General features: G+C 44.7%; 1 protein-coding gene, 1 long non-coding RNA gene and 1 other non-coding gene across 3 annotated transcripts; all 3 read left to right on the plus strand.

Annotated features, from left to right (window-relative positions):
* Positions 1 to 24,358: 24,358 nt before the first annotated feature.
* Positions 24,359 to 32,456, plus strand: RPL39 (ribosomal protein L39). The gene is made up of 3 exons (XM_069212230.1): positions 24,359 to 24,489; positions 24,897 to 25,000; positions 32,195 to 32,456. The coding sequence occupies exons 1-3, from the start codon at positions 24,487 to 24,489 to the stop codon at positions 32,241 to 32,243; spliced, it is 156 nt and encodes a 51-aa protein (XP_069068331.1). The 5' UTR covers positions 24,359 to 24,486; the 3' UTR covers positions 32,244 to 32,456.
* On the plus strand, positions 25,319 to 25,452 carry LOC138270438 (small nucleolar RNA SNORA69). The gene has a single exon (XR_011200253.1). It is a non-coding gene; the product is annotated as a small nucleolar RNA SNORA69 (small nucleolar RNA).
* Positions 32,457 to 44,167: 11,711 nt separating the features above from the next.
* LOC138262339 (uncharacterized) lies at positions 44,168 to 49,799 on the plus strand. Its single transcript, XR_011199222.1, has 2 exons — positions 44,168 to 44,549; positions 47,580 to 49,799. It is a non-coding gene; the product is annotated as an uncharacterized lncRNA (long non-coding RNA).
* The last annotated feature ends 22,290 nt before the right edge of the window (positions 49,800 to 72,089 follow it).

Genomic DNA, 72,089 nt, shown 5'->3' on the forward strand with positions numbered 1-72,089 from the left:
GCCCCGCCCCTGCTCGCAGCCTGGAAACAGGGGATGGACCCATGCCTGGGGCTGGAGGTGTTTGTGTATAAATCCCTGGGCTGCCCGCAAAAACATCATAAGATCTAGCAGCGATTGGATGATTACAGGGGAATTCTTCTGGAACCAATACACCCCCATCGTTCTGGGACCGACGATAACATTTAACCCTAAGTTTGAGAGATGGAGGTGGGATTCCCGAGCTTTGATGATCAAGCATTGGTTGATGAGGGGATGGTTTAAGGGATGGGGAATGGGGAGGGGTGAGCGGCGCAATTTGTATTTCTAACTGTTCTTCCTTTATGTTCTTTGATATCTACACATGCTTGAAATTATCATTGACTCGTGTCAGGACCTTCTGGATCTCTTTATGGCTTATATGTGTATAAAAACCTAATAAAATCGGTTTTTAAAAAATAAGAGTCTCCAAAGGCTTGCTGGCTTGCCCTCTATTCTTCAGCAGCCTCAGGGGCATCAAAGAGTGCTTGCAACTCTCCTAGTGCTGCTGGACTCTGCCATCCTTGTGTCCTACCCTTGCCTGAGGTGCCCCCTCCAGTCCTGGGCCTCTGAAGTGGGTTCTGCAGCTGCAAAATGAAAAAAGTGATGCATTACCCTTTGTACGGTGAAAATGTGATGTTTTGCCTCAAGGAAACAATGCATCACATCTACAGCTACAAGCTAAAGAATCAGTGCATCGCTCTGAGTGCAGCATCGCATCCCCATTGACGCAGTGGCTACCCAATGACAATGCTCTGCGTAGCCTGCTGATGATGCATCGCTTCCACTTTCACGTAGCCTGATGACGACGCATCAACAGAGTGCAGCAGAAATATCGACACATCAACTTTCTCCCCCATCAATGCATTGCTCCAATGAAGGCACTTTTCAGCAGTGTCTGCGTGGGTTCTGTAGCCAGCCTACCTTCCATCACGGTCGGCTTGACTTTTGGATTTGCACCAGTCCCATGTGACCTCAAGTAACCTTTCTATCTTCCATAGGCTTCCATGCACTGTTTTCACATTTAGGGGCTCATAATTACCGCCATCTGCACATGGCGTCCAGACCGCCATATAATAATGCAGCCGAAACCCCATGGCGGAAAACACGGCCAACGGTAAGGCTGGCTGTGGCGCTGTTTTCCTATCCGCCAGGGCAGCGCTTCAAGCAGCGCTGCCCTTCGGAAAATGTACCCTGTTTCCCCCAGCCTTTCCCTGGCGGGTTCCCCCGCCAGGGAAAGGCTGGTGGAAGGGGTGCTCTGGCGCCCCCCTGGGGGCCCCTGCACTGCTCATGCACTTGGCATGGGCAGTGCAGGGCCCCCCATGTAGTGCCCGTCACGCATGTCACGTCACTGCTGCACCGTCCACACAGCAGCATTAACGGCGGCTCTGTGTGAAGCCGCCGGCAATGTCCCCGGCCGTGCATTTTGCTGGGCCAGCGGGCGGAAACAATGCTTCCGCCCGCCGGCCCAGCAGAATGTTCTTAATGCGGCCAGCGAGGTGCCAGGGGGCTGGCGGTCAGTGAAATGACCGCCAGCATGAACACGGCGGTCAACACCGCCGTGTTCATAATGACCCCCTTAATCTTTAAAAGTTCATATCTCGATGAATTGGATTTTTGTTGTTTTGATCTTGTTTTAATCAGATAAATATTATTTTCTAACCTGGTGTTGAGTCTTTTTGTGGTGTCTTTAACTGTATTACTATAATTAAGTGTTGTACAAATACTTTACACATTGCCTTTTAAGCTAAGCCTGACTGCTTTGTGCCAATCTACCAGGGGGTGAGCACAGGTTAATTTAGGGTGGGTATCTGACTTACCCTGACTAGGATTATGGTCCCTACTTGGACAGGATGCATACCTCTGTCAGCTAGAGACCCAATTTCTAACACAAACTATTAATTCACTTTTAACCTTTGTTTTTTTGGGTAACTTTTTAAGATGAAGTAAAGTTGTATTTATTACTATTCGTAACCATGCCAACCTCCCACTGTACACAGCTTTTGGCTGTGCAAGGCATGAGTTTGGCCGCAGGGCCAGGCGTACAACCAGGACATGCAATAACCCTCTATGCATCTAGCCAACCGAACGCTGTGGAGGGGTGGGGGCTCAAGGCCTGGTCTTCTTTTTGTAATTGTTTTCCTGATCCTGTGGGACTGTTTCTGTGGAAGAGGGGCATGCTGGCATTGCGGCACCCCAAAAAAGCAAACTTTTTAAAAATTTGACCCAGAGAGGGCATCCCTCTGAGAGCCCCCCTCCACAAGGTCCAGTGTACCCATACTTTGCCCCATATACCTTATTTTCTTTTAAGGACACAGGGATGACTCTCTGAGTCCTGTAATGGCAACAATAACACACCATTTCATGCTGCGGCCAGAAACTCAAAGGGGGAGTCCTGCGGGACTCGCAGTAGCTTCTTACTCCCATGGAATCAAGTCCTCCTTCATTCATAATCTTAGGAGTCCTGTCAGTGAAAAAGCTCTGCAGAATCGGTGGGTGGCACCCGGAAACAATGAAATACTTTCCATATTTTACAGTTGCTTGTGAAATATGGGTATCCCACAGGATATGTAGTCACACTACTCGGATTCCTTGCAACCAATGACCAGCGGAACCACCAGAATATTATTCAGCTGCATCAATTCATCTTCTTTTAAAAGTAGAAATGTTATCATACTTTGGCAGAACAATCATAAAACTAACCACAGCCGACGAGTTTTGGCATGACGCCTTCAACCAGGCCTATGCGTCCTCTGTGACAGGCGCCATTATAACATCGCCCTTCCCCCATTTCTTCAGCCCAGAACACTAGACAACCAACCCATATCATTGCATGGCTAAATTTGTCCTTCATTTTGTTGCCAGACACACAGCCCCTTCAATATTATTTGTACACCAGAGTGTTACATAAACCCATTTAAAGTGACATGCACATCTTGAAATAAAATAACATTTCAAACATCCTATGAACATTCCTGAGATCAAAAACGAATTCATATGTATACACATTTTCAATTGTCCAGAGATCAGAACATGTGTTCCTAAAGGAAAAACGTCTCATCAACAATTTTTAACAATCACATGATATTTCTCTTTCCCTAACCATTGGGACCCAACCTGTCCACTCCATTTTCTCATATAATATTGAAGTATACAGCTAAACACCCCAAAATCTTTTCAAATGTGTATACTCCATACATTAATACATCATGAATCATCCAATACATCATTCTATTTACTTAATCGCTAGTGGGTAGTTATAGTTAGGACCTAGTTTCCATAGGAAAAGAGTTTTTTTTTTGCCAATAACTTTGACGCCGTTTGAAGGATCTTCACAACACTTTCAAAACTAGAATGACAGTCAGTTCAGCTGCAGTGTTGAAAGTTTTTGGGACGATTCATCAAGCAGGGGGCGAGAAAAAGGCAGAGGTTCCAAAGCGCATTTTCCACATGCATTTACCCATATGGTCTTTAGACATAACTTCAGCCCGAACAGCTGAACGGAATTACACCAAATTTGGCAGGAAGCTAGATCTTGGTGCTTTTTGTTATTTGGTTGAAATCCGTTCAGTAGTTTTGGAGTTAATAAAGGAAAAAAGATATAGATATCTGGGCGGAACCTAAAAACAGATTTCATGGTGAGACCTGATAGGCTGTCAGCACTTCAACCAGGGAGTGCTGGGAGCCGTCTTGGGACCAATATGCATGATATCACCCACTGAAATGCATTGTAGTGAACGGCAGATTTTGAGGATAACAAAAAGGAGAAGGGGTGATAACAGATGTTAGTTAGAGTATAAATCATTTGTTGATGGTACTATAGTAATTTTAGGAATTGTCATGTGTTCTAAGGTGATTTTACCCTGTGAAACGGCCTTCTGTCGGGATTTTTATGAATTATGTTGGATAAAAACTGTTTTCTCATGATTCTCCCATAGAAGTTATAGGAGGTGCTCCAAAAGCTAAAATGAGAGCATATTTCCTGTAATTCCACGTCAGGACCGGAGGCAAGGATTATGCATTTCTACTTCACTTTATTTAATCAGGAAGTTCAAAGGTTATCATAAACAAAAAGCACAACACTAAATATCCCATGGATTATAACAACGGTATCCATGGCAACCTCTATCCAATCCTGGTCCAGTCCAACAGTCTATATATATTAACTGCTCCCCGAGTCCTTCCTCGACTTCACTGTGGGGGGCTAAATTCAAGCCCCATCAGTCTGATTTGGTATCATATTCTACGGGAAAAACACATTTATGTTGAATCCGTCCTCTTCCTGTTATCATACATGAGAAAAATACTTATAACCCATAACATTATGAAACACCATCTGTAAAGTGAGATCACCTTTCCACCAACATGACAAATTCAAAGCATCATCAATGTTCATCTACCAGTTGAAGACATTAACAACATATTTTTTGCTCATCATATATATGTGGAAAACCATTACTACCTCTAAATAACTACCCTTACTCATTGCCATCCAAAAGAGTGGGAGATACATCTCTAATATGTTAGGTGGGCTAATCCTCGCATCTGTGTCCTTAATTGGACTATACTGTCAGATTAACAGCGTTTGTAAAAGCAGAGCACACGATTGGACCATGGTGTCTTTTGTGTTTTGTCCCCTGGTAATCTTCTAATGGAAGTGATATATTTTGTTGGGGGAAAGTGACATTGGGAGGAGAACCTAAATGCAAACATGAAAAGATTACAGAGTGTCACATCCTCGTTATACAAAACCCCACAGCAACTCTGAAGGATGGTGCTGTCCTTTTTTATACTGCAGCCCATGCCCTAGCCCCTTCTCCAGCTCTTTGTTTATCTTTATTTCACAATCACCCTACAAACCTAGCATCTCTTCTATACCACCTCTCTCCACGCATTGTAACCTTTCATGGTCAAATTTTGCTACTCCTCTGCAACTCTTCATAGGGGCATTTTTCCACAGCCCCTGCATTCCTTCGTTGTTCTCAACAGGATTGCAACAAGCCTCCATAACTTCTCCACAGCCCCTGCATCTCATCAGTCACCTTTCTCTACAGCCTCTGCATCTCTTCACTCTCCCATCATTCCATCATTAGGATTTTTATAATTTCTTCTTGCCCTATCTGTGTACAGACCCTATCTCTTCACTGGTACAACTATCCACAGCTCACATATTTATATATAAAAGAGAGAAACACAGAGAGAAAACTGTGGAAAAATGAGACATCAGGCCTTATTTCGAGTTTGGCAGACTATGTACTCTGCAACAAATGTGGTGGAGTACCCTGCCCACCAAACTACTCGATTGTCCCCTCTATATCGTGTTGGCCAAACTATAATGTTTCTGTTAACAGAGCCTCAACTGGCTCCACCATCAGAAACCTTAGCTTGATGGATGGTCCCTTACACATCAGGTCATCAGTCCAAGCACCTCAGTCCATCCACCATATTTAGGGTGAACCTCTACAAACCTTTTTCCTGTTCAGGACCAGTTCTGAATACAAAAACACAGAAATCACCCCCACACTCTGGGAAAAAATGTCCACTGTGTCAGACACAGTGGGCATTTGTTTGCTTTTTAAGAAACAAATCTGTACAGGAGCATTGAACATGGCACTTGTATAGCAAACCTACATTGCATCAATGGAGCTGCCTTGTGGCAGCTGCACTAAAGGCACAGAGCACTCTACCAGGCAGATGGAGATATTTAAATATGGTGAGCTGTAGTCTACCAGTGAATGGAGCACGTGCCTCCACTGCCCTGGCAGAACTGTGTTAAGCCCACCAGGGTCTAAACAGCCCAATGCATTCTGGGGTATTCATCTTGTTAAGTCTCTACTTAACTAATTAGATTAATGAAGTAAAACTAATTGATATTTAGGTGTAAAGTTCAAGACTGGATACAGTGTCCATAATGACCAGGTTTGAGGTGTTCACCCTATGAGTTGTTTAATCCTGGCTTAGGTGTTTATCCCAATTGTGTGCTCTTGGGCAATAACTTTTTGAACATATTCCTCTGCTCCCTTTTAGCAAAAACTGTGCATATTTACATTCCATTATAAAAAGCTACTAGCAACAGTCTGTTACAAAAATGGACGGGACACTACCTGGAAGAGAGGAACACTGCCCAGTCTCCTGGTATATCTACCAAAATGCAAAATGAGGGTGAATGTATGGCCTTTGGAACAAACAGACGAGTGTTGTTTCAAGTCTTCTACTTCAACAAATTGTCTGAGCCTATGAAAATCATACTCTCCCTGTGTCTTTGTCCACTAATTTTATATGTGAGTGTGAGGAAATAAGGTCTATTATATGAGGGGAATGGGGGACCTCTCCATGTAATAAACTCACAAGCCTGTCTTGGGTCCACTCAAGACAGGCTGTAAAACCTTAGCTCAACGCTGGGGAGCTGTGAGCCATTAGGCTTTAACAAAGGAACAAGAGCGAAGCATTTAGAAGTACCAAAACAATTGAATGAGAAATAAATGTGATACAAAGGAAATCCAGCACCAATTCATAAAAATAGATATTATTTTTATGAATTTTTAGACACGAAAATTAACAAAATCCACAGAAGGGTTCCTGAGATATAAATTAAGCAAATCGTAAATCACAGCTTTTTACTCAAACTGCAAACAAGCTGTGGCAAGTACTGTGGTTAGTGTTCAGGTACTGTGGCCTGCTTTCTGTGACCAACTACGGCATGGAGTAAGTCAGAGGGGCCAGTAAGGCTTAGTAGGACCTTTATCTTGTAGTCAAAGTAGTCGCCTGTCCAGTTCCAGACTCTATGGGCAAATTGCCAATGGAATGGTCCTGATGCAAGACATACAGTATGCTGAAGATGCTGAGGATGCTGATCGAGTCGAAGGGAGTTCCTCCTGAAGCCACCCCTTAGTCCACAAGCACAGTGGAGTGTTTTTGGCCACAGAGGTCAGTGTCCTTTAAAGACCAGGTGAAGTCCGGACACAAAAAACAGTTGCCACAAGTCTACTGGTCTCCAGTCACAGTGAAACCAGTAGCTCCCTTTAACTGCAACTGGTGTCAGTTGTGGGCGACCAAACTGCACTTTGATAACTCTCATTGATACAGCAGACGTGGGTGCAACTTTTGAGTGTTGAGGCTCGCTTTCCTGGGCTACATTTCGGCGGACAGCTGTGAATAAATGATGATGGCTACCAAGGCACCATGGCAGATTCTTAAGCTTTTTTGGCCCCAAAGCTGTAACAGGTAGTTCGCCAACTGACTCTTGGAGTTGTCCTTTTCTGCCTGGGGCATAAGGGTTTTTTCCTTGAGCAGGGCAACACAGGCACAGTTCCCTTTTTGCTAGTCAAGGAGTAGCAGGTGTGGTCCGGTCTTTGGCACAGCCTTTGTCAGCCAGTCCTTCTTCTGCTCTTTCTCCAGCACAGATATGATCTGAGGTCTAGGTTACAGTGGTGCCACATTTATGCCAATAACTTGCCCTCTGAGGATGTGATGATAACTAGCCAATGGGCTACCATGTCCCTCCTGTCTGATGATGATGTCCTACAATGTGTTGCATCCAGCTATGCCAGAGTGCAATATTCTGCCCACTCCCAAGTTGGCAGAACCCTTCTCTTGGTGTGTAGAGCTTGGTAGCCCACTTTAGAGGTGTGGGTATCTGGGGACTACGGGATCACGGGAGAAACGCTTGCCTACTGTTTTCCCCTCTCTGACCCCAATGTCAACCTGTCTACCAGGAGAGGGGCTTGGCTAGGCTGACCAGCAAGATGGCCGTCACTGTGTGAGGCTCTGCTGGACCGGGGGCCTAATTCCTGCATTTCTCCCTGGGAGCGGCCATTTGGGTACTAAGCTTGGCAGGAGCGTGCCCCGTCGGCTGTGTAGAGGCTGTGAGCCGCCTCTGCGGGGGCTCGGGACGTCCGGTGGTGCTGGATATGCCTGGAGGCGAGAGCTGGGCCTGCGGCGCGGGAGATGCGCTCGGGCCTCAGAGGTGTGGTGGAGGCCTCGGCTTCCTTTCTGGTGGCCCCTGCTGGCTGGGCAGTACTGGAGGCAGACTTGTGGGTGGAGTGCGGCAACGGAATGCGGTTGTTCTCCCCTGAGGCCCGGTCGGCGGTTGGGGCGGACCGCGGGCTTCTGGTGGTGGCGGGGACTGCTCCATGTTGGTGCTAGCCCCCCCCTGTCCACATAATAGAGTCAGGACGAGTGTGGCCTGACTGGCTGCCACCGGGGACTGCATGATTGTGCCGCTTGGACTGCGGCAGGCATTTTGACTCCCCCCACCCATGGAAATGGACCTGGCTGCGTGAGAGGTGCGCGTGGGCCTGGCTGACTGCAGCCTCGAGCTGCTAATGTCTCCTGCTGCACACACTGCTGTGAACCCTGTGGCCTGGATCTGGGGTCTGATGGTGGCCTATGGGTTTAACTGACAGGCAACTTACTCTCCTCCAGGTTTGAGGCACCATAGGCTGTTAGGTCGGATCGCGTCCTCCTGGCGAGCTGGGTGGGCTGCAAGGCATGGGGGCTGCCTCCGGTGCTGTACTTTCCTGAGGCTGTCCATTCATTGGAGGAGCTGCTGCTGCCACACAGTGTAAGTCGACGTGTACCGACACCCCAGGTGTATGGAGTTGGCTGTGGTCTACCGGTGAGACCAGTGTGGTGACGTGTGGCGGAGGGCTGGACCATAGGTGTGGGCCGAGGGGCTCCGCTGACCGGCGGAGACCGGCTGATCCCAGAGATCTCTGAGCATGTGAAGTTGGCGCGTGGCTGCATTTTGGGTTGGAGGTGCGGCCTTTCTCCCTGGCTGTGACAAACTGGTGCCGCTAAAACAGAGGAGGTGACTGGTGCTGGCTGGTTGGGTGGATCTCGCCTTTTTTGGTATCTCCTTGCATCGGATTCGGCGCTGGTCTCTGGCTGCCAGTTCCACTGCGGAGCTGAAGATGGGAAAGGCCAATCAGAAATAGGTGAAGCTCACATTTGAGGGGGGTAAGAGGAAGGGCGGAGTGTCTTGCTCCCAGTCAGAGGAGACACTGGCTCAGGAGGGGCCCCGGTGACTTCTGTGAAGGCTATGTTCCTGGACCTCAAGAATAGCCTCGCTGGCATTGATGCTAAACTTGACCACCTGATGAGCAAATGGATCGCATTAAGGCTAGGGTGGATGATCACGATGCCTGGTTTGAACAACTGGAGGCGCGGACATCGGAGCTGGAGGATCAGCGCCGCAGAGACGGTGAACAATTGCTGCGCATGGAGCGAGTACTGGAAGTGATTCGTAATAAAAATGAGGACTTGGAAGCACAGTCGCGCCGCAATAACATTTGCATAGTAGGCCTCCCGGAATCGACGGACATGGGGCGGATGGAGGATTTTGTGTAGACCATGCTGTCTGACCTCTTTCCTGGAGAACTTTCCCGGTTCCTGGTGGTAGCGAGGGCTCACAGATCACTGGGCCCTCGCCCGCCGCCTGGTAAGCCGGTGCACCCTGTTATAGTGCGCTTGTTGAATTACCGGGATAGAGATACCATACTCCGGCTGGCGAGGGAACGGAGGCCGGTGATCCATAAGAACACTGAACTGAGTATATTTCCTGATTATACCCCTGGGGTGCAGGCTGCTCGTGGAGCATTCCTGCTGATTAAGAGCACTCTGAGCCAGACAGAAACTAGATACTCTCTAATTTACCCTGCAAAGTTGAGAGTGCAGCATGGGGGCAAATTGCATTTCTTCACGGATCCGAAACTGGTGGCCAGATTTGCCAAAACTGTTAAAAAAAAGGCATCATCTGGGAGTCCGAGGGCCCCTGGTGCAGAGAAAGATGCCCTAAGTGACAATGACTAATGGTACGTGCCGATGGTGGTTGGAGCTGTCTCTTTGGAGATTATGTGGAGGGTGCCATGTCACTGTGATACTTGTTTATATTGGCTGCTCTGTTGTTTAATTAGTTAGCGGGTCCCCTTGCCCCCCCGTCCCGTTCAGGATGGTGGTTTGGATGGCCTGGCTCACGCCCCTTGGATAAGTCCTCTAACAATCTACATTGTTGTATTCTGGGTTGTTGAATTGAGGGTGGGAAGGATTACTGCTTCGACCCGTTTGGGGGGTCAGCGTGGGTGGGGAGGTAACACGTTGGCTATGGTCTACTTCTTCTATTCTTTTCTCTCTTTCCTTACCTTTCTACATATATACGGTAGGCACCTATACTGAGATGCTGTGGATGGGTGGTTCGTTTGTCCGGCTATTGCGATGGTACGTGGAGACGTGACGACGGTGCGTTGTCTTACTTGGAATGTGCGTGGACTGAATGATGGGCGTAAGGTGCGGCTGCTGTCAGCTTATGTGAAGCATCATGGAATTGATATTTGCATGCTGCAGGAGACCCATTTAGTTGCAGCGACTGAGAATCGGCTGAAAGCTGGCTGGATCGGAGAATATCATGGAGCTGTGTTTTCACGCTATGCGAGAGGGGTAGCAATTCTGTTTCGGAGGGGCTGCAGTGGCGTACCCAGAGGGTAATTGTGGACCCTAAGGGCCGCTATGTTATGATGAGTGGCACCTTATTGCATAGAACTTGCAGACTTGTCTCGATTTATGGTCCTAAAACTGATGACCCTGAATTTTTCAGGGAGGTGTGGTGACTAATTGAATCATTGGGGAATGGGCCCTTGATATGGGGAGGGGACTTTAATGTGATCTTGGACCCGGCGGTGGACCGTGAAAGCTTGGCCAGGTTGTAGCACGTTGCGGCTGCCAGGGCCCTGTCCTCTGTAATGGCTGAGGGTGCTCTGGTGGACATATGCAGGGCAAAGCACGGGACCGCCAGGGAGGGCACCTGTGTTAACTATGTACATAACAGCTGGTCCCGTATTGATAGATGGCTGGGTACAAGGGATGTGGAACTCTGGACGCAGTCGGTCGAGCATATGGCGCGCACCTTGTCAGATCACTCGCCAGTTCTGTTGGAGCTGACGGTACCCGAGGGTCCTGGACGAGCATTCATGTGGCGCCTGCCACATGGTGCACTACGCGATCAGGTGTTTCAAGAGGAGGTTCGCGAGGCTATCACTCACTAACTAGAATTGTTGATCGGTGAACTCGGCTGGAAGTCTCTGGGAGGCTTTTAAGGTGGTGATTCGTAGTATATGCCTCTCAAAGCAGCTTGGCGTGTTGAGAATGTTGCGGCGTGATCTGGCAGACCAGGAGGCAAAGCTTATTGAAATGGAAAAACGTCTAGTTGTGGACTGGTCTGGGGATATATTGGCAGCTCTGAGAGGCACCATGTCGCAATATGAGGAGGCGGCGCTGCGTGAGATCTGCTTTTTGGGGAAACATGCCAGGGCGAGGAGATACGGGGAGGGTGGGAGGGCAGGCCGTATGCTGGCAAACGTGCTGCGTAAGCCTTGGGCCAGTAACTATATTGTTAAACTGAATAGCGCATCCGGCGAGCGGGTTGCTGGCACTAACGGGATCATGCGCGTCCTTACTGATTTTTTTGCGCCATTATATGCGGAACCTTCTGGGTTAGACCCTGAGGTGGCACAGGACTACTTCTCTGAGATTAGTTTGCTATGGTTTGACGAATCGCACAGGTCCTATCTAGATGTCCCATTTTCTGTGGATGATGTAAAACAGGCGATTCGTAGTCTGCCCGGTGACAGGGCACCTGGACTGGACGGCCTGACTCCTTCTTTTATAAGTAATACGCTGATATTTTGCCGCCATACCTCTTGGAGGTTTACGCAGAATCACTTGAGATGGGGGGGTTTTCCTACCACATTACGTGAGGCTTTGATTGTTACAATTCTGAAGCCTGGAAAGGATCTGTGTTGTTGAGACTCTTACCGACCGCTCTCCTTGATCAATATAGATAATAACATTTTGGCTAAGATGATAGCGGCTCGATTACAGCCTTTGCTTCCGAAGCTGGTGCTACTGGATCAGTCTAGTTTTATACCGGTCAACGTCGCATAATCTCCGTACGTATTTTGCTGTAGCGAGCACAATTGCCGCTGAGGATGATGCGGCGGAAATGTTTTTAGATGCCACCAAGGCTTTTGACTCCCTGGCGTGGATGTATATGTTTGCGCTGCTAGCTCAGGTAGGAATGAGCGTGAGGTTTGTCCAACTGATTCGCTTACTGTACTCAGAACCTTCAGAACTTTCAGCTCGGGTGCGAGTCAATGGCATTATCTCTGACCCCTTTTGGGTCGCACGGGGAACTCTGCAGGGCTGCCCACTTTCTCTGTTGCTTTTTGTGATAGCGATGGAGCCACTGGCGGTGCGCCTGAGACAGCATCATAATCATAGGGGACTGGCGTTTTGCCAACGCCCAATATTAATATCCATGTACGCAGATGACACTGCTTTGTATGTTCGCGAGCTGCGGCATCATCTTAATTCTTTGCTGGATGAAATAGTGTGTTTTGGTGCCCTCTCCGGGATTACGATCAACTGGTCCAAGTTGGTAGTGATGCCTCTCACTGCTGGAACGTCGCGGTCTTCCTCCAGATACCCCATTGGATGGGCTGATGGGCCGGTAGGGTACTTGGGCGTCTAGTTGTGCAGAGATGTAGAGACACTTTGGTCTGCAAATTATGGCTAAGCCATAGCAAGGCTGGAGGACAAGGTAGAGTTGTGGCTCTCGCTTACGGGTCGTATTGCAATAGCTAAAATGGTAGTTCTGCCTAAGATTTTATATTTGTTTGTTAACATACCTCTGGTTCTCACTGCAAGCTTTTTACAGAGACTTCGGTCTACGCTAATAAGGTTGGATTGGGCTGGAGGGCAGCCCAGAATTTCATGGGAAAAGCTGACACTCCCATTTGAGTTGGGCAGCCTCGCTGCCCTGGACTTAGAGCTCTACTTCCACTGTGAGCGTATTTTTGGCTCCGCCTATTAGGTATCTACCGCACCTTGCGCCGGAAAGTGGCACGGTGTGGCCGGACGGGTTGACGCTGGTGCTCGGGAACCTGTCTCGGCCTAGGCTGTGTGGAGTGGACACGGTGACCTGTACGGCACGGGCCTGGACTGTACTGTTGCGCCGGGCTGGTGTGCGCAAGCCTTTTACCCCGGCGATGTCGGTGTTAGATGTTGCAGATGTGCAGATGTTCTGGGATGCCCGTCTGCGTGAATTTCTCCGTGAATCTAATTTAACTACCCTGGGTGACTGGCTGAGGGGCGGTTTCTTGCCTTGGAGGTGGCACTGGGAGGTGGGCGTGATACAGCGATGAATCGGTTATATGTGCTTCGCATTGGTGCAATGCTTCGCACGCACTTCCCCTGTTTCTCAGAGGCTGCGACAACATGTCAGGCGCTGTAACTGATGTATACGGTGCAATCACCTCGCAAACTTATTACTAAGCTATATACTTGTATGCAGAACGAGATGGCCGAGACCGAGATAACTGCCAGGACGCGGTGGGAGATGGACATAGGTGAGGTCATACCTGCTGAGATGTGGCATAAATGCTGTGCGCATATGAGGGTGTTGTCTCCCAATTATAGGCTGCACCTTATTCATTTTAAATTTCGAAATCGCTTATATTATACACCCCGTAGCTTGCATGGTATGGGTCTGCTTGCGGATGCTTGTTGCGCCAGATGTGGAGCCCCGGATGCAGATTTTTTACATCTGGCGTGGAGCTGGGCTGACGTGCGTGCATACTGGATTGAGGTGCTGCAGATGATTGAGACGGTGACTGGTCTTGATCTGCCCTGTGCTCCTAAACTCATGCTGCTTGGCCATGTGGAGGAGATCCCCTTGGTGCATAGGAGGCTAGTGGTACTACTGTTGCTGTTGGCTAAGCGCAGAGTTGCGATGTGCTGGGGACGTAAGCGGGACTCTCATGGCTCTGAGTGGTTGCGTGATGCCTCGTTTTGTCAAGAACAATTAATGATATATTGGGAACTGATGCCTGAAGGGTCTTGGCCTAGGGATATATGGGCTCCACTGCGCTCTTTCTTAGAGTCTGACTTATGAAGACTGAGGATGGTGAGATGCACATCCTCATGAATACAGAAGATTAGAATCCTGTCTATGGCACCCCTTTCCCTTTGCTGATACACTGGTTGATGGGTGACTGCAATGGCCTTCTGTGTCTTTTCTTTCTTTCTCCCTCTTCTTTCTCTCTTCCTGTATTCTGTTGGTTCGTGTTCTATAGCCCTCTGGTTACAGCTCGGATTTTGTTTTTTATCCTTATATTAGTATACTTTTTAGTGGATCAGCCGGGTGGCCGCAGAAGATCGACACGTGTGACTGAGTTGGGGGCAGTTTGTTCCAATTAACTGCTATCTGATATGTTGATACATATATTTGCTTTTGGCTGCCGTTCATGCATATGTAAGAAATAAGCTTTGGCCACCCTAATGGGACGGGCTGGTTCTGTTTGTTATTAAAGCTCAATAAAAGAAATAAACAAAAAAAAAACCTGTCTACCAGAACAAAAAGAGCACCCCCTCTTCTCTTCACATCTCCAGCCTCACTCTCTCTTCCTCAGTATCCTTAGCCTCTTTGCCTGACCCTCCTATCTCCTGCACACATTTCTGCTTACCTCCCACCCCTCTCTCTTCTTCAACACCCCCTCTTCGAAACACAACCTCCTTTCTCTCTATCTCAACCTTGACTGTTTCCAGCTCAACCTCTTCTGTCAGCATTACCATCAATGTTGCTGCCTACGGGGTAATACTTTTGTGTATGTACAGGAAGCTTTAACTGTCTCTGCACAAGCAGTTGTGCTCTTGTGGTTATGCATAAGTGGACTTTGTAATCCTTCTGCCCTGTTCTTGCTCTCCGCTGGCAGCTCCCAGCATTTCAAACACCAACAGGACCAAGGCTCGGATTATACAGTGTGTGTATGCAGAAGATCTAGAAAGACATGGGAGACTGCATATTTTAAAGAAATTGTAAAGGTGTTACTATTAACTGAAATTGATCCGAACGCAGTGAGTAAATTTATGTTGCTGGTGTCTTTAGAACTTCTAATCTGCTTTTATTCGCCCTCTTTGATCACAAAGCAGATAACGCATGCGTGTGTGCGCGCAGCAATGTTTGAGTTTTTCTTGAGTAAGCGTTTCCCTGGCAACATTATAATCAGGAGCACGCTGTGACGCTTATGCATTTATTTGACTCTTTGTTGCTTAGCAACATTGTAAACAGAGGCGCATCATGACACTTCTGCTACGATTAACAAGGCTGCTTAGGAAAACGGCTCCCTGTTGCAGTTACCCCCCACTTTTTGCCTGATACTGATGCAGACTTGACTAAGAAGTGTACTAAGATCCTGCTAACCAGGACCCAGAACCAGTGTTCTTTCACTAAAAATGTACCATTGTTTCCACAATTGGCACACCTCTGGCACACAGATAAGCCCCTTGTTAAAGGTACCAGTGGTACCAAGGGCCCTGGGACCAGGGAAGGTCCCTAAGGGCTGCAGCATGTGTTGTGCCACCGTAAGGGACCCCTCACCTAACACATGCACACTGCCATTGCAGATGGTGTGTGTTGGTGGGGAGAAAAAGGCAAAGTCGACATGGCATCCCCCCTTAGGATTCCATGCACACAAAATATTGCCTGTGGCATAGGTAAGTCACCCCTCTAGCAGGCCTTAAAGCCCTAAGGCAGGGTGCACTATACCCCAGGTGAGGGCACCCTGAGCAATACGCCCCTACAGTGTCTGAGATCATTCTTAGACATTGTAAGTACAGTGTGGCCATATTAAGTATATGGTCTGGGAGTTTGTCAAAACGAACTCCACAGTTCCATAATGGCTACACTGAACACTGGTAAGTTTGGTATCAAACTTCTCAGAATAATCAACCCACACTGATGCCAATGCTGGATTTATTACAAAATGCACACAGAGGGCATCTTAGAGATGCCCCCTGTATTTTACCCAATCCTTCAGTGCAGGACTGACTGGTCTGTGTCAGCCTGCGACTGAGATGGGTTTCTGACCACATAGGGTGAGAGCCTTTGTGCTCTCTGAGGCCAGAAACAAAGCCTGCACTGGGTGGATGTGCTTCACACCTCCCCCCTGCAGGAACTGTAACACCTAGCAGTGAACCTCAAAGGCTCAGACTTCGTGTTACAATGCCTCAGGGCAGTCCAGCTAGTGGAGATGCCCGCCCCCTGGACACAGAACCCACTTTTGGCAGCAAGTCCAGAGGAGATAATGAGAAAAACAAGGAGGAGTCACCCACCAGTCAGGACAGCCCCTTCGGTGTCCTGAGCTGATGTGACCCCTGCCATAAGATATCCTCAACTTGGTTTTGTAGGATTCCCCCAATAGGAATAGGGATGTAACCCCCTCCCCTCAGGGAGGAGGCACACAGAGGTTGTAGCCACCCTCCAGGACAGTAGCCATTGGCTACTACCCTCCAGACCTAAACATACCCCTAAATTCAGTATTTAGGGGTGACCCTGAACCCAGGAAATCAGATTCCTGCAACCTTCAACAAGAAGGACTGCTGACCTGAAAGCCCCTCAGAGACAAAAGGAGACAACAACTGACTTGGCCCCAGCCCTACCGGCCAGTATCCATACTCAGAGAAGCTGCACAGCGACGCATCCAGCGGGACAAGCGACCTCTGAGGACTCAGAGGACTGACCTGCACCTAAAGGACCAAGAACCTCCCGAGGACAGCGGCTCTGTCTAGAAACAGCAACCAAACAGCAACTTTAAAGAGACTCTCACTTCCCGCCAGAAGCGTGAGTCTTCCCACTCTGCACCCGACACCCCTGGATCGAGTTTGGAGAAACCAGCACTGCAGAGAGGACTCCCAGGTGACTCCAACGATGTGGACACCCTGAGTCGACCTCCCTGCACCCCCACAGCGACGCCTGCAGAGAGGATCCCAAGGCTCCCCCTGACCGCGACTGCCTGGTAATAAAGGAACCCGACGCCTGGACCAAGCACTGCACCCGCATTCCCCAGAACCGAGAGGAACCACCTACCAGTGCAGAAGTGACCAGCAGGTGGCCCTCATCATAGCCCTGTCAGTGGCTAGCCCGAGAAACCACCCTGTGCCCTGCCTGCATCGGCGGAGTGACCCCCGGGTCCCTCCATTGTTTTCTCCGGCAAACCCGACACCTACTTTGCACACTGCACCTGGCCGGCCCTCTGCCGCTGGGTTGTGTTTTGTGTGCTTGTGTGTCCCCCCCCCAGTGCTCTACAAAACTCCCCTGCTCAGCTCCCCGAGAACGCAGGTACTTACCTGCTAGTAGACTGGAACCGGAGCACCCCTGTTCTCCATAGGCGCCTATGTGTTTTGGGCCCTCCTTTGACCTCTGTACCTGACAGGCCCTGTGTTGCTGGTGCTGTGGCTTTTGGGTTGCCTTGAACCCCCAACGGTGGGCTTACCTGAGAAACTAACCATTACTTACCTCGCCCAAGAACTGTTGATTTTTGCAGTGTCCACTTTTAAAATAGCTTACTGCATTTTAACCAAAACCGTGTGTACTACTGTTTTAAATCAAAGTTCTATATTTGCTGTGTGAAGTACCTTGCATTTTATGAATGTTGTGGTTCTAAAAATAAATTAAGAAAATATATTTTTCTATAAAAAACCTATTGGCCTGGAGTTATGTCTTTGAGTGTGTGTTCCTCATTTATTCCCTGTGTGTGTACAACAAATGCTTAACACTACCTTCTGATAAGCCTACTGCTCGACCACACTACCACAAAATAGAGCATTAGTATTATCTAATTTTGCCACTATCAACCTCTAAGGGGAACCCTTGGACTCTGTGCAAACTATCTCTCACTTTGACATAGTATATGCAGAGCCAACTTCCTACAGCCGCTCTTTGTTACTTAGCAAGATTGTAAACTGAGGCACCCTGTGACGCTTCTGCTACAATTAACAAAGCCGCTACAGCATTCGTTTGACGTTTCTTCAGTGTTTTCCATACAGCGTGTCCCTGAGTTAAAGACGTATGGGCTGAAAATTTACACTGTTCCCTTTCGCTACAGTATTTCCCAGGAAATATATCGTTTGGCATTTCAACAGCGTTTTTCTCTCCTAGCACCACTACATCTTAAACCTTTCAGAGAAACAATTAATTTACTTATTGCCTGCATCATCAGTGACAGGCACACCATTGTATCTTTGTATATAATTATTACAAAATTGAAATCCAAGTGCATAGATAAATAAAAAGTGCATATATATATAATTGAAGCAAAAAGGTTATAAAAATGGCTTCATCGCAAACGATTCAACATCAATTTATTCAACCTCCACCTTTTCTGCAATTATCTGGGAAACCACCAATAAAATGGAGACAGTGGTTTAAACTATTTCAGAACTATTTGATTGCAGTAGATACAACTAAATTTTCTTCAGCAAGAAAATTAGCTTTATTATATGGTGGTTTGGGACAGGCGTCTCAAGAAGTCTTTCATAATTTACCTGCAGTGACTACCATAACAGGGCAAGCAGGAGATAATGCTGCAGAATTCGATCAATGAGACAAAGCTATTGAAAGGCTTAGTAAACATTATTGTGATGAACCTAGTATTTTGCTTGAAAGACATACATTTGCAAAAAAGAAACAGAATGCGGATGAAAGTGTTGAAGAGTACATTTATGCTCTAAGAATTTTGTCTGTTACATGTGAATTTGGGGCAAATATTGACACGGCTATTCGTGATCAATTTGTTTTGAACTGTTATTCATGCAAAACTCAGGAAAGATTATTAGCATGTAGAAACCCAATCGATTTAGCCAAAGGCATTGAACGCTCAGTGGTTTCTTCCAAAGCTCTAAATGTAGAGGTTCCAGTAAGCCTATTAAACAATCAAATGAGAACCATCGAATAATCTACACAAATGTTGTTTGCAGTTAATATGAATGATAAAACAAGAAAGACATTTGCAAAAAGACAAGCTATGCAATGTTTTAAATGTGGATCAAAGAATCATATTGCTAACAATCCTATTTGTCCAGCGCTAACAAAGCGTTGAATGTTATGTAAAAAAGTTGGGCATTTTCAAGTAGTGTGTAAAACGAATAAGACTAATGTCAAAGTGAACGGTGTAGAGTTGAATGATAATGGTTTCGAAACCAAGGAAAACGTACTCCTAACTGTGGAATGTAATTCAGTCACAGATACTGACAGTATTAAAGGACCTGTAATGGATGCAAACATTAATAATATTACAACACAAGTCATGGCTGATTCGGGTTCCCCTATAAATATTTTAAGAGATTCTACATTTTTAGATATGTACGGAGGTAATATTCAATTAATGCCCACTGACAATAATCCGAAGGCATTTGGTGAGAAAGAAATTGAGATGATTGGGTATTTTCTAGCTGATATAGAATGTTTGGGAAGGAGCACAAATTCCAAAGTATATGTTGCTGTCAAAGGGAAAAATATTGTTGGGTGGAAAGACTTAGCCAAAATGGGTTTAGCCAAAATGGGTTTATATTTAGTCCCTGGATCTGAGAACCCGATTGGAGTAGGCAAATGTGAAATAAGTAATGATCATATTAAAGCATAGATAATTAGTGTAAACTCCATTTCTCAAGACGTTGAGGTTATTTGTAAGAAATTTTAAAATGCTTTTCAGGAGAAAATTGGTCTGGTTAAAGGATTTGAACATCATATTAAACTTAAATCTGATGCTCTCCCTGTTATTCAAAAAGTACGGAACGTACCTCTTAACGTGAGAGAGGATTTGAAGAGAACATTGAAAGATTTGTGTTCGCAAGGTATTATTAAACCAACCGAATCTCCTCAAAGGGTTTCTCCAATCGTTGCAGCTAAAAAAAAAAAATGGTGAACTCAGATTATGTGCTGATTTACACACAGTAAAAAATAACATTCTAGTGGACTACCATCCCATGCCCAAAATTCAAGAGTTGTTGGCAAAACTTAGGCAGAGCAGAAGTCTTTTCTTTGTTAGATCTAAACAAAATTTTAGAGAATGTTTTTAAAACATTGTCTGATGTTGGAATGACAGTAAGACAGAGTAAATGTAAGTTTGGTGTAAAACATCTAGAATACTTAGGTCACACAATTTAATTGTCTGGCATAACACCTACATTTTCCCTGTTAAGAGCTATACAGGAAGCCAAAGCACCAGAAGACAGCGACAGTCTTAAGGTCATTTTTAGGTCTTGCTGAGTATTATGCAAGGTTTCTACAGGGGTACTCACGCAAAGTAGAACCATTGAGAATGCTGTTAAGAAAAGGGGTGAAGTTTGAATGGACCAAACATTTGGAAGAAATATTTAAAGATGTAAAGAAATTAATAATTGAAGCTCCTGTTTTGCAACCTTTATAAACCTAAATGTAAATGTATAATTACTGTTGATGCGAGTTCAACAGGTTTAGGTGCAGTTTTGAGTCAATGGGTCAATGATAAAGAACAAATGGTTGGGTTTGCCTCAAGAACACTTAAACCATCAGAAAAGTCGTATAGCACTATTGAAAGAGAGGCACCGGCGGCTGTATTGGCAGTTCAGATATTTAATGTGTACATATGGAGACGTGCATTTGATCTTTATACAGACCACAAACCTTTGGTGCATATACTTAATGGTAAAACATCTAGTAATGTGTCTTCCAGATTAGTGAGATTATTATCTAAATTTCAGGACCACAATTTTGATGTCAAACATTTGTTTGGTAGTAAAAAAATTCCAGCAGTTTATCTAGAATGTCAGTAGAAAACAATGATACGGAAATACTAGAAGATACGGAATGGGTAAATGCAATTCTAGATGCAATTAAAGAGAGTGGTGGCAAGATTACAGAAGAAAAATGGGAAGAAGCATGTCGTTCTGATGCAAACTTATCAAAAATAAAACATTATATTACACAAGGATGGCCTGAAATAAAATACTTACCTAATGATTTGAAGAAGTACTTTAAAGTAGCTGACGAATTATCAGTAGTTAATGGCATAGTAATGAGTGGAGAAGTGTTTATTCCACCAGAAGATATTACATGAATTGATTGTTTTAGCTCACCAAGGATATCCATGAATGCCTAAAACATGTAAAAGAATTAAACAGTTTTATTAGAGGCCATCCTTGGAGAGTAATGTAAGATCAGTGATTGACAATTGTCCTGATTTGTTAGTCTCAGATAAACATTGGAAGACGAACAAATCTCCTCTGCAACCTGTTCGTTTTCCTGTACATGCATGGGAAAACGTAGGGTTGGATTTCTCAGGACCATTCATATTGTTGCCTTCTGATATAAAGTATCTTATAGTTTTAATTGACTACCACTCTAAATTGATTTATCATTCATTTGTTGAGTCTCCTAGTACTAATTCACATTTTGGGAAAGTGTATTTAAAATAGAAGGTTCACCTAAAGTGATTGTAACTGATAATGGGACTCACCTTGTTTCAGAACGGATGAATAAGTTTTTAAAATGTCATGACATCACACATTATCAAGTTGCTTTATATTCACCCAGTTCTAATGGATTAGTAGAGAGAGCTAATAGCATTATGAAGGAAGGTGTACAAACAGCACATACTTCAGGACGTGATGTGATGGTGTTCCTAAAAGAGAAGATGTGGAACTATAATATCACTCCACATTATACAATGGAAGAGACACCTTTCAATTTGTTAAGAGGACACAGAGTACACACAAGTTTAAATCCAACTTGTTTAAAAAATAAAACCAGTATTGATCAAGAAATGTGAAATATTAACGAAGTTTCACGCACAATAGCTCTGAAACAAGTTAAGATGAAATAATACTCTGACAAGAAACATTGCTTGTATGATAAAAGTTTCAATGATGGAGATTGGGTTTTGATTAAAAATCCTAGGAAGGTTCAAAAGGGAGAATCAAAATTTTCCATCCCTGTGCAAGTGATGATAGTTACAAAAATGTTTGTTTTACTAGATAGGAAAGGCTGGTGGAACAAAAGACAACTTGTTAAAATGTCAGCTACGCAAGCAAACATTATTAAAAGAAAAAGACAGATGGAAGATGGTTGTGATTGGCAAACCTGGTGTCAACCACAAGTAAAGGTAGACAGTCAGAATGATGTGGATGTAAATGTTCAAAAGGTATTTAATTCATAGCCGAGCAGCAACTCTAGCATTGTTTCATCTCGGTTAAGAGAAATTAAGATACCAAATACGTTTCAAGACTATGTTATGTATTAGAGGGAAATTATTTCATTGTATTATTGTAAGGGGGAAGAAGATGTGGTGGGAAGACTTGGAGGAACTTAGAACATTAATCCTTTATCAACCTCATCCATCACCTTCACCCTTTCCCACTCCTCTCCCTGTACTCACCTCTTGTCCTTTTCTCAGTTCAGATTTATCAATCACCCTGTTCCCATCATCCATTTTGCTCATCGTTCTCCATCCTGCACTGTTATTATTATTTCAGCTCTAACACATCTTCATCACATTCTCTACCTTATGATACACATCACTCTCCTACTCCTCTCTAATCCGACCTTTTGTTATTTTTTCTCTTCCATTCTACTTATTACTTTACTCTGCTTTCATCCACCTCTTTTCCTACCATTCTTTTTTGTTATCCTTCCTTTTTTCCTCACCCTCATCTTTTCTATCCTCACACTCTCCTCTAATTAATCTCTATATCGCCTCTATGCACCATTCCTATCACCGTAACCTCTTGTCAAGAATCTAGAATTTTTGATTAAGTTCACTACTCTATAGAGACACAGTGGTGGAAGCTGTGGACCTAGGTTTTTCAGGACTTCTGACAAAAGGCCACCACCACATCCATAATTGTGAGTTAACTGATAATATTAGTGGTCTAAGTGGGTTATGTGCTCAGCCTTTCACAATGCCCTTAACACAATTATTTGCAGCTCAAATAAGTGTGTTGTTTAACAGGGACTGCTAGAAGCTCAGAATTTTTACATTGATGGCAGCACAAACAATTTTTACAGCATCTACTGTCCCAATTCTAGTTGAAAATGGAAAGGATGAATAGCAATATTTTAACTCTGCAGACTGTAGGAACATCTTAGCAGCAAGTGCACTAGGCCACTATATAATCGTATTGGTTTAATACTGAGGGGTTACATTAGCCCTACAGTCCATTTCTATCTGTGTGACATAAATAGAGAATGTGTTGGGAGAGAATAAATGCAGTTCCTTGTGCCCTAAAGGGTGATTTCTCCTCCTTACTGTCCTTCTACTTATGTTAGACTCAGCTATCACCCATGGAGATTTGGAGTAGGTAGGACAGTGGCAGTACATGTTGCCAGCTATCACACAGAATCGTTGCCAAAACTGTTCTTTTTATAACAGGAACTTGCACTGCTCCTGCCCATTCTGTATTTTGGTTCTGTTGGTAAAGCTTGGAAAAGTGTTTTCAATTCCGAAAAGTAAAAATGTATGGCATTGGCAGTTATTTTTTTCATATAGAGCAAGAAGTTAGGAATAGGGACACAGCAGGAAGAAACTAAAACCACTACAAAGATATAAAGTGATTGCATGCAATATTTTTAATTACAAGAAAATGCAAATTATGTGGCCTAATATAGCTTATTTTGAACCAGTATTCATTATTTTCTCAATTTCACATGCTAACTCTGTATGGGCAAAGATTTCACCTCACTAATATCAGTTTAACATCTAAATCCAGCAATCTGCAACAGAGAAATGGCTTGTCTGTTCGCGACAAAAGGCCTGCTACTGCATCGCAACACGTGGTAGTGTTTTAGTTACGTTTGATCAGTTTGAACTAGAAAATCTTTTTGTTAAAATCTGCAAAAAAAGGCACAATGTGGCAAGTGCACCCATACAATAATTTTGTGGTAATCACTACATTTGTAGAATCACAAAATCCCAGCGGGTCTGGCCATGTGTCATCTCTTAAGTAATGCGTAATTGGAGCTTGCAAGCCAACTTGTGCTACAATAAACATGTCACAGGTACCCCTGCTTTTCACGTGTACATTTAAAAAGCCACAATCCCGCGGACTTCACACCTATCCCGGGCACTTCAGGGAGCCCACTGTACTGGTGTTTGTCAGGAAGTTTACCAATTAGGTTCAGAAAGTGAGGCTGCAGGCCCACATGAATCATTAAGAAAAGAAAAGATGTTTTACTTTTATAAGAAACTCGGGAGGGCTAGGGGGCTAACCGGGCCTGAGGTAGTGAGCAGGTAATCTAAATAGTGAGGACCTGCAGTTCTATATTCCGTATATGCTCGATATATTCGTGTAGCACGCCGTAGTTGACGAATATGGAGATTGCAGCGAGGCAGAAGCTTCCCCGCCCCCTGACACACCAAAGCCTGAATGCCAGTGCACTTCGTGAACTAAACACAAGATGTTGCACTTCCCCTTTTCCCTGTCCGAGTCTTTAAGGAGAGCCTCAGAGTGGCCGCTAGATGCCGCTGCTGCTTGTCCCAGCGCCTCCGCTGCTCTGGCCGCTCTAGCCGCGCAGGCTCGCTGGTTCCGCCTCCTTAGCCTCTGACCTCCCGCAGCCTCTTCCTCTTTCGATCCGCCATTGTGGTGACCGGGTGGAAGATCTTCACCATGGTGAGTGAATCCGGCTTCATCCGCTTGCATAGCGGAGAGAGGGGGTGTCGCAGCCCGGTGGGAAGACCCGCGGGAGTCTGCCGTAGTATCTATGTTCTTTATTTCAACGCACAGGACGGTCAGGTCTCGGTTCGTAGTTGTGTAGAGTCCACCAGGATTTAGTGGCGACAGAAAGACTCCGGGTCGGACCCAGTTTATGGTAACTTCCGTAGCGTGCATGCAGCGACTCTTACAAGTTTCACGCTCGGTTCTGCTGTTCCTGTTCAGCGTGTCTAGTCGCGTTTGCAGTCCGGGCTTCTCGGGGGGTTTATGGGGTAATGTTGTTGCTGCAGACGGAGTTACGCAGGTGCTCATTGATGTGTGCTTAGATGCAGTCTTTTAATTACCCACCATTTCTTGTCTTCCAGTCCTCCCACAAGACGTTCAAGATCAAGCGGTTCCTCGCTAAAAAGCAGAAGCAGAACAGACCTATCCCGCAGTGGATCCGCATGAAAACCGGGAACAAGATCAGGTATGTTTCTACACGTAGGTGCTGGCTGTCACCTGAAAAAAGAAAGCTGTTTCACAGTTTACCAGTTAGCTTTCGCGAGTTGTTTAGTGGAATCGACCTGTGAATTGGCGCAGTTTTATATGAACTGTTCAAATATCTTGGTTAACACTAGAATTTCTGTTACTGATTTTGGTGTTTCAGCCTACCGTTTAGTTAACATTAGTTGCTGGGACCCTAAAAACAAATGAGAGCTAGGTTCAAGGGTTTAGAATCATCTCACCTCAACTTTACAGAAAAGACTTAAATATGTCTGTTCACACTGTTATGTTTTATAGCACAAAAGCAGGTTGCAATTACAGCGCTTCGTCTCGTGGAAGCGTTGCCATTAATCCTGCTAAGAGTAAAGATGTTAAAAATGTCTTTTGATTTCACTTTAACATAAATAAAATCGATTATTTTTAACATCTACAGGAATTTTTGCTGTCATGTCTACTTTTGTTTTTTATACATATTAATAACGGTTTCGGTAAAGACAGGTGCGTGTAGATTGTATATTTTATTGAAGATTACATTGGTCAGTGTGACTGAGTTGGTAGTATGCTGGTTTGAGCGGTGATTTGACGTTTAACCACGGAGTTGAGCGATCCGTTTTTCAGTTGTTTGAACCGTGGGTGGGGGAAGCTGGACTGACCAGATGTGTTGTACTTCATCTGAATGACCAGTTTATTCGTATATGGCACTGTTTAGGCTTGGTCTGACAGTTCTGTCTGCGTGGCCTATTGTTTCAAGTCATTCATATATACATGAAGGCTTTGGTTCTATCCAGAGGAGTTTCATTTTAAGCTTTTGGTTGTTAGTCACAACCATCCTTCAGGAAGTGTTTTCACTGGAATTTACGTAGGACTCTTTGCACATCTAAAAAGTGCATTTACGTCGCCACATTACTTCCTATATGGATTCTCTACTTATACTTTTCCCCAGCATTAGTAAATCCAGTAGATCAAACTTTAATGAGAAGCATCATGTGTACGTGCTCCACACGCAGATAGAGCATTACATTTGTAAGCGTCTTTAATTATATGCTTGGCACCAGTGCCTGTTTTAGTCCTTTGAGGAGTAGGGGTTTAGGCCAAGTAGGCCAGGGCTCGATTTATTTATTTCAAGCAGGTCAATCTACTAGGTGGATTGACCCCCCCCTAATATGCCCAAGTTGATATTGAAAAGATAGTTGAGAAATAGGTTGTACACTCAGGTTTATAACATACATTTCAAAATAGAAATTAACGTGAGTTCATAGGTGACCCTATTGGGTATAATTTATAATTCAGATTTCATCCTGTTTGATGCACCAAATTACATATGATTTGAAGCGGATTCCTTGACGAGGACTCGAACACGAGCCGCAGCGGCGAAAGCGCCGTATATTAGCCACTAGGCCAGGGAACCGGCTGCAAATCATATGTAATTTGGTGCATCACACCTGCTGAACATATGAATAATAAAATATCATGCCTAACGGGATCACTCGTGGACTTTTCATTTTCAATTTCTATTTTGGAATTTATGAATATAATATTAGGTTACAACCCAGTTTCACTATAAACTGTTAGTTTAGAATCCATAACCTCTCCTGCAGGTCAAGAAACAACTTTTATCCATAATTGATCAAATTGGCATTTTAAGACCACTGGGTGGTGCCCTTGCTAATTCAAATATTGTGCTTCAAAACCATTTGGTGCCATTCGGCACTCCGGTTTCCACCATGCTAACGGTCTCTACATTCCTGCGTAAGAAAGTGAGGTAACTGACAAGACAACCCCTTGTTACGTTCTCCCTTTGGCTGTCTCATGAAACACGTTTTTAGCAGCTCAATTAATTTAGATTCTATATGGGGGCTCTGCTTTCATTAAACAGCTCTATGGGTCACTAAGTTTGTCTAGGTAATATGGGTGTATCTCACAGCTTCCTCAAAAACCCATGCCCTTATTACTACGAGGCAGGACAATCCTGCAGAACCCGAAGTCCTGAACCACAGGTAGCAACAGTGAGATATTTAGCTTTATATATATATATATACTGCTACCCGTATATGGGTGTTTGATTCCCCATCTTAGATGGAAAGCTTAAAAAAAGTGCCTCAATGCTCCTTGCATACTCTGCAGTCCCTACTCTTCTCAATGGATGCCGACTGCAGGCGTCCTCAAATAGAACGCCCAAGTAGATAAAGATGGGAAGACCTGAACGAAAATCAAACTGTAGGCTTGAGAACATGATTCTGCTGTGCGCACGTCATTCTGATAAGGTCCTGTCCATGATTTTAGCTGTAGAATAAATTTGAGCAGTAGTTCTTAACCTTTTGACTTCTGTGGACCTCCACCTAAATGTTATTGAAATCCGGAAACCCCTAGTGAGTCTTTGACTGAAAACCATGGGTCCCCGTTAAAGTAATTTGGATAATTTAAACCTCGAAACAATACAAAAATACAGCAACATGCATCCATCAAACAAAATACCCAAATTAAATTCTATTTGAAAACAAATATATAACCTGAAAATGCCGATTTAAACGGGAAGGTTGCAGCTTTTCTAAATCCAACATTTGCATTGCTCTTGCGACTCAATAGGAGGACGCCAACTTATCTTTAAACTCCCAAAAGTACATTTTTCACATTTACATTTTAACATTTTCAGTTTAAATGTTGCTTCTTTATTTATATAAACACTTCATTAATTAGTTAACGTTAATTTTCTGAGTTGTCATGGACCCACTAATTAGGAGTCGCAGACCCCCAGGGGTTGCTGGACCACTGGATTAGAGAGATGGACCGATAGCACTTGGTCTGTTTCATCCCCTTCTTAAAAATTGGTACACACATAGTGGGGGACCGTGATGGGGGGGGGGGCGTTGCTTGCTTGCCAATTGCCTTTAGTACATTGGCCAACATAGGTCAAAGTTCGAAATCACCTTTTGAATAGGTCCACCAGAACCCCCATTGACCTGATACCTTGCTCCAAGGTCACATGTTTAGGACGGCAATCACGTCTGTTAATTCAGTAGCCTTACTCCCAGGATCTCTACTCACAATAAGGGCACCTATAGTGGAGGCCGAGGCAGAATATACATTAGAAAAATGGGCCACCCACTTTTCAGAAGGAATTGTAGCTTTAATACCAGACTCTCGGGAATTCTGAAATGAGGAAGGCTGACAAACTTCCATAGGACTTAATGATCTCTGTGAGTGCTTGCTTCCTATAGCAATTCATAGGAGTCCATTCTGATTACTTTCTTGCTCCATTCAAAAGCCCTTTTATACACCGCCCTACAAAAAGAGACCTCGTCATTAATCCCTGGTGCTAATTTGAGTGTTAAGCAGATATTTATATGCCTTGGAATAATGCGAGTCAAACCACTTAGTTTGCTTAACCCTGGCACAGCTTGAGGGGACTGAAAAAAGCTCCTTGACAGACCCAGGCAATCTAGCATAGAAATAACAATAACCACACATTCTGCTTCCTCATGCAAGCAGTCAAAGACTTGTTTGGTGCCTTGACTTTAGTTCAGCAAGCAGTCCTAGCTTGCCCTGCCTTTCCCACCGCATCAAAATTCCTTTTTCTGCTTAATCTCCAAGGGGAGTGTATAAACCTGGGTTGCGTGACTGTGGTGTCCCACAAAAAGAGATTGTTTAATTGTGATTGATAAACACATTATCAAGTACTACGTACTCAGCAAAGCATCCATACATTTCATGTGGAAATAATATCAATCGATAAAATTAAAATTGCCTCTACCAGTAACAGCTGGATGTAAAACTGGAGGGTTTAAAAAAGGCAAACTTGAAACATAATGTAGAAGGTAACAAATGTAGGGCTTCTCCATATGTATTATGCAGAAAATAAATACTGGGCTCACCTGAGGTATCTATCATACCTGAGGATTTACTGGTAGAAAAACGAGTATTAGTCACCCATCCAGTCTTTAATTTTTACTTAAGTCAATCGATGCCAGTACCGTGTGCCCACACAACACATCTATGTATATCTGTATGAACCGGACAGAATAGGACCGCTATCAGAAATGGCTGGAGGAACAAATGTGGATCTATAAAAAGTAACTAAAAGAGCACTAATCAATCATGATAGAACCTAGAAAAAAAGGAATTGGGCCTTCTAAAGAAATGCCTTACATTTCCAGGATCTTAAAATTTACAGCGCACTCGTATGAATCAGATTTTGGGCTGTACCCAGCACGGGGCACCCACTGAACCATATGTAACTGATCATGCACCATCACCTGCTTGCCCCTTACATCGATGAACTACTTTGTAAGTTGCTCTTGATTCGGTGTTGGTCTTAACAGTGGGACACCTTTAAGAATAATAAGTGTCCGATAGTAATTGATGTGCAAAAGTTTTCTCAATTATCGCAGTTGGACTTTTAAGCTGGGTAGTATACAGGAAGGCATAGCAGGTGAAACGGTGCCGGATTTGTTAAATGATGGAGTACTTTGTATTTCCTTGAGTTACACAACACTTTCTCAAATTACTTAACGTTTGTGGGCTCGGTTACTGGGAAGTTATCGGGCCCTCCATATTGTCCACTTTCTTGCAAGTTCACGTGCACCGCCTCCTTAAGTTAAGAGCCCCAGATTGCAGTCACAGTAAGGTTGGGCACGGATTTCCTCCTTCGCATGCAGTGCACACAGCTTCTCTTCCCGCCCCCCCCCCCTTTTTTATTTGCTGGTGGCACGAATGCAGAGAATCTGTATTCAGTTGGGTCTCACCTCCATTCACTGAGTCAATGGAGAGCGTTGCCTGCGGGACACGGGGAAAGACTGTGGATCCATCAACAATAAAATAAAATGTGGAAGCGATTACGGGGTTAGGATTAATGCTATTGCCAGAAGCCTCCAATGCAAGCTGTTCCAGGAACACCCATCCGAAACTCAATGGAATCCTTTTAGGCCCATCTGTCCTAGGTAGGGAATAAAAGGTGTCTAGGACTACAAAACGATGCAAGTTGGAAACGTTAACCAGCAATTTTCAATAAAATAGATTAGAATTGTTACTCGTGGCGGTTTGTTCGTGCGCAAACGGACAGGTGGCACATGCCCAGCTCACTCAACCGGTGAACCAGAAGTGCTTTCACGAGGAGTAATAGAAATCCATATCCCGCTGTGAAATACTCGAAACAACTGTACACCTCCTTAGCAAAACAAAGTCAACACACTACTCTTCTTCCCCCCCCCCCCCCCCCCCCCCACCCCACCCCACCACCCAAAAAAACATACTAACCAGACTTATCAAAGTACATATACAATTTCATTTCCTGCACAAAACTGATTCATTGACACTGTTCTGGAGGCCCTATGACTAGTAAATGCTTAAAAATATGTAGAAATATTTTAATAATATTAAGAAACCATGTATTCAGACATCTCGTCTAGATCGAATTGTGACATGTGGTTATAAACTGATGCATACAAGGTACAAAAAAAGTTATAATTCACTGTACTCCATGTGTTACAACACCAACTTAATCAGACTTTATGTAAGTGGTGAGCATAAAAGGCATGACAGGCAAAATATTGCGTAGTAAATATTTTTGATGAAGGGGCAGGGTTTTCATTGCATCTTTGAGTGCATGTCTTTACTTGCTGAACAAAAAAGGCTGCAAATCCAAAATGTTATTGTGGCGCCAAAGTGAAGCAAAAGCCTTTGACAGCGTAGGTCTTCTAAGAGGCAAAAACTTGGAAATGTGTACTTAATTGGTGGGTAAAATGTAATCAAAGTATCTGCATCGTATCATCAGCCTAGCAAAATGACTTCTTAATTGCATCACTTCCTAAATACAATTACACAAATGGGACTTTATAACCACTCACCAAATTCCACGATCTTTATGGATGGGCATTCCATGCAGTGTAGCAAACCATGAAAACAAGTTAACCAGCACCTATTAGTCTTTGTAATTTGTCATTTTTGAAGAATCTCTAACCGAATGTCTTACGGAGAGATAAGGTTGCCTGTAACCCAAGCTTACAAAAAAAAAATCTTTCTTTAATAACATTGTAAAGTAAATGGGTATATTTGGGAGTTTTGACCACCCTAAGTCAGCGTTTCATGTTGGCTCTTTTATATAGCATTTAGATATTGCTCGGAGAACTTCCTCAAGTGAAAATGGTAAGAAGTGTCGGTCAGGCATTGAAAGATCATCTAATTACACCAAGGATGCAGTTTGTAGATTTTTGTACAAATAAAGCACCAGCAGAGCAAATCTGTTTAGATTGTGTACACATTGTCATAACAATAGTTGCACCATTGTACTTAGATGTCGAAATGCAGATTTTGTATGTGAAGACCAATTGTTGACATACTCATCCATTAGCATTTGGAAAACTTAAGGGAATTAAGAGGCACGGTTATTGTGTATTTTAGCCTCAGTAAAGGCACCCAAATATAATTCTAAAGCTGTATGAAGGAAAAGAGTATAGTCCTGTTGGATTGACCAAAAGTAGTTACGTTGATTCACTCAAGGCACTTAGATGTTCGCTTTAGAGGTGTGTAACTTATACTTGTGGTCCCATTAAAGCTATTATATTACAGTCTATAAAGTTGTCTGATACTGTTCGCCGGGATTTATTTCCACATTTTACTCTACTGCAGGTTCACAAAACTAAATGACGATTGTGTTAAGGATAACATACTACTTATTAGTTGTACAGAGCGAGTAAAGTTACAATATTTAAAATAAGATGTGGTAAAATGAAATTGCACCAAAGTTAGTAATTGTACGTTTTGCATGAGCTTTCCTGCAGCGATACGGAACATCTTAATTAAAAATCACACACCTACATTTGACACTTTGTGATATATAACTGGGCACCTGCTGTAGGATAGAAGGAATCATGGTTCTCCCAGCAGTTCCTGCCCATTACATGCTATTACAAATGTTTCATATTAAGTTTCCATCAGTACCAAAAGGCAGTCTATACCTTTTCATAGTTGGATTCTCCTTGCATTATTTTTCAGTACTGGTACCTCGCTGTGGAACCATGTTGTGTTCTAACGTGTTACTCTGCATTGAAAATCTCTGCATCTGGTAGAAACGTTCATGAATCACTCCAGTCACGAAAGTCAAATGTGGTATTTGTGCAAGCAGGTCTACGAACGGTCATGTTAAAAATGGTACATTGACAATTCGATTAATTTTTTGTAGGTACAACTCCAAGAGAAGACACTGGAGGAGAACCAAGCTGGGACTGTAAAAACAGATCTCCTTATGGATGGCAAAGTATTTCCTGTACATCTGCCTGCAGTCAAAGACCAAATGTAATGCTGGTGGCAGGTTCCCAATGCCTGTACTCATGTTTGCTCTTGAGGACTTGAAAAACATGCTTGGCTACAATAACTGGCATAAATATCTGCATTGTTGCAGATTAAAGTCAACATCGATGATACAATAAACTCACAATAGGTTACCCTCTTGTCTCGAAGACCTTTTGCTTAATTTAGCTATTTCTTGCTGACTTCGTTGTGTTTTATAAAAGTCTGAGTTCTCTCTGCTGCCTTTTCACTGCATTTATTTATTCGGCTGTTCAGCGATACTTACAATGTGGTTTTCAATTGCCATTTTAAGTTTTCAGGTTTTTTTTTTTTTTTTTTTTTAACACCTTAATAGGTTTGCCTCGTTGTTTTGTTTCTCTACCACATGAGAGTTCTATGATTAACAGTATTGGTACTCTCTGGGTGTGTATGCACACACACTTTATTTTGGAGTTTTGCACCCTCACAGGGGGAACGGACATCAACGAGAAAATGGTCAATGTTTGGATTGGCAGGTAACCACATGGTACATCACTAGTCTTTGTCTAATATGGAATCGCTTAGTCTACAGTATGAGTAAGAGGTGGGAAAAAAAAGTTTTCAATGTAGATAATGCCTGTGTTCCCAATGGGCTTTCCTTCCCAAAGCAAGTTGAGCCTCCATCTTACAGAGCAAGCCCTCGTCCATCCGGTGTTTGCCCACGGGTCTGTTTTAGTTTCCCATCTCCTCAGTTGGGTACAGTGTGCGCACTCCGAGATGGGCAGACCGCGGCTCCGTTGCATCTACCTCAGAACCCACATCTGCCGCAATGCGTGCTGAGAATGCCCGATAGGGCATCCATTTATCTTTAGGCTGATCGCACAGCGATAAACGTCTGTCACAGTAGGTCATGTCGGTGTCGAAGTGGACCCCCCGCCCACCACACTGCTATTCTGCACTGTGCAAACAGTAACTCCAAGGCAATACGTCGCAGTACAATAGAGGAAATCGCCCTGTCATAATCCAGCAAAGCAAGTTCACGTGTGATTGTTAGGCTCTCAGTGCTGATCTCTGCACGTTCCGACCCTACTGGCAGCCAGAAATGCTGAATACCTCTGCAAAACCACGCCACATGCGCAAAATCTGTATTATATCTAGCACAGTGATCACAGCATTATTCCGCAATCCAGGTCTAATGGCCAATATGTTGGCATATGTTTTGGTGTGGCCATTTAAAAGTGACAGCGGTCTGTAAGACTTCTGCTTCAAGATCCATAAAGGAGTTCAGGTCAGTTTCCAGGACCTGCTCCCATATTGCTCACATTAGCGGTGCAGTTTTTTTCAATGTATTTTTGTGAGGGATTTGGGGGAGGGGGCCGGGTATTTAAATGGCATGCATTCCCTCCAGAGTCCTGTCCGGATCACAGCTAGTAAGATAGCAGCTGACTGAGTCGCCAAATTCCATATAGAATTTCTGTTACTCCAGAATTTTGTCTTTTGACCTGTCTGCTTGTAAAACTAGAGTAAGTCTGTCTGAAACGCCTGAATGCTTTTCATTTGCTTACACCCCTTACCAGTCATGGTGAAATCTATAAGCATTTGTCATCCATTAAATGTTTGTGCCAAAACCTATTCACCCTTGCATAAAAAGTTGCTTTGGGCACGTCAATTAATGTCCCCTCATGACAATGAAACATTGTCCCAACATTTACAATACTTATCAGAGGGATAGTCGTACTGCCATTAGGCTCTTGCCTGACAGCACTGGGCTGTTCGGTTAACTGTGCGATATGCCTCAGAAGTTATTCGGCCAAGGGTTTATTTACACATCAACTGAAGTACAGGAAAAGCATGGGTGCCCTGCACCACTTACCTTTTAGGTGCACTTTCATTTTAAAAGACTTGTTCCTCAAAAGTTGTCTGATAAAGCCTCAATTTAAAAAAAAAAAAAAAAAAGTATTTCTTGAAGGTGCGCCATCTTAAAGATTGAGTGAACCGAGTGGCATTAATTAAAAGTGATAATTTTCAGCTTGATTTTAGAAACGTTCATGACATCTCGCTATAATGGCATGTGTAAGGCAAGGTGGTTGAGCATCCTGTGTGTGTGACCTACAATATGGTCACTGGGAAAGCAGAGAATTACTTCAGTTTTTTTCACCCACAATTTTATCGTTCATTTTACACCAAAATGTAATACACTTTCTTGCATTTCTGGTGCATGGAGTTGGAACAGGGGTGGGTGGCAGACAGAAACCACATTAAAGCTCATTTCGGGCTCAAGGATCCAAAAAAAAAACACCTCAACATAACACTAATATATGGATATATTTGGAACTTTTTTCTAAACTTAAGTCGGCGTTTCATGTTAGCTCTTAGCATAGCTCAAGCTGAGCGAAGCATCTAACTTAGCTTGAGCTTTCAGTGGCTTCCTCGCCTTTTAAGGGGATTGAGCCATGTGAATGGCCAGAAGTTGCCAATGATGAAACAATTCGGTGAAGCATGAATACGAACATCACAATGCCAGGGCTCATTGTCTCAAGGACCATAACTTTCTCAAAACACCTCAATCAAGTGAGAAGTACAAGACGGTGTTCTTACCCGTGGGTAAAATCAAATGATCGTTCGTCCTTTTATCCTCACATGCTTACTACCAGTGTTAAATTAAACTTATCTTGCGAAAAGAACAAACATTGCACCACAAAAGTAATTGCCTATTCACACAATTTTCTCCCAGGAGAGGCTGTGTTTAATAAAAACCAGGTCTTTCACCGCCATAGTTTCCATTGTGCTTATTACACAACAAATGGGATGTGAATGCTTCCAATGGTGAAATGAAACTGGTGAAACCAGCCAAGACTTATAATTAACTTCTCAACCGGCATATGTTGTCAAACTGATAAATCCAGAAAAGAAACTAATTTCATTCCACTTCAGCAGTAGTTCTTTCCTTTTACACTTTCGTGTGGTAGTGATCCAAGCAGAGAAGGCTTACTCAGGGTGTTGTAGATAGTAACTCTGAGGTAAATGGTCTCCTCTAGGGGCCTCATTTAGAGGTCAGTATGGCATGTAAACCTCACCTCCAAGTCACAGTCCATACCATGTGCATGCTTCCCACCACCGTCCTGCTAGCATCAATGCGGCCCTGGGTCACACCAGACTTCTTGGCCCTAGAAATAGTGCCTATGGTTTATAACTTGCTTTAGATATTGTTTGCATCACCAAAGCGTGGCATACTGAAGATTGTGTGACTGCCATCAAAGGCCAGGTTTTTCTTTGTTTATGCTTTTTAATAGTGCAAAGCGTAAATGGCTTGAAATTTGCAAACCGACTTTGAAGTGTGGCGTATCTAAGTCCGTCTAACACGCAGCAAGACTGTAATGTCTGTTATTCCCTCCCTCGCAAGGCACCAAGCAGTGCATTGATAGATCTACTTTTCACCCATTCAACATGTAAATATATTCGGTTTGCATGGATGATTTGTAATGTTTGCTTTGATATTCTATCCAGTCAGACCTATGTTTTTTTTTTTCTTCTTCTTCAGTAGATCCCATAACTTGTCTGTTCTGCTCATCATGGTGGCTGTACTCTGCATATTGTTTGATTAATGTGAAAGTCGTCCACCATTATCCTTTGGTCTTATGCTGTTCTTTTATTTTGCGTGTTGGACCCTTGCCTTGACGGTGTCAATGATGAAGTGTGGGTTTGAACTGTGCGTAAATTTGAATTGGATAGGACCGGATAAGGTCAACTCAAAGTGTGCTTGTGTGTAAATCCCACTACCCCAGTAGTCCTTTTAACATGTTAAATGTTTACCCTTACCTATTGCCAAAAAAGGGGGTTCTCGCTAGTTAGTTGAAAATCATTTTATGCAGCATCTGCCGAGTCAAAGCACCAGCAGGTAGGGTCTAAGGTGGCCACTGGAGAGTGCAGTAGAGGGGCCTTGTAGAAACCATGTTTAAGTGATTCATAGTGCACAGTATCTTTTAACAAGAGTGCATAATCTGCAGCCACGCTTAAGATATAGTGGGCTATACAGTGGATTCAGTGTAGGACTGTTGAAGGCATAAGAAGCAAGAGAACAAGGAACGCACTGAATAAAGGGGGTGGGGTGGAATCGCCTGTCACTGAAACATTTTAACAGCTTGCTGGCAAGAGCAGGAATTTGGAGCAATATTTGAGGATTAAATTGGACTTGCTATGGGGGTTAAACAGTTTGGTAGCCCTTTGGCCAGAAAAAATAATGCATGATGCCAACATCTGTTGTCTAATATTTGTAAATATGCCTTTTCCTCCTTGAAAATATTATTCCACATGCCTACATACAAGTGTGCTGGAATGAACACAGTAACTTGGATTTGAATTCTTAAAACTAAGATGTCTGTATGCCTGGCTAGAAAACAAAATGAGCTGGAAATATGGATGATTTCTGTATCCCTCCTCTTGCCTTCAACTATTTGACCGTCATAACTGTAAATGTCATAACATGTTTAACTGTGGCTTGAAAGATCTGTCTGCCGCTAACAGGATGCTTGCTTCTGTACTGCTTTAGAAGCATTCTTTATTCTTGAGGCTAATTGAATGGTGAGGTGCTCCTAGGTGACAAATTGATGGGGATTTGGGAGTACATATTGAGTTTCCAGTGTGTCTTAAGAGATCTCATGGACAGCAACTGATTCAAGAAGCCCAGGCAGTTTGTGTGACTTACGACCACCTTATGGTCATGATTGAACATCTTCAAGGGCTTTAGTTGCTGAAGGCCCTACCCTTTAGTGCCTGAAAGCTCCATGGACCTGGTTCAGAAAGCCATTTTCTAGCCAGAGCCACCACATCAGGGTATCCAACCTTTTCTGTAATAAGAGCTATTTATGTTAAATGAAAATCATTGCAATACTAATTTTATTAGGGGTGTAATGAATACATCAGTTAAGATTACATTAGTGACCACATATGCATTATTACTCGCAGTGATCAGCTGTGTGCATAAGGCGGTTTCCAGCAGCAGTAGCTGCAATGCCTTTGCTACCAATGGAATGTTAGTAATAAGATCCCTTTGAACCACTTACTTTACTGCTCAAATATCAATTGAAATATGTTTTGGAAATTCAGCCATTTTTCTCCAAACATCACCTTGTTCTGGAGATAGTCATAATTGTGTGTCAAATACGCACATTCAATTTTATACATTTATTCAGGGTAAAAGGGATTGTGTGGCAGCGAAGATTTTTGCATAATAGTAGATTTGCTACATAATCTATGCCGTATAATTGCAGATTTTAACAAAAAAAAGTTTTTCGCTCAAACGTTAGTAAAAATTCAGTGACATGTTGCAGTGCAGTGGAAGACCCTTTGCAAAGGTTGACTCATCACCTTTTTATAGCTTATTTCTATCTACAGGTGTTAAAAAGTGGTTCTAACGAGGTATAATAATGCACAGGCATTTTTAAATGAGTTTAAAAATGACATAATAAAGTAATGCGATCACAAAAGGTGCTGTGTAATTTGCCTTTTCTTGTTGCATAATTTACTGAACCCTGCCTTCTAATCTGACACTGCATAATTCAGTGGCCCTGTGTATAATGCTCAATTTAAACTAATGTTTTCCAGTGCTTGACACCGGTACTTCTAAACAGCACTTATCACAGACCACCACATGGTGGGGCTATTTGTCTAATTATTTTTAGCACCCAAGCAGAGCTTTGGGTGGCCTGGAATAATCTGAATTTTCACGTCTGTAGGAGTTTGATGGCTAGTTTTGTTATTAGCATTAGCATTAGCAGCGCTGGCAAAGGCAGTGGGCGGTGTAAACTGCATTGGCCTACTAAGAAGGGCCCGGGCATTTTTTTTTTTTTTACACTTAAAAAAAAATGGAGCAATGTATACATAGACTTATTCAATCAACCAAAAGCTTCTATTTTAGCATGCTGAGCCGAGCATAGGAGAGTCACTTACAGGTAGTTGGAGTGATACTCAGACACCATCTCAACAGTGCTGATGCCAAAAACCACCTATGTGAATGAACACTTAAAGAGAACACTATATGACCTCTGCATCCAGACCACAATATTATGTCAATTCTTGGTTTTAAGAAGCAAAGTCTCCTGCTTAAACTGCAGCAAACCTTACGATCCAGTGTTTTCAATGATCGATCAGCCGTCAAGCATCCTGGCACTTCAATGGTGCATTTTCGGCCTCCGAGCTCGTTAACAAAAGCACCGCAGAGCATTTCTGATTGAAGTGTTCTTTGCTGTTACCGCTAAATAGATTAATTGTATGCGAGAATCGCCCCCACAATGACAGGCGGGCACGTGAGGAGGGCAGCGGGCGCGCGCATGAGCAGTCTTAGCACAGTAAGGGCTTCATTTACTAGAATCTCGCGCACTGGCTCCCATCAGTCTGGCAGGGGGCATCAGGGTCCGGCCATTAACCGCCGCCGGGGACCCGGAAATGTAGATTTTCCTAGTATTATGACGGAAAGTCTTAATTTTATTAAAGACACGGAGGCGAGTATTATGCGTTTCTTTTCTTTAATTCAATAGCAGCAGTCAAGAAACATACTACAATTCCCAGAAGGCTAACAACAACAGCCAATGGGAAAGAAAAAGTAGTCATAACAGTATACACCAATCACATGCATAGTAAGGTATTATGACATCACTTGACTGCGACCAGCCCTCTTTTCTTGCGAGAGAGTCAATTAACAGTAAACAATGGAACTATAGAGAACAGAATAAAAATTGCCATAATAAACGACAAAACATCCGAACAAAAGTTCAAAATCCAAGGTAACCAAGGCGGATCCCGGAAGATTAGTCCTGTGGGAAGACCGGCTTTGAACGGAGCCATGGAAGTTTGCAGAGAAGAAATCCAGGTCGAAGGAGGAGACTTAAGCGGCGGATTGAGTGATGGCCAATGGTGCTAGAATAAAGGGTGGGAAAGAAAACAAGGTTAATGAAAGAGGAGGGATAATACTCGCCTCCGTGTCTTTAATAAAATTAAGACTTTCCGTCATAATACTAGGAAAATCTACATTTTATGGCAAGACCGGAGGCTCCTATTATGCGAGTTTAAAGCATATTAGTTATATTCAAAGAAACATTTTCAATAGGTTTACAATAAAAAACTTTGAATACTGTGTCATTAGACCAGTCTGCAGATTTAAGAATGTCTTCTAAACGGGAGCCTGTCCAAAACGCCTTAGAAGCCATTGCCCCTCTGGAAGAGTGAGCCCCAAACATAGAAGTATCTATGCCCGCCAAAGACATCAACCAACGAACCCACCGGGCCAGAGTAGCGGTCGAAACGGGGGAGTGAGGTTTCCTGAATGAAATTAATAATTGGGAATGAGAAGAGGATCTTAAATCTGCAGTCTTTGATTCATACACTTTCAAACATTGTCCTACACATAGATTGGGATAGTCAGGAAAGTAAGGATAAAAAACTGAGGATAAATTGGTTTTGGTTCGACGAACCACAGTGAACATGACCCCAGAAGGAGTAAACTGACGGTTAGATATATCTAGAGCTCTAACATCTGCCAGCCGTTTAATAGAAACTAGACACAATAGCATAGTTAACTTTGCCGATAACATTTTTAGAGAAAGCATGACATTATCAGGCCAAGACAATAGAAATTTCAAAACAATAGAAACATCCCATAATCGACTGTATTTAGGTAAAGGAGGATTAGAAAACTTTACTCCCTTTAGTAAATGGCAGATCAAAGGATGTTCTCCTACAGGTTTTCCATTCAGCAGTGAATGATTGGCCGAAATAGCTGATCTATAAAGGTTGATAGTACGGAAGGCCTTACCTTTACTGGCTTCATTTGCTAGAAAATTGAGAATAAAAATCAAATCTGCTGAAAAGGGATCGATTTGTTTTCCCAAACACCAGCTGTTCCAAATAGACCAGGCTGATGAATAAGCCTTTTTTGTACCTGGGGCCCAAGACTGAGCGATATATCGGGAAGCTTCTGCTGAAATGCTTGGGATAATTTGGGATTGCCCGAGACTTTCCATGCCGAGAGGGTGAGCAGATTGTCCAATATCAGAGGATGAGAAAACCCTAGAGGATTGAGCAATAGGTTCGGGAAGGAAGGAATCAGGACCGGGAAGTCTATTGATAATTCTAAAAGCGCTGGGAACCAAGTTTGAGACTGCCAAAAGGGGGTTATGAGAACTATGGTGGCTAGTTGGCGTCTGAGCTGAGCCAGCACTCTGCTGATCATGAGGAAAGGGGGAAAGGCATAATTGAGGGAAGGGGACCAATCCTGTAAGAAAGCATCTGATGCTACAGCTAATGGATCTGGCCGCCAGCTGTAGAATAGAGGAAGCTGGGAATTGAGGCGTGAAGCAAAAAGGTCTATTACTAGGGGACCCCATTTGTTTTGAATGAGTTGGAAAATTGAAATATGGAGTTTCCAGTCGCTTGAATCTCGCAGATGACGAGAGTGCCAATCCGCCACTGAATTGAGAGACCCCGGAAGATATTCTGCATGAACCGAAATGTGGTTTAAAAGGCAGAATTCCCAAAACCCCTTGGCTAATTCCGTCAGAGGTTTGGATTTCGTGCCTCCGAGATGATTGATATAGCGTACGGCTGAAATGTTGTCCATCCTGAGGAGAATAGCGCATCGCACTCTGTTTTTTGCAAGGCTTCTGACTGCAAAGGAGCCTGCAAGCATCTCTAAACAATTGATATGCATTCTGGACTCCTCTAACGACCATGTGCCTCCAGTGGAGATTTGTCCACATCGGGCCCCCCATCCTGATTGGCTTGCATCTGATTCTAATACTAGATCGGGGGCTGATGCAAAGATAGTCCTTCCGTTCCAAGAATCTAAATGGTCTATCCACCATTGAAGTTCTGTGCGAGAATCGGCGTCTAATGGAATGATATCTGCGTATGAGAGACCCTTCCTTAGATGACGGATTTTCAATCTCTGAAGAGCCCTGTAATGGAGAGGACCTGGAAAAATAGCTTGAATTGAAGATGAGAGTAGACCCACAATTCGTGCTAACGTTCTTAGGGAAATCTGAGAACTGCGGAGGACCTGTAGAATTTCCGATTTTATAGTTTTGATCTTTGCTGAAGGGAGTTTGAGGGTGGCCGAAATTGAATCTATTTGAAATCCTAAGAATTCTATAACCTGAGATGGAATTAGAATGGATTTTTCTCTGTTTATGATGAAACCTAGTTCCGATAACAGGGAACGTGTGAAGGATAGATGAGAGAGAAGGGACTGAGAGGACTGACTCATTATTAGAATATCGTCGAGATAAATGATGAGTCTGATGCCCTGCGCCCTGAGAAAAGCTACCACAGGTTTCATGAGCTTGGTGAAGCACCAGGGGGCTGATGAGAGACCGAAGGGTAGAGAGGTAAAATGAAAAAACTGGCTTAACCACTGGAATTGGAGAAACTTTCTGAAATGAGAATGGATTGGAACCACTAGATACGCATCTTGAAGATCCAGTCGAACCATCCAATCCCGTTGCAGAAGAGTGTCTCTGAGATGGAGAATAGTTTCCATCTTGAAATGATGGTAAACTACAAAATGGTTGAAATACTTTAGGTTTATTACCGGGCGCATCTTCTTGTTTTTCTTTTGAACCAGAAATATCGAGCTGGTAAAACCTGTCGGATCGGGAAGAATAGGAACAATGGCTTGTTTTTGCAATAGAGCTTGCACTTCCGCAGTTATGAGAGAAACCATGTCTGAGGAGAAACGAGGAAGAGGGGGTAACTGCGTTTGAATAGGACTTGTGTAAAGTTCTATGGAATAACCCTGAATAGTGTTGAGAATCCACGGGTCTGCCGTGATTTGTGACCACTTTGGAAGGAAAAAACGGAGACGTCCTCCTAACGGAATGGAAGAAGAAACATGACTTACTTGGTTGGGGAGAGCGTCTGGAGATCCTGGAACCTCTGGAGCGGAAACCCCTGCTTCTTTGTGGGTAAAACTGTGGTCTATATTCCTGGTAGGATGCGTTATGATAACCTCTGGAACCTTGGTTGTGGTATGCACGGCCGGCAAAGCGGTTCCTTCCTCTGCCAGCCCTTTCAAAAACACGCTGTGAAAATACCTTTTTCATCGATTGTTGCGCCTTGTCCAAAGAAGTAAAGGTTGTCACATACTTGCTTAGCTCTTTGATGAATGACTCTCCAAACAAAGCACCATCCGTTTGAGAGTTGGATTTGACAGTCGCCAAATTGACTAACTTAGAGTCAAGTTTTAAAAGAAGACCCTTGCGTCTTTCGTGTGTAAGGGCGGAATTCGCATTTCCTAAGAGGCAAAAGGTACGTTGCACCCATAAGGAGAGTTCTTCAGGATCAATGAAGGAACCATCTATTCTGGCCGCTTCCACTATGTCAAAAATACGGGTTAGTGGTCCCATAACATCCAGCAATTTATCTTGGCAAGAGGCCCATGCTTTATCCACCCCTTTGCGTGGATCCTTGCCTATTTTTGTAAAATATGATAAAAGAGATTGGTCAATAGCAGGGGTAGCGGATAAATTACGGGACAGGGAAGGACGAGGGCACTCAGATTTCAATTTCGCCCTGATTTGTTTGTCCAAGGGACAATTGATTTTTGCAGAAACATATTGAGCCACATGGTCTGCGGGAACCCACTCAGTGGAGTTGGGGTGAAGTATATTGGAAGGGTCAAACATCGGGAAACCCTCAGGGTCTAGAAGCGTGGAGGTTTGAAGAGAGGACAACTTGGACTTTTTGGGAGGCGGGGGAGAAAAAGTATTATCATCTGCGTCATCCGAGACACTGGAAACAGAGTCCAGATCCGACACATCGTCATCCGTATCAGGGGTGGATGAAATCATCAAAGGGGGGATAATATTCTTTGTTTTAGATTTGTGTTTTAAATTAGGTTTCCCAATGTCCACATTTTTATACTCCTTGGGGGGAGCCTTTTGAGGAACCGCGTCCTCTGCCGCATGTGAGGAAACCTCACTTCTCTTATGCGCCAATTTTTTCGATTTGTTTGGATTTTTACTAGGGGAAAGGCGCTGACTGCATTCCCCCGCAGCCTGGGTCGACATGGTCCTAGAAATCATATCGGAAAATGAGTGTTCTAGGTTCTTAGAAATTTTTTGTATGGAAGAAGAAACTGCCTGTTGGACAGAGGATTTGATGAAGGCAGAGAGTTCTTGCCTAATATCCTCTACTTCATGTGAGGGGGAATTATCCGAATTCATGGTGACAAAGGAACTGGGCTGAGAGGGGTTAAAATCAGATAAAATACGGCTACGAGGTAACAGAAGGAATGAACAAACCGGAACCTCCAGCCGATAATGGGAAAAGAAAAAGCCACTTAATTTCCTTGAGACGCGAAGAAACCACGCGTCTAAATTGGAATATAAGCGTCAGGGGAGCCGTTCTTGGCCGAGCGCCCGGTATCTCCTCAAGCGCGAGCACAATAACTGCCGCTTGAGGAAAAACCGGGTTCCCAGCCAGCGAGCGCCCGGGCGCCGCGCGCAGAGCAGAAAACGGCCGAAACTGCCGTGCGCGAGCCGGGAAGCGCTCCGGATAATGCGGCAACCTGCCGTCTATGAAACAAGTTAATAACGTTGAACCAACGCGTTAGGAACACGCAATAAGGAAGCAATGAAAATTAACCAAAAAGCGTAATAACCATAATCTTACCGTATTACCACAGACAAAATATGAGGAGAAGGATAAAAGGGTACTTATCTTGACTGCGAGCAGCAAGAAAAGAGGGCTGGTCGCAGTCAAGTGATGTCATAATACCTTACTATGCATGTGATTGGTGTATACTGTTATGACTACTTTTTCTTTCCCATTGGCTGTTGTTGTTAGCCTTCTGGGAATTGTAGTATGTTTCTTGACTGCTGCTATTGAATTAAAGTAAGAAAAGAAACGCATAATAGGAGCCTCCGGTCTTGCCATAAAATTACAGTTTAAAGCCGCCTCAGCGGCAAACCAACAATGGACATCCGGCATCTCCCTTAAGGGAGAGGGAGGAGCCCCTCAAGGACATTGGGCCAATGGGGGCTCAGCAAGGGCAAAAGTAATTTACAAACCTTAACAAAGGGAAGACACTGCCTCGCCCCCCAGTCTGGAGGGAAGACTAAAAGATTCTGCCGGTCAAGCAGAAATCACTTTGTGGGCCACGAGGGACAGCGCGCAGGAGCGCGAAATACCAGGCGCGATGGTATCCGGAAGACTCCGAACCAGTCCAGCTTAGAAGCGCCCTTGGAAGACCGATGCTCGCCGCTGATTTTATTGAAGTAAGAAGTCTCGAATTCTCCAATTCTCTTAATTGTTTTGTTTGCGGTTGAAGGACTCCGGTATTTACCAAACCCTTCTGCGGGAGCAGATAGCATGGGGTGAGGGGAATCCGGATAAGAGCGGAGTTTTCTTGCCGTTCACGAGGAAAGAATGAATGTCTTTCGAGTAATAGGTTAAGCAAGGGTGATAGGAATCTAAACTGCTTCTGGAGACGAACGCGCTAATATTCCCGCCATGTAGCTACTTAAAATCCCCCACCGTAGTAATGAGTAGGTTCATATATTTTTGGTGTTGATTAGAACTTCACAGGCGATGTTTTGCAACATGTCTGATTTTGTAAAGCACGTTGCACAGAAATATTATACTACCACCTCATAGCATGCTGGCATTCCTCATCCTGCAGATTGCGGCAGACTGTTTAAAGCAGAACGTTACTTTACTTCATTTTCCGGGCCTGCAGCTCATGCCGATGAAAGAATTCAAGAGGGTGAGGCGCACAGTTTCGAGGGTGGCCTGGCGCAGATTTAGTCCAACAGGTCGTAAAATGGGGTGCGTGTCCGTGGTGGTGGGGCTCCTTTTTTTGCAAGCAAGTTTAAGGTGTTCGGTGTTCTGGGAGCGGTAATGTGAACTTTCACACTTCACGAAAGAAGAGGCAGTGCTGGATTTCTATAGACACGAAGGAAGGCTCAGCCAGGTCGCCCCACAACGACCCACCTGTTTAGTAATTGCATTTCCTGTGAATACTAGAAATACCGAAAGGCAGTATTTACGTTTTCCCTTTTGCGATACCACTTCCTTAAAGACGGACATAAGGGAAAAGTTCACAACTAGAGACAGATCCTGCCTTTGCACCAATAGCTCCCTGGGCCAAAAGACAATTGCCCCCCAACCCCCACCGCTGCTGGTAGTAAAACGAGGCTACAGCAGGGCAGCAGCTGGTCTTTCAAAACAAACAACTCCGCACCTCCCCAACTCACCCGACACTCTGTTCAGATGGGCTGGCGCCAACATATTTGTTGCGGTGGTAGTGTGTGGAGGCAAGGGATACGAGGTACACGAGAGGGCAAAGAATGGGGTGTTAAGAACAGCGGTTACCGCACGTTTAAAGATGATTAGGAACACTTTAACGAGAATCGGAGGAGTAAATGCAGGACATTAGTGCAGAGTTCCAAGCCCCCTCTGAAGGACCACCACCCCCCCCTACTTGTGCAGTATAGAGGGCAGCAGATGTTGAAGTCACAGGGTCCGAAAAATAAAAATAAATAAATAAATTGGGACACGTAATAATTGATGGCATCCAAAGTTTGAAAACGCATGTGAGCTGTTTGTTTGGGGCGCACGGACCAGGGGTTGGCAGCGGCCCCGTCATCGAAGTTTTTGCGTCCAATGGGGTTTTGGGGGGCCTTGGGACCCCTGGCAGAGGATGTTGCCTAAAGCTCCTTGCGCATGGTTTCTGCGGGCGAAAGAGGCCCATACAGGTCTCATGTAGCCCAAGGCTCTCCCATCTATGGTTTCAGTTAAGCAAGAAAAGCTATAACATGGCCTGCGTTTTATTAAAAAAAAAAAAAAAAGCAAACAAACAGGATTTTGTATGCAAACCAGCTGGTTATGTAAGGTCAAACCCACAAAATAAAATACATGATAGCAGCGACCCAAAAACAATATCCGGATGTCGCCTTTGATAAAAGCCCATTTGCTGGAAACACTTCATTTAGCTGGAACGTTGTGAAAGTTATTTCAAATTCAAAGGTATTTATTAATGCTTTCGAGCTTTAACCTTTGCGCCCAACACAGAGTCAAAAAAAAAAAAAATTGAATAAAATAAAATAGGGTTTCATAAATTTTGGAGGTAATAGGCGCAACCCATCCCAAAAAAAAAAAAAGCTCATTCCCCACATTCAAAAGTTTGCTAAAGCGACGCTCAAGTGAAGTTTAGCAATTTCAAGTGGAGCTTTGGCGGCGTTCCTACACAAGCGAAGCTCCATCCAGATGAACATTTGTTTTAGTGAGTTCGTGGCGCGGGGAGGCAATATGGTGGGGGACCGCTCACGTGGCGCTCGTTAAAAAATGGCGGCTTTTGTGAACGGGCCTCTTATGAGAGAGTACTGCTCGTTGCTACTTAAAGTTCTGCAGAGCGGAGAGGTATAATAGGACGTCTTTACTAACCTTCAAGGACAACACTGTATCAGCGCGTGTTGCTTAAAGTTCTGTAGAGCGGAGAGGTATAATAGGACATCTTTACTAACCTTCAAGGACAACACTGTATCAGTGTGTGTGTTGCATAAAGTGGCGCTGTCTTCCTTGCTATTGATGCAGGCTGAAATCTTTTGGCATGTGTAAAAAAAAAAAAAAAAAAGGGGGGGGTGCATTTATATTAAGTAAACATACTTTGCGGTGGAAGAAACCTTGAGTAAGCGCAAGCTAAATTAAATGTTATTTGGCCTAAATAGGCTCCCAAACTCGAAGTGCTGGCATTTATGCATTAGTATGACCGTAGTAAAATAAAGTTAAACCCACGGTAAAACCACACCCAAAAAATAAATACAATTGAAGGTGCCCTTCTCCAAAGACAATTCAACAAAAGGACCATGGAAATGTATTGGGAGAATAGGTTTACTATTCTAGGGTACCGTAATATGTTATTTGTAACATTTGTACCACGGCTGCATCCAATGCTGCAATGTGCATTGCGGTATGTTACTTGTAACATGGGGGCCATGGCTGCCTCCAAGGCTACAATGTTCATTGCGGTATCACAATACTGGTCCTTGGAAGGACAGCACTACTAGATCAGACATGCAAGAACGCCAGTGGTGACGGCATACATAAGATAAGGAACAAGCTGGAGGGTTGAGTCAGGCGAACGATTCCATGCGCACGTCCAGACAATGTATTGAGAGCAATAAAAAAAAAAAAAAAAAAAAGGGGGGTCAATTGTATCAGAACCTGACATGCAATGAGTCGGTCATGTTAAATAACAAGTGTCTGTATCCCTCCCTCCTTGTTTCCTTTCATGTACTATATATTAGAGGGGAGATGACACGCTGAAGGGCTGAAGAGGAGTTGGTCGGGCCCGCACAGATCACAGAGTGCAGCGGGTGAGATGGGATAGAATCCAGAGGAACCACACCAGACTTCAACCTCCCACAGCCACAGCAGATTCCAGCGCTCGTTTCAACTAAGGGCATTTCCATGGTAAATGGCAACGACTGACAACTGATTGCATCAGCCACTAACGAGTCCGGGGTTAAAAAAGGTATCCCAGCCCCAAACATCCGCATACTTCAATCGGAACCGAACACCTCACATTCAGGCTGTGTCAGTGAGAAACAAAAGGGATTTGTAGGCCGTCACAAGGATGGTGCAGCAAAATCAGTGCTCCTTGGAAGGCCTGACGGCCGGGACACTGAGGGGCTCTGGTAAAGAGCTGAAAGGTAAAAAAAAAAAAAAAAAAAAAAAAAGGGGAGGCACCGTAAAGATGAAAGGGAGCAAACCCCAAAGACCGAAAGGGGGGAGCCGCCTGGCGACGTAAGCCCCTCAGGCGGCGTGGCGGTATAAGGGGCACGTTGGTTCGTAAAGGAGGCACACCGGTGGGCGGTGTGCCGGAGAAAGGCTACTTACCTTGGGATGCCTTACGGCAGGGTAAGTAGGCCGATGGGGAAGTAAGCGGTGCACGCCACTCGCGGCCCAGACCCGCCGGTTGGCAGGGCACAAAATGGACAGACAAGGTAGCGAGTTGAGCCTAACAGCACTAAGAGGCTACCCCCCTCACGATCAAAGTAAAGAACCAACAAAAATGGATGACCCCAAAAAGCAGCGCGGAGGATGGCCTCAACAACAATAGGTGTCTGAACTATGACAAGCAAATGACAAGGACTTGATTGATTTATAGTAGAGATGATGTCATGCAGCAAAGTTTTATATCCTGGAGAAATGATTTATGTATGACCTGACAACTGTGATTTATAACCTGTCTCCAAATTACGATTTCCAATCATAACGAAAGCAATGTATGGCACTCTCAAATGATTTATGACATTGTAATAATTTATGGACCTGTCATTTTGATTTATGACTGAAAAAAGTGAGTTATGAGGTCAAAGGCCGTGTCGCAAGAGTCTATGCATGTAATAAAACTGCGGCCCAGTATTCCCACAATAGGATGCAAACACACTTGGCTAATGTGAATTTGTTCATAAATGTATATGGAAAGTTACATTAATTGGAGTGGGACAAGTGCGGGGGTTATGGCAAAGGGCCGCCCCGCAGGGGGCATTAGGGTCCGGCGCATTAACCGCCGCCGGGGACCCGGAAATTACAGTTTAAAGCCGCCTCAGCGGCAAACCAACAATGGACATCCGGCATCTCCCTCAAGGGAGAGGGAGGAGCCCCTCAAGGACATTGGGCCAATGGGGGCTCAGCAAGGGCAAAAGTAATTTACAAACCTTAACAAAGGGAAGACACCGCCTCGCCCCCCAGTCTGGAGGGAAGACTAAAAGATTCTGCCGGTCAAGCAGAAATCACTTTGTGGGCCACGAGGGACAGCGCGCAGGAGCGCGAAATACACCCACCCACCCACCCACACCAGAACAGCATCGTCGCAGGGCTGAGAGGATAAGAGGACGGCGGTATAAGGGGCACGTTGGTTCGTAAAGGAGGCACACCGGTGGGCGGTGTGCCGGAGAAAGGCTACTTACCTTGGGATGCCTTACGGCAGGGTAAGTAGGCCGATGGGGAAGTAAGCGGTGCACGGCACTCGTGGCCCAGACCCGCCGGTTGGCAGGGCACAAAATGGACAGACAAGGTAGCGAGTTGAGCCTAACAGCACTAAGAGGCTACCCCCCTCACGATCAGAGTAAAGAACCAACAAAAATGGATGACCCCAAAAAGCAGCGCGGAGGATGGCCTCAACAACAATAGGTGTCTGAACTATGACAAGCAAATGACAAGGACTTGATTGATTTATAGTAGAGATGATGTCATGCAGCAAAGTTTTATATCCTGGAGAAATGATTTATGTATGACCTGACAACTGTGATTTATAACCTGTCTCCAAATTACGATTTCAAATTATAACGAAAGCAATGTATGGCACTCAAAAATGATTTATGACATTGTAATAATTTATGGACCTGTCATTTTGATTTATGACTGAACAAAGTGAGTTATGAGGTCAAAGGCCGTGTCGCAAGAGTCTATGCATGTAATAAAACTGCGGCCCAGTATTCCCACAATAGGATGCAAACATACTTGGCTAATGTGAATTTGTTCATAAATGTATATGGAAAGTTACATTAATTGGAGTGGGACAAGTGCGGGGGTTAAGACTTCTTGCGGTGCCCTGCGACCCTAACAACTCCATGGATGTACTGTATTAGCAACACAGCTCCATGGCACGTTTTCACATATGTGTAAAAAAATTCTGATGCCTCTGTGGTGCTAAAGTCACGTATTTCTGCACTAGCATTAAAAAATAAAATAAAAAATATGATGCTACTCCAGCAATGTGACGATGCCCATATAACAAAAACCCTGTCACTTTTACCGCCTGCTCTGAGCAGGTGGTAAAATTCTGATGCAGAATGGCGCAGTGAAAAGCAACTTTCACTGGTCAGTTCTGTGTGGCTTTTTGCCTGGGAGCGCCTACCTTGCATATTGCCAGTAGGTGTGGCCCGGGGTGAAAAGTGATGTTTCAGGCATTTAGTGTCACTTTGTAGATTTGGAGTTGTTTTAGCACTGCCACAGCATTAAAAAAAGAAGAAAAAAAAGTTGCAGCCCAAGGGCCTTGTAAAGGAGTCCCAAAGAATCTTCCTCCAGGGTAGCGGCAGCTAAGATATCTCAGATCGTGAAACATTCAGCTCCCCACACCCGGGGTGTCATGTACACCCAACAAAACTCCTCACATGCTGTCGTACACCATGCCCAACTAAGGCTGCTTTTCATAACATTTTTTAAAGTACTCTGGCCACGTTCTCACGTTCAGTTGCTGAGGAGGCGACCAACTTTCGGCTTGAGAACAAGTCCTCTTTCTCGCAAGAATACCAAAGCGTTTATTTATTTATTTTAAGGAGAAAAACATCCACGTGAATGCCACTGCTGTACATGGTCCTCCCACACAATTTAAAGGTGATAAATATCGGTCTTTCAATTTTCCTGGTCTTGACACAAGATCCACTAACATTCCTTTTCCCACCATAAAGCACAACCACAGAGTTGAGTCGAAGGTAAGTGGCATTACCATGAGGCCCCCTTCACTGAAAGTGGGACCACGCTTTGCTTTTTGAAAGCTCAATTCTCAGAATGGTGGCAACAAAGATCGCTGTGCATACTGATGCCTCCATAATCAATGTAGTTCAATAAAGAGCTGCAACCAGCATTCCTGTTCTTCGTTTTGCAATATTGTTGTCTGAAAATAATGTTTATAAGCATCACATCCCTTGCTACAGAAGGATCAGGGGACATACCATGAGGCTGTTTGTTATCCATTTGCAAGCTCAGAAGGGTTGCATCTGCTGCTTTGGCTAAAACTGCACTTCCTACATTGTATACATTAACTGAGTAAACGTACAGGTTACAGTATGAGCTGTACACACAACTACTGCCGCGTGTCACCTCAGAGGTGCACAAGACCGCTATTTTGGTTAAAGAGGTGTACAAGCTCGTTCCTACCTGCACCCTGACATATAGTGCATTTATGATCCAGCCCCAGCATTACCAACATGAACATCGATTCCTCCCGCCTTTACGTGAAAATGAAACTTGCGGTGCAGCAATAAGGCTTGACACTTGGCATCATCACCTATATAAATGACTGTGACTATGTTTAATTGAACTCTCAAACGGGCCCAGCAAGAGAACAGTCCCTGCATTGCTTTCACATAAACAGAGGCTCAGATGCATGGTAAAAAAAAACAATTATTAGTTCCCATCAGCACAAACTGCATATGCATGCTGCCGACTTCTGTCGTGGTGTGGGTCTGCCCAGCATTGTGCTCCTTTTGGGATGGAGTGGTTGTGAGATCTTGGCAGATCAGTTGACCTGAGCCCCCGGACGGTGCTGCTGGGTCTTCAGGAGGAACTGGAGAACCATGCTTCCAGAGGATTTTCATAGGGGTGGCCTGTACGGTAGCCAAAAGGGACGTTGCCCACCTGTGGAAGCAATCTTCACCCCCTCAATGCAACTATGGTGCTAAGGAGTTGACTGGTGTGCACACCAAGAGAAACCGATATATGAGGCACATGGTTGACTCCAAAACCATGACAAAGTATGGGGCAAGAGGTGGACTAATCATGGCATATCATCATGGTGGGATTGTTGTTTAAAATAATTGTTTCAGATACTACTGTAATCCAGAGATATTCTGGTATTGTTGATTGTATCGCATTGGATGATACCTGCTCTATACAAATTTGATTACCTAAATGGAAAAAAATCAATTATTAGCGGTCCATGCGCTGGCTGGCAAACACAGCATAACAACGTAGAAGAAAATTTGACTAAGAACTGCAGTGGAAAATAACCCAAGCCCTACTGCGGTCCATGAAGTGTTATTCACTACCACAGTTCTGCTTCATACATCAGCACAGTTTGCTGTCGCCTAGTAATGAAGTCAGTGTGTCATGGGCGCTAGTGCAAGGTTGGTATGGGCCCTCTGTCCATTGTTTGAACTCTGAAATACAGCACTAATCAGGAAGCAATGGACCTCCTGGGTCTCTCGGCCCTGGTACCACTGCGCCTGCTGCACTGATGGAAGCTATATCCCAGGGACATGTCTGGCTCTCTTTGGCAACCCCAACCCACTCCACCCCAGCAAGAGTAAACACAGAGAAAGGCCCTGGCAGGTGCTCAGGAAAAAAAACATTAATTCGATCCGAGTATTAGCTAAACGAAACTGATGCAGGCTGGGCCCCCTTCCTCTCTGGGCCCCGGTGCTTGCACCTGCCTCAAAGGTAGCTACGCCCCTGCTGTGAGCAATGACTCTGAATAAAACTTCACCGGAATTTACAACTAAAAAACTGAAAACAGAAGGTCTAAATATAATCAAATGAGCACCTCTCTTCTAGGTAAACTAGACTGCAGCCATTTTCTAGTCTCTAGCTCAGACCGCCTCATAAGATCATCTTTTGTTGAACACAAAAGAGCATGCATGTGTTACTGTTGGACTTTTTTGCTTTTGCAATGTCATCCCGAATCTTTTTGCCTCCTGCCTCCTATTTGTTTCTGACCTGTCGCTGTTGGCTTTTGAACTCTGAGCACTTTCCCACTGCTAACCAGTGCTAAAATGCATATGCTCTCTGTGTAAAATTGTATGATTGGTTTATCCATGATTGGCATATTTGATTTACTAGTAAGTCCCTAGTAAAGTGCACTAGAAGTGCCAGGGCCTGTAAATCAAATGCTACTAGTGGGCCTGCAGCACTGGTTGTGCCACCCACATAAGTAGCTCTGTAATCATGTCTCAGACCTGCCACTGCAGTGTCTGTGTGTGCAGTTTTAACTGTAAATTCGCCTTGGCAAGTGTACCCATTTGCCAAGCCTAAACATTCCCTTTTCTTACATGTCAGACACCCCTAAGGTCGGCCCTAGGTAGCCCCAAGGGCAGGGTGCAGTGTATGGTTAAGGTAGGTAGGACATATAGTAATGTGTTTTATATGTCCTGACAGTGAAATATTGCTAAATTCGTTTTTCACTGTTGCAAGGCCTGACCCTCTCATAGGTTAACATGGGGGCTACCTTTAAATCTGATTAAAGTGTAGATTCCCTTTGGGAGCGGATGGACATGTGGAGCTTGTGGTCTCTGAGCTCACAATTTAAAAATACATCTTTTAGTAAAGTTGATTTTGAGATTGTTTGAAAATGCCACTTTTAGAAAGTGAGCATTTTCTTGCTTATACCATTTCTGCGACTCTGCCTGTTTGTGGATTCCCTGTCTGGGTCAGTTTGACAGCTGGGCTGGTTGCACCTCACACTAGACAGTGACACAAAAGGAGCTGGGGTGTAGTCTGCATTGCCTGATGAGCCATCTGTGCTAGGAGGGAGGGGTGGAGTGGTCACTTACAGATGCCGTGATCCCTGACTTCGCGCATCGACTTGTTTTCACTCTTCACCAAAGGTACTGTACTTGGGGGTCAGCGTGACTCCGTATCCGGTGCCGCTGGTGTCGGTTTGTTGGGAACGACTCTGTCACGACGCCGTGTTAACACCTCATCGAAGCATTTTGTGTTTCTAAGCGCTATTTTTGAGTTTAATCTTTAAAAATTCATAACTTGACTGGTGTATGTCGGATTTTTGTCATTTTGGTCTTGTTTTGTTTAGATAAATATTTCCTATTTTTCTAAACTGGTGTTGTGTCATTTTGTAGTGTTTTTATTAAGTTAATGTGTGTGTTGGTACAAATACTTTACACCTAGCACTCTGAAGTTAAGCCTACTGCTCTGCCAAGCTACCAAGGGGATAAGCAGGGGTTAGCTGAGGGTGTTTCTCTTTCACCCTGACTAGAGTGAGGGTCCTTGCTTGAACAGGGGGTAACCTGACTGTCAACCAAAGACCCCATTTCTAACAGTTACAAACAAAATAAACACTAACAATCCTTGAGGAGAATCCCGGCTTGGGACACAACCATATGTCTAACAGGTGACACTACTCTTAACTTACGCACACCTCTTTCACTGTATCTTATTGCATCAGTAGCACTGGTGAATGGCCACATGGCTAGAAGGGACTCGAGTCCAAGCATCTATTTTGCTGAGCAATCTCCGGAGCATAAATCCTCCTAAGAATGGTTCCAGTGATTTACAGCCATCCCTCATCTGGCACTTACGTGTCAGAGCTAGTAATGTACTATGCCTCCTGTAGGTCAATGTGTCCTGCAAGATGGTGGCACAGAGGTAAAAATCTGTGCACTCCATGACCCCATTGCAAATCCTGCATGGGTCCTCTGATATTGACCTTATCCACTTGCATCAGGAGCAAGTAGGGCAAGTATTCTTTTACATAGTGGGACTTTTTCGGTGCTGTTTACCACAGAGAGCAGTACAGATGTATTCGTAGTGAGATTCCTATGCCTGCTCAGCAAAACAAAATAGCACCCATGCGTGCAGAGTGCTGTGGAGTGTGCTATTGAGTGATTAAATGATCTGCTCAAAAAAGAGGTCCTTCTGATTGGATAGATAGTAGAGCAACTGACAGCGGTGTGGCATACCTTCAAGAGACTCCACAGGAGGTTAAGAAGTGGCTTGGAGTTCGATGGACCTTCGGCAACACTGACTTCAGCATGACTCCCTGCATTAGCGTGCTGCCCCTGTCTGGGTGTGTAACTGTGCAGCCTTGAGTTACACTTGCACATGAGATCCAAGACCCAAATTGTCCAAGAGAAGGGGGCTGCCACCAAGGGGACTTTTTATGCTGATCTAGGCTGTTCAGCATGGCACAGGGGTGCAGGAAATCCTTGGGTGGCCCTGGTGGCTTTGGGAAGGCCCCATCCCACCAACCTTAATTTTCTATTCAAGATCCAACGTTAATATCAAAGAGCAAAATTACTGTGGCGTGGCTGGAAGCTGTACTAAAGGATACTTAAGTGCTCATTGAGACTTCAAGATTGAACTGAGACACTACCTTCTAAAGAGTCTACCACTAAGTTGAGTCTAGCCTGTACATGACTTGTACACAATATTGTATGACAAGCTCATCTAGAGAATCCGCACTATCCTGTCTGAGGACCAATTATTTCACTACTGTTTAAGACAAACAAAACAGACCTGTGTAGGCATAAAAATTCTGCAATATACATCTGGCCAGAAAAGTTCCTTAATAGACACACCTCGTTCAACAGTGGATGCCTATTATGAGGCACAGGGGCCTACTTGATCTGATCTTCTGGAGGCCATTTAAGGCCTCCTGGGTCATGCTACAACTAAAGATAGAGATTGTGTAAATGGATCTAAATTTGATTAGGGCTAACCACCGAAAAGTTCCAGAGACAACTACAGCTATAGAGGGCCCTGTTACAACTATCATGACCAAAATTGCAGATTTGCGCTCTGCAGTCCTTCCACAGTCCTCATGCTTCAGGAAGTCAAATGAGTGCTCGAGTCACATCTGAGAGACATGAAGGTGAACTCCCAACACAGCAAATTAACAATCGTGGACTTTCTCAAAAGGTCAGAGGCCCCACAGACAATGTTGTTCTTGAAAAAGTGTATCTGAACTCTCTGTGATTCAAGGGGCTATTAAAACTGTTTTTGGTGAAAGGGAACACAGGACCTTGTTGGCCATAATAGGTCTGTTTTTGAGTTTCCATGACAGGAACGCAGTTCTTCAGTATGCATGCAGTGCTAGTGAAGCCCAGTACAAAGGCCCCCTGTAGGAAGTTGGCTCTGTATGCACTATTTCAAAGTAAGGAATAGTATGCACAGTGTCCAAGGGTTCCCCTTAGAGGTAAGATAGTGGCAAAAAGAGATAATACTAATGCTCTATTTTGTGGTAGTGTGGTCGAGCAGTAGGCTTATCCAAGGAGTAGTGTTAAGCATTTGTTGTACATACACAAGCAATAAATGAGGAGCACACACTCAGAGACAATTCCAGGCCAATAGGTTTTTGTATAGAAAAAAATATTTTCTTAGTTTATTTTAAGAACCACAGGTTCAAGATTTACATGTAATACTTCACATGAAAGGTATTGCAGGTAGGTACTTTAGGAACTTTGAGTTAGCAAAATAGCATATACAGTTTTCACATAAATCACATATAGCTATTTTAAAACTAGACAGTGCAATTTTCAACAGTTCCTAGGGGGAGTAAGAGTTTGTTAGTTTTTGCAGGTGAGTAAACCACCTACGGGGTTCAAGTTTGGGTCCAAGGTAGCCCACCGTTGGGGGTTCAGAGCAACCCCAAAGTTACCACACCAGCAGCTCAGGGCCGGTGAGGTGCAGAGGTCAAAGTGGTGCCCAAAACGCATAGGCTTCAATGGAGAAGGGGGTGCCCCGGTTCCAGTCTGTCAGCAGGTAAGTACCCGCGTCTTCGGAGGGCAGACTAGGGGGGTTTTGTAGGGCACCGGGGGGGACACAAGTCCACACAGAAAGTACACCCTCAGCGGCACGGGGGCGGCCGGGTTTAGTGTGCAAACAAGTGTCGGGTTTGTAATTGAAATCAATGGGAGACCAAGGGGTCTCTTCAGCGATGCAGGCAAGGGGGGGGCTCCTCGGGGTAGCCACCACCTGGGCAAGGGAGAGGGCCTCCTGGGGGTCACTCCTGCACTGGAGTTCGGATCCTTCAGGTCCTGGGGGCTGCGGGTGCAGTGTCCCTACCAGGCGTCGGGTTCTTAGAAGCAGGCAGTCGCGTTCAGGGGGAGCCTCGGGATTCCCTCTGCAGGCGTCGCTGTGGGGGTTCAGGGGGGGCAACTCTGGCTACTCACGGTCTCGCAGTCGCCGGGGAGTCCTCCCTGAAGTGATTGTTCTCCACAAGTCGAGCCGGGGGCGTCGGGTGCAGAGTGTCAAGTCTCACGCTTCCGACGGGAAACGCAAGTTGTTTCAAAGTTGCTCTCTTGGGTGAACAGAGTCGATGTCCTCGGGAGTTCTTGGTCCTTCTAGATGCAGGGTAGTCCTCTGAGGCTTCAGAGGTCGCTGGTCCCTGGGGAGAGCGTCGCTGGAGCAGTGTCTTTAGAAGTGGGGAGACAGGCCGGTAGAGCTGGGGCCGAAGCAGTTGGTGTCTCCGTCTTCTCTGCAGGGTTTTTCAGCTTAGCAGTCCTCTTCTTCTTAGGTTGCAGGAATCTAGTTTCCTAGGTTCTGGGGAGCCCCTAAATACTGAATTTAGGGGTGTGTTTAGGTCTGGGGGGTTAGTAGCCAACGGCTACTAGCCCTGAGGGTGGGTACACCCTCTTTGTGCCTCCTCCCAAGGGGAGGGGGGGGGGCACATTCCTATCCCTATTGGGGGAATCCTCCATCTGCAAGATGGAGGACTTCTAAAAGTCAGTCACCTCAGCTCAGGACACCTTAGGGGCTGTCCTGACTGGCCAGTGACTCCTCCTTGTTTTTCTCATTATCTCTCCTGGACTTGCCGCCAAAAGTGGGGGCTGTGTCCAGGGGGCGGGCATGTCCACTAGCTGGAGTGCCCTGGGGCATTTTAACACGAAGCCTGAGCCTTTGAGGCTCACTGCTAGGTGTTGCAGTTCCTGCAGGGGGGAGGTGTGAAGCACCTCCACCCAGAGCAGTCTTTTGTTTCTGTCCTCAGAGAGCACAAAGGCCCTCACCACATGGGGTCAGAAACTCGTCTCTCAGCAGCAGGCTGGCACAGACCAGTCAGTCCTGCACTGAACAATTGGGTAAAATACAGGGGGCATCTCTAAGATGCACTCTATGTGCATTTTTTAATAAATCCAACACTGCCATCAGTGTGGGTTTATTATTCTGAGAAGTTTATTACCAAACTTCCCAGTATTCAGTGTAGCCATTATGGAGCTGTGGAGTTCGTTTTTGACAGACTCCCAGACCATATACTCTTATGGCTACCCTGCACTTACAATGTCTAAGGTTTTGCTTAGACACTGTAGGGGCATAGTGCTCATGCACCTATGCCCTCACCTGTGGTATAGTGCACCCTGCCTTAGGGCTGTAAGGCCTGCTAGAGGGGTGACTTACCTATGCCACAGGCAGTGTGAGGTTGGCATGGCACCCTGAGGGGAGTGCCATGCCGACTTAGTCATTTTCTCCCCACCAGCACACACAAGCTGGCAAGCAGTGTGTCTGTGCTGAGTGAGGGGTCCCTAGGGTGGCATAAGACATGCTGCAGCCCTTAGAGACCTTCCCTGGCATCAGGGCCCTTGGTACCAGGGGTACCAGTTACAAGGGACTTACCTGGGTGCCAGGGTTGTGCCAATTGTGGAGACAATGGTACATTTTAGGTGAAAGAACACTGGTGCTGGGGCCTGGTTAGCAGGGTCCCAGCACACTTCTCAGTCAAGTCAGCATCAGTATCAGGCAAAAAGGGGGGGGGTAACTGCAACAGGGAGCCATTTCTTTACACCTCCTGATCAGTGTGTTCCCTTGCCTACGTCATCTATGGAGTGATGGAGGAAGTTATTTGAGGCAGTAAAACATAGACTGCAATGCTACTGTTCCCGGTGAAATCGAGGATACTCAAAGTTGGTGAATCTTTGCCTCACTAGAAACTGCCCGAGACAAGCTCACTAATGCTGGAAATGGTGTTTTATCTGGGAAAAAACATTTGTTGGGAACAGCGGTTGCTCTGATGAAGCTTTGAGGGGCTATCAGGATGCTTCTCAGGGAGTGGGCGGTGATGCAAGTACCTACAAAACAAGCAGTGTAACTGTTTTGGAAGACCACACTTTGGATGCAGCGCTTAGAGTTCTTCTGGCTAGTTGGCTCATCACTGATATGCCTACACTGTGGAGTGGTAACTGTCTCTGGCTACTTAACCCTATTTGCTATTAAACGATGATGACATTGGAGGCCTGTTGGAGGCACTATCACCCAGTTTCTGATTTGCAAAGAAGCAAATTGGAGATGATGTTGGTTCCTTGGTGCTCTCTGAGACTCAATCCAGGGAGCACCAAGGAACCAGTTACTGAAGGCAGTGGTTTTGCTTTCTTATGGTATTCTGAGGTTTTGTGGATCCCTTTCCTTCAGGAGATCGACCTAAACACCCCAAAGTATGAAAGACTGGTCAACAAATTGGAGGGGAAGTTTACACATTTCCTCATGCTCTTTTTTTCCTAAGGAAGTATGGGTAGATAGAGGGAGTCCATTGTTGAGAGACTCCAAAGGAGACTACGTATTTTGTGGGACCCTTGAGAGACAAGACCTGTGCTTGCTAAGTATTTATACCCTCAATGTTTTGTTGCACACCCTTTTCGAAATTAATTGTGAATGTGTCCCAAAAGCTGGCTATCCCAATCATTTAGGCATGAAATGTTAATTGGGTCATGTCAAGGATATTGAACCTAACTACCTAAGATATACCTCTGCATAGATTCACCTCAGCAACTGCAGACTTGGCTCATCAACTTGGCTTGCTAGATGTATGGGGAGAACAGCACTCCTTGATTTAAATGACTCATTTCACTCCCCAGTCCATGGTTTCTATGGCAGGATAGACTATATGTTGGCAAGTTATGTCCTGTTCTATAAGTGTTCGGATGCACAAAATGGGACTCGAATCTTATTGGACCTCTCCCCTCATACACTTGACTTGGTCATTGACCCTGTTTTCCAACCTAAAAGTTGAGAGCTGAAATAGTGCTAGAAAGAATTTAAGTCTCATATTGGTGTGGTGCTGCGTGATTATTTTGAAAGTAACTAGGGTTTAGGCTCAACGAGTGCTAGCAGTAAAATGAAGATAACGTGCTTGTGCGGAGGTGTAAAGGGTGTTTTTATCAGGATTATCTTTGGGATAAGCCAGCATTTGAAATACAACATTGGCAAGTTTGAAGAGGTGATTGCTGGCCAAGAGAGTGGGACTGCACGGAAGGCAGAGTTGCACGGAGTGCTTGTGGTTCAGAAGTGCCAAAATGTTGTGTTGTGATCGTTCCTGGATAAATTATCATATGTATCTTACAGGGAAATTTTACATTGTCAAGGGGATAAGTCAGGAAATTTGGTGGCTTGGCTCTTAATAGCAGGAAGCATGGAGACTTTTATTTTACAATTGTAGACACAGATGGTGTGGTGCAGTGCACTCAACTAATGATTAATTGGGTTTTTACATGAAACATGCATTCCCTTTACACCCCAGATGCTACGCCTGACGCTGAGTTAATGCATTCTTATTTTGATATGACCTAATTACCTAGACTCATGATAGAACAAATGATGGAACTAGATAAATCTCTAAATAGGGAGCAATTGATGACACAGTCGGGCCTAAGCAAACAAGAAGACACTTTGTGCTAACAGATTGCTAGTGAGGTTTTATGCCAGCTGTTAGAACTTGGGTCTCCACTTAGCAAAGGTATGCACCTTGTCCAAATAGAATCGCAATCCTAGTCAGTGTAAGTCACAACAACCTACATTCTCCTGTGCTCACTCTCATGTAGCCTGGCACAGAGAAGGCAGGCTTAACTGAGAAGGCAATATGTAAAGTATTTGTGCAAGAACTCATTTAGTAACACAGTGAAAACACCACAAAAAATGCTCCACACCAGTTTTGGAAGTAAACGATGCAATGTTTTTTCAGGCCCTGCAAAGGCGATGCATTGTTTCTTTCCACATGGCAAGGGAATGTGTCGGTTTCCAGGAGCGCAGCCTTAGTTCCTTGCTGCGATGTGGGGGTATTTTGACGGTCAGAGACGATACGTGGAAAATACAGAATGCATTGTGAAGAGGCAACTGGCGCTGCATCGATCAGACAGGCAATGCGGCGATGCTTCAGCTGCGAAACAGGCCTTGCATCGAATTTTGCAGGCGTTGCATCGAATTTTGCAGGCACTGCATCAGTTTTCTGATGCGCTGAATTTCCTTATATTTTGTTAAGTCTTTGATAGCCCCGAGACTTCAGAACAGCAGGCAAGCTCAATCCAATCCCTTGGAGAGCACTTGTGGAGGAAAGCAGAGTCCTTCCAGCAGAGTTACCGATCAGCAAGGCGACAAGCAGGCAGGCAGTACTTCCACCAAAGCAGTCCAGCTGGGACCCTTGGGCAGCCAGGCAGTCGGTCTGACAGAGTCCAGTTGAAGTGCACAGGTGTAAGAGCCCCTTCACCCTTTCTTCCCAGGAAGACCCTTATTGTTTATGGCTATCTGGGTGGAATGTACAAGGGGAGTTGTAAACCAGCACAGACCGGACATGGATTGGAGACAGGCTATAAGGCACAGAGAGCAGTAAGTGCAGAGAAACGCCTACTTTCTGAAACTGGCATTTCTGAAATAGTAATGTAGAATCCAACTTCACTAGTAAGCAGGATTTATCACTACCATTCTAACCATACCTAACATGACAATGCCACTCCTCTCACATCAGAAATTACCCCTTAAGAGTATATGAGATAATCTCTAATGCTGCCCTATGAGAAAAGGAGGCTTCACAGTAGTGAAAAATGACTTTGAGAGTTTTTCATTACCAGGACATGTAAAATCTACAAGTACATGTCCTGCATTTTACTCACATAGCACCCTGCCCTGTGGACTATGCAGGGCCTATTTTAACGGTGATGTATATGTAATAAAAGGGGAGTTGAAGGCTTGACAAGTAGTTTTAAATGCCAAGTCAAGTGGCAGTGAAACTGCACACACAGGCCTTGCAATGGCAAGCCCGAGACATGGTTAAGGGGCTACTCTTGGGTTTTGCACAATCAGTGCTGCAAGCCCACTACAGGCCCTGGACACAGTAGTGCACATTACTAGGGACATATAGGTAAATTAAATATTCCAATTGGGTATGAGCCAATGTTACCATGTACCAAGCACTTTAGCACAGGTCAGCAGTGGTGAAGTGTGCAAAGTCCTAAAACCAGCAAAAATTAGATCAGAAAAATAGAGGGAGGCAGGCAAAGAGTTGGAGGAAGACCACCCTAAGGCTGTTCAGTCTAACAGTAGCTATTCAGAATTGCTCTTGGATAGACTTAGAACTAAGAAAGGATATGTTTTGTGCAAGTCTGGCTCATGCTTCAATGAAAGGCGCTATATTAGCTATGACACACAGAGATAGAAGAAATTCTCCTCTCCCCGTTTCCCCCCTTTTTTTTTACTTCACTTGGTTTATAGTGAATGTAGGAACATTATTTTCATTGACACTCTATTCTGTTGACATAAAACCTATAGATATCGAATAAACACTTATGTTTGAGTGCCTATAGTCAATTTAAATATTCACCTGCCAGTCCTCTACTTTTCTCAACTATAGGGCCAATACATCCTAGCATTCAACCAGTCAGCATTGACTGAAAGGATCTCCGGCATCGCAGTGCCGGTCCGACAAGGAGCAGGCCCAAGAATGAAGAATGACATCCAATTCGGTGTGTGAGGGCCCTTGCTTCTATTTATAGAAATGCCCATACAGACTTGGATCTAACCTAGGGATCCTAGTAGGAGTTCCCCACACCCAGAACTGTGTACCTCTATGTATTGTTAAATTTCAGGAGACTTCTAATGTAAAAATGAAGCAATTAACGAAACAGCAATGTTCAATGGGGGCCCTGATAACAAAGTCCATGAAACTCTCTTTTTACTCAAATGATTACATTCTTATACACATGCCACAGAATGTGTATTATGATTATTACACAACAAATCAGCAGCAGTCCAGCCAAACTGATTCTACAGTAGGGTTACTCAGTACACTTCACTGGGAGTCTACTAACTCTATTAGGGAAACTCCTGGTTATGAACCTGGTTAAGCACAAAAGGGAGGTAAAAGTATATCGTCCTAGATCTGCAATTGGCTCTGTAGTGAGGTACTCAACAAGACCAACCATCTGGACCAGCAGGAACTCCACAGTCTCCTCAACCACACTCAATCCGGCTTCCGCTGAATCCACAGCACAGAAACAACACTCATTGCTGACAAAGATGAGATCCTAACCTTACTGGACCGAGGAGAAACCACCACCCTCATACAACAGGAAATCTCCACTGCGTTTGCCACCGTGTTACCCTTCAGCCTCATCGAAATGCTACGCACAAAAGGCATCCAAGATCCAGCCCTCAAATGGATATTCTCCTTCCTCACAAGGAGAACACAGAGCATCATACTTTCACCCCAAACATCAGATCCCAAGGACTTAATCTGCAGAGTGCCTCAAAGATCATCACCAAGCCTTACCCTGTTCAACATTTACCTGACATCACTCACCGACATCATCAGGGCTCATGACATCTCCATCATTTCCTACTCTGATGACACCAAGCTCATACTCTCAACGTCTGGCAAGTCCTGCACAACCGGGTCCAACTTCACCAAATGCATGATATGCATAGCCGAATTAATGAAAACTAACTGTCTGAAACTCAAAGCGGACAAGATGGAAGTGCTGCTCTTCAGGAACTAGAACCCTACCTCAAGACTCCACCTGGTCTCCGTCAGAGCATGGCCTAAAACCAATGCCCACTAACCACGTAAGAAACTTGGGAATCATTTTAGACAACACGCAGCATTGCCTCACAGGTGAACGCAATCAGCTCCTCCTGCTTCTACATACTATGCATCCTCAGAAAAAATCTTTAAATAGATTCCCAAGAGCACCAGGCATACCATCATGCAAGCCTTACTCACTAGTAGATTAGACTACAGCAAACCACCCTATGCAGGAATTTCCAACTACCTCCTCCACTGACATCAGACCTTCCTGAACACTGCAGCTAGAACCATCCTGGACCTCATACGTCACACACATATAATGCCATACCTAAGAGAACTCCACTGGTTGGCAATACACAAAATCTGCCTATCTAAGCTCCTCACAGGTGCACACAAGGCACTGCACAACATAGGGCCTCAAGTGCTACCTTCACTTCCACCAACCTACAAGACACCCAAGCTCAGACTTATTCTCTCTTGCACACACCCTCCTTATCCACATAAGCAGAACGGGTGGTCTAGCTTTCTCCTATATCTGTTGTGTTGTGACTATAGTCATTTGGGGAGAGCTAGCGTCAGAATCTCTTGGCTAATCTCCTGAAGCTACAATGGTTGTCAGTCGATCTTATGTTGGTGGGTAGCAAATTCCATCGTTTGTCTGCTTGTACAGAGAAATATGTTCCACCCATGTTTTTTTGCTTGTATGTAGGAATGCATTTTCAGTACAAATCCAAGCAATCTACCCAGGACTGGTAGTGTGCATCTCAGCGACACCCAGTTAACAAAGTGAGATTTTCATTTCACAGTAGACTATTCAACTGTTCTTCCATATGTGTTATCTAATAAGGTAGGATCAGGTAGAAAAAACACAGTTGAGCCGTCTAGGCCTCTGATAAACTCACCATATATCCAAAGTGTATCATCTCAGATAACAGATACAGGAACATATCACAAAGATCTCAGGCACATATTTATACTTTTTTAGCGCCGCATTTGCGTCATTTTTTGACGAAAAAGCGGTGCAAATTTACAAAATACAATTGAATTTTGTAAGTTTGTGCCGCTTTTGCATCAACAAGCGGTGCTAAAAAAGTATAAATACGGCCCTTAGTGTCTCAGCTCCATTCACAAGAAGAGATTGGTCTATTTTGAGCTCTTGCCTTTATATTTAAGATTTACCCGAGCAGAAGAGATGGGAAGTCATTGCTTCAGCCATCCTTATCTGCCTGTACCATTACTTCTTCACCACCACATCCATCTATCATTACTGTGACCTCATCTCTTCTACAGATCATCAGTAAACTAAGTATACAAAAATCTGTAACTTTATTCTAATCCTAGTGCTAACTCTAAAGGTCCACTTTATTTTTACATGCTTTGAAGCATATGTTTTCGCTCTAAACACTATACAACAAAATCAAATAGAAAAAATGCATTAGTAATACCAATATTGTGTGCCAAACCTTTCAGAGCTGAAAAGGCGCTTGTATGCACAACTTCACTGTGTCAGCAATCCGCTTCTTGCAGGAAATTCTGTTTTTGAGCTCCATACAGCCCCTCTTTTTTAATATAAGGTAAGAACGTGTGCAGTAGGTCTTTTTTGAGACGAATAATAGAAAACGTTTTCACATTTACCGTAATTAAAATGTTAAAGAATGTTCTTTTTTTAAGCTACATAACAACCGACTTTTAACATTTAACATGAGTAACATGTTGCAGCATGTTATTTTTTAAAACTGCATTTCAATTATTCCGGGTTGTGGCTCTAAAAAGAATTCAGAATTCCAGATCTTTTGGAGGGTAGTATAGTGCTCCACTTCCCATAAAGAATACCGAAGGCCCTTTGAGGTACCCCAAAAAAACCTTGAAATAAATAAATAAAAGAAAGCATCCATTAAGTAAGACATGAACAACTGTGCTATGTGTTCTCCGTGTGTTGAAAGGGGATCCCAGCCCTGATCCAAATCAGAGTACCTCTTGCATAAGCAGAGTAGGTAGCATAATATGCCTGACCTCTCCACCGTCTGTGCAGTGCCACTCCTTCACTAGCCCTGAGGTGTGTTTCCTGTAGCATTGCCACATGAACGCCCCTCATGTTTAAATATGAGAAGACTTTATACCTCTTCGTCATCGTATGCATTCCCCTTATATTCCATGAAAGGAACTTGTAGGTCTCAAGTGAATCATCCCTTTGGTGTCCACTCCCCCTCCCCCTCTCCACTGCAGCTTTCCTCTCAAGAGCAGTAGCCCAGCTTGTATGAATGTTTACAACCCAATTACTCAGATTCCCCATTACTAACTATGCAACAACAAACATTCCAACTCCCCCTCCCCAGGACAAACAGGCAGAAACACCCCACCCCACCCAAACTGTCAAACTTTGAACTACGCTCACAGAAGTATCCGCGTGCAACCTTCCAATAGGGGTGAGGATAATCCTGTTACCCCCACCTGGCTCTTCCCAACCCAGGTTCTTCTTCCGTCTGACCCCCACCCCTAAACCCTCCTGCCAGTCCCTTTTAGATCACGTAAGCAGTTCCAGAAGTTCTCCCCTTAAGTGGTTTTCACTTTGCCTCATGTTCATACCGGTAGGATGACTCAGTCAAATTATGTTGTCAGATGTCCCCGGGGCCACCACTGGCACAGCAACATCTGAGTCTTGGGAAATGCAGGAATCACAGTCTTAGCGCATCCCCTTTCGTCATCCAGCAACAGGGAGGGGCTCTGGTCTCAACTCCCCAGGGTGCTACCGTTTCCATCACTTTTTGGCATTCCTGTTGGGCCTCTTCTCTAGAATGGGCCGTTGGCCTGCATGTGACAGGTCTGCGTCATGGTTTGTGTCTGTGCTGAGAGCTTCTGTGGGAGTTCTGACTTGATCCAGGTGGGTGGTGTAGGTTAATCCCGTTCCATACTTCCTCCAAAGACTAGAAGAACTGAGCCCCCTCTGTGGTCGCCAGAGTCGTGCCAGGAACATCATGACATATTGAATGCCCATCTGTCTGAGTTTAGTCTTAGCCTCAGGGAAGGTGGATCTCTGCTTCTGTACTGTAAGTCTGTAAAGAGCGGGATTGTGCTATTTTCAACGTCAGTGTCACCTTTCTTCCTTGCCTGGTTGAGAATATAGTCTCAGTCCCTGTAACGTAGCAACTTCGCTGTCACTGGGTTCGGAGGAGCTCCCAGGGCGGACGGTATGCTGGAACCCTGTGCGTGCGTTCCAAACCGAAAAAGGGGAGAGATCCACATCCATCACTTCCTCACGGTTCCACCGTTCCAAGTATTCCACCATGTTCCTCCCTCTAATTGCTCTGCTAGACCAACTATGTGGGCGTTGGTGCATCTCAACCTGTTTTCAGCATTCTCTGCTCTCCAATCCAGGCCATGGACTTTCGTTTAGGTCGCGTAATTTGTCTGTTACTTCGGTCAGTGCCAATTTTCCCCATGGTCACTGGGGCAGGTGCAATACATCTAATCTGGCAATCCACAGGCCGTAGACCTCCGCTCAGTAGGTTGCGTAGAGCGCCTCTGGCAGCGCAAGGGAAGAGGAGCAGAGGGCATTTAGTCTGGCATGAATCAGCCATTACTGCTGTTGTCCGGTATCTTCACTGCGCACTCAAAGTGGGACAAATCTCCAAGTATTTACCTGGAGTCCCTTGTCGCTGTTGTCATTCACTCATGTCTTAAGGGTTCCCCTTCAGGTCTCGTTCATCTAGGTGGGTTATTCCCATTGTGCCCCCAAAGTAGTCTCCTTCTCTTGCGTGGGATTTGGGGCTGCCCAGATTATGAATTAAGCCAGTATGAAGATGCTCTAATGTCTCCTGATCGTTGCTACTGCCAGTTGGACAGGGAAATATCTCAAGAGTTTAGGTGCTGCCAAGTCTCCCAGGACTCCCCTGCTGCCTGGGGAAAGTTTTCAACCAAACACCCAGGCAGTGTTTATACGCTAGTGTGATCAGGTTAAGGAATATGCTTATTGAAGGTTGCATAAAATCCTGGTCTGAGATCTCCAATTGTGTAAGCACTCACTGCAGTGGACCCGCTGTTCAAAGCTGGTCACTCTATGCAGGAGCTGTGTCTTTGATGCGCTCGCTGTACGGCCTCTGGTCGCGGCCGACTCTGCTCCAGGGTGCCTTCTCACCAGTAGCCCAACGGGGTGAGCAGTCTGACCAAGCCTTTTTAAAATTTGCTGGCTGTCAGTGAGTGCCAGGGTTTTGGCTCCTCTCTCATCTCACCAGGGTTTACTCCTCATTAAATGCCTCTCCTGCCTTGGTTCCAGCTCAGTCCCCACAGCAGGTGCTCCGTCTGCATTGCCTGAGCAGATTGCACTCACCAGCAAGCGTGAGCGGCCCCAATTAGTGCCTCCTCTCACTGCTGCTCACTGCCTCCCCATAGCTTTCCCCAACCCCATGAGGAATGCAGTCACCATCTTGAGTCTGGCGTGCAACCACAGCCCAATGTATGATTTTTGGTGCTGCTACGTTCCCGATCTGGTGTTGGATGCCGCAGTGAAGTTTAGGTGCGTCAGGAGTCCCCCTCATTGATTAAGGGTACAGGTGGCCAGTATTTTATGCAGGATGGCACTGGGTGAGAGTTGCCGATAAGAGCTCTGAAACAAAGCTACCAACTCCATGGGTGTTATATCATGCCCCCTTTCTTGGCGCTTTGTACTTCTTGTCGCTATTTTCCCTGAAATCTTTAAAATGTGCCCGATTCTCCAGTTCTACTAATTGGATTTTTTGTAATTTTTCTAATGTGGTGTGGGAACTCTTCTGTCTGGTGTTTTCACTTTATTACTGCTTGAACACATTGCCTCTAAGATAAGCCTCACTGCTTGCTGGTTGCTCTGTGCCAAGATACCAGGTGGTTGAGCACAGATTAATTTAGGGTTGGCTTGTGTCTCACCCTAATAAGGATTGTGGTTGCTGCTTGGCCAGGAACCACACCACAACACAGTTTCTCAAAGGTGGCATGGAAAGCTCCAATCCAGTCCCTGTTCAGAGCTCCAGGAGGCCCCTTGGTGCATGCCCCTGGGCTCCATTTACCAGCCAATGGTGTTACAAAGAGCCCAAGATGGCCTTCCCTGCTCCCTCAGGGTGAGGCACTCTGACTAGGTCAACAGTCAGATCTGTCTGAGGCACACGCCTCGGGTCTAGGTGTCAGGCACTGACCGCTGATGTCTCTTAACTACCCAGCATGCACTTCTGCAGACACAGGGAGGTTTCCCTTGAGGTTTCCCCTTATAAAGATGTGTGGAAAGTTCTGACTGTGTCACTGTAAGTGCTCTGTCAGGCCCAAGATATAAGCCTCTGGGCCAGGGCTCTATTTGTCGGCCCATGGTGTCACAAAGTTTCAAGACCGCGGTATTGCACACATAGGGAGGCCTCTCCGGCAGGGTGAAAATCTCTGACCCGGCCACAGTCAAAGTTCCAGCAGCCTTAGGGTGTGGATCCCCGAGCCTGGGCTCCATTCACCACCAGTGTTGTCACAAAGTGCTCAGGGTGAGTTTTGTGGCTCTAGGGAAGTTTCCCCTCTTTGAATGGGGAGGAAGGCTCTGGCCAGGCTCCAGTCAGACATCCAACATGTCCAGGGTGTGGGCCTCTGGACTCGATTCGACAGCCCATGGTGTCACAAAGTGCCCAGGACTGAGTTATGGACGCCTTGGCAGGATCGCCCTTGATTCAGGGGGTGAAAAGCTCTGACCGGGCCCCAATCAGGACTTAAGCAGGCCTGAGGTGCAAACCTATCGGCCTGAGCTTTAGTCACCAGCCCAGTGTCTCAAAGTGCCAAGGAAAGGGTTCTGCAGTCCTGTTGAGGACTCCTCAGCTCTTGCAGAGTGTGAAGCAATGACAGGTCCTGGCCAGAGCTCCAGGAGGCTGTGAGTGTGGATCCCTAGATTAGGGCCATGGTGTCATGAAGTACCCTGGACATGGTTCAGCAGGCCCACCGAGGGCTCCCTTGAGTCAACAAAGTGATAAGCTCTGAACAGGACCTAGTCAAAGCTCCAGCAGATCCGGGGTGTGTCCCTGGGATCTAGGCTCCATTTGCAGGACTGTGGTGTCACGAAGAAACCAGGGTGGAATTCTGCTGGCCCAGAGAGGGCTCTCCTGCTTCAATGGAGTGACAAACTCTGACCAGGGTCCAGCCAGATCACTAGGAGGTCCCCATGCCTGGCTGGGACCTAAGCCCATGCCCGGACATCAGCTGTTGGGTTGCCATGCCCTTTTGTGCCAGGCTGGTCCCTTCTATTGGCCAGTAACAGCTTGCTTTGAAAGGCATAGTATGACAAGATGGATGTTCTCTGAGTCTAGCCCTCTGTAATTTCACACATTCCACAGGAATGCATGGTGTGCCAAGATAGCTATGCTGCCCTGGTTGTACAGATGAAGAGTCATTTGAATTTCTAACACAGAAAAGATTCTGGGAGGTTAGATGCATTTGCTCAAAAATCTGCCTCTGTCATCCAAGGTACACATATGTTGTGCAGGGCTGGCATTCTGGCCCAGCAGATGATTCAGAGCTGGTATGGACCACTAGAATCAGACTAATTAATCAAAAGCATTGTGAAGGTTTGAGTTGGGAAGAGGTATGATTTCTGCCAGTGCTCTGAATATCAAAGTGAAGAAATTCAGTGAAGCCTGGGGAAATGTCAGGAGTAACTATGACTCTTAACTTCTTTTCGACAGCAATAGCCTTTATCTCCAAGCAGTCCCACTAGTAACTTACTTGTATAGGAGGAGTCTAATGAAGATAGGCCAAACAAGGTTGCTATCATGGTCATGACTCATAAGAGAGAAACAGCGAAGGTAACGAATACGATTCCAGAAGGGGTATTTCCTGGAACGAACACAAACAATTAAGATGGCAAAATCATTAACCTCCTCATTGATTTTGTGAACTTTGCATCCAGCTTCAACAGCACAAATAATTACAGCAAAATTAGTCACACCATATTGCTATTCACTCTCCATACTAATTAAAAATAAGGAAATCACTGGTCTCAGTGAAAGTTTCAAATTTGTATCTTCATCTTTTAAAGATGTCACATATTCATCCAAACTTCATAAATTTCCATGTTGCTGACAAACCAAATCTTCAAAGAGCTTAAAAAGCATGTCTCTAATAAGCACAAAGGATTCCACTTAGAAAAACACACACTGCTCAAAAGTGATAAAGAAGCTCCTTAGTGTTTCATTTTCACAATATTGTAAGTCACCATGCCAAGTGTAAAGGTACAAAAATGCAAGGAGAGCTACAAATTTCTATCTAGCTTCTTTGACTTGAGATTTACAATGAAAATTGAAATCTCCCAAAATGCAAGATTATTCCAACAAGCACAAAACAACACCAGACTTTGGGCTCTTGCAATCAAAAAGCCATCAAAAACATAGAAAAAGTATTGCTGCTGATGTTATGTTCTGCTGTCCATATTTGTAGAGTGAGCTTCACCTGGCAGGGTATCCAGGCACTGAGCAGGTGGGAGACTAGCCTCACCTGAAGATGCTGGGGGCTAATTGAAGAGCTAAGTCTTCAGCTTCTTTTGGAATTCAGGTATTGAAGAGGAGGTTCTGATGTGTAGTGGCAGGTTATTACAGGCTTTAGGGGTGAGGTAGGAAAAAGTCCAAACACCTCCTCTGGTCATACTTATGCATGGGAAAAAGTAGTCCAGCTGAGCAGAGTGCTTGAATGGCTTGTGGAGATATGGCTATTGAGATAAGCTGGCCCAGTGTTGTGTAGTGCTTTGAAGATGTGTAACTAAAGAGTGTGGACTGTGCTTGTTCCTGTATGCTCCTTGAGGTGTGGGGGTTAAGTGTGATTCTTGCAAATGAGTTCTGGATGGTTTGTAGTCGAATGGTGAACTGTTTGATAATCTCAGCACAGATGGTGTTCCCACAGTTCAACTTGCTAGCAATGAGGGCTTCAGTGATGGTTTTGCTGTACTAGCTGGGAGTCACTTTCCTAAGCATCTTCAGGGTGAGGAAGCGAGAGACTGTCACAACGTTGACTTGGATAGTCTTGTTGAATTTGCTGTTGATGATGATCCAGAGGTTCTAGGCGTTAAAGGTGGAGGTAGGTCCGAGCTCAACTGGCCTCCAGGTGGAGTCCATTGGCGATGAGTTCTTCTCGTAGAGCAGGACTTATGTCTTGTTGCAGAGATTGAGGAAGTTGGTATTCATCCGGTCGGCAACTTCAGTCATGAAGACACTAAACTTGTTCTAGGTGATAGAACTTGAAAAGGTATATGAGAACAAAAGAAATCATTGTACTAATGGTCCCACATTTTGAGAACATCAAACAGATTGCAGAAAAAAAGATAAGATCTGAGAGAAGTGAGAAAGAAACACAAAATCAATATGCAACAAGTGTCTATTAACAATTAAAGTGATTTGAATGATGAAACTGAAATAACATATGAAACATTAAAAGTAAGGCATGGAGACTACAAACAGAAAAAGAGCACCTAAAATTACAAACTAGTGTGATATGGAACTAAAGTGCAGAAATACTCTACAAATCCAAG

Source organism: Pleurodeles waltl, chromosome 2_1 (assembly GCF_031143425.1).
Source record: "Pleurodeles waltl isolate 20211129_DDA chromosome 2_1, aPleWal1.hap1.20221129, whole genome shotgun sequence".
Classification (NCBI taxonomy): domain Eukaryota; kingdom Metazoa; phylum Chordata; class Amphibia; order Caudata; family Salamandridae; genus Pleurodeles; species Pleurodeles waltl.

Bases quoted from the DNA above. Each gene is read 5' to 3' on its own strand.
- RPL39 (XM_069212230.1), top strand. The intron at 25,001-32,194 runs GTATGTTTCTAC...AATTTTTTGTAG, and splicing joins AAAACCGGGAACAAGATCAG to GTACAACTCCAAGAGAAGAC.